The sequence below is a fragment of the Colossoma macropomum genome, unplaced genomic scaffold, assembly GCF_904425465.1.
Source record: "Colossoma macropomum unplaced genomic scaffold, Colossoma_macropomum, whole genome shotgun sequence".
Lineage (NCBI taxonomy): Eukaryota > Metazoa > Chordata > Actinopteri > Characiformes > Serrasalmidae > Colossoma > Colossoma macropomum.
In genome coordinates, this window is record NW_023494801.1 from 24286537 (window position 1) to 24357682 (window position 71146).

Below are 71146 nucleotides of genomic sequence, written 5' to 3' on the forward strand. Positions count from 1 at the left end.
CTCTCTCTGTCTCTCACCTCCAACCCCATTGCTAATCAAAGCATGAACAGTATCAATGGTTTAGACATTTAGGTTGAAAGGTTTTTGGATTTGGCCTGATTGTTCACAGATGCTACTTGGGACTTGTCTGAGTTACTCCGGGTAAATTTTCATAGGCACCAGTGCTCCATCAGAAGTGAAGCTTGTGAAACCCGAGCCGACCCATGGGCTCTATTTCTGGAGTGATGCTTAGCTAAGCTCAAATGGATCTTGAAGAATGCCCATATAAAAGACAAATATTGTACACACCAACCAAGGGGGCATTTGTACAGTCTAAGGGCAAAGAAGCAGAAGCTCAAGCGCTCCTTGGTGGTGTTCGTGCCTGGACAAGGCATAATTCAAAGTCTCATAAACTGCTCATCCCTGGTCTTTCATAGTCGATTTCACAAAGTGCCTACTTACGTAGTGATAAAAGAATCATTAAGTGTTGATTTTGAAAATGCATTATTTATGCTGAGAAAATAAGATGGTAAGTCAACACTTATGCTGTGATAAAAGGCTGATTTGCTCTTGTTGGCTTCCATATATAACTTATCACAGTAGCCTACAAACTATACAGACTTATAGCTTAACAGATATATAGCTATAACATTTATGTGATTATATTGCTGTATATTGCTAGTCATTATCACAGTTGCAAAATGATTAAACTTAATGATTCCAAACATAATGTTTAATGATTCTGTTAATAATAACAATAACAATAATAATAATAATAATAATAATGATAATAATGATGATGATGATGATAGTAATAATAATAAAGTAGAATTTAGATAACACAGAGCTGCCGTTTCTTTAGTCTCCTAGCATCTCTTAACATTAAGACAGCTGTTTCACTGTATTTCTGCTTCTTTAGTATCCCTGAGAGTAATTAATATGGTTTTAATTGAGTCAACTTTTTCCCTGCGCAGTCTGTTATTGAACGTCGACAGTTGTTGTTTTGTCTCTGCACTACAGTACAGTGAAATGAATCATATAGTAAAACCTTTTGTATGCTATGAAGCTGCATGATCTAAAAGAGTTTTCAGGCAAAGGAACAGTTTGCTAAAAAAGTCCAAAAGTCAGATGACATGAAGATTAACCTATAGCAGAACGACTGAATTATGAAAGTAGAGAAAAAAAAGCTAGTTGTCCAAATCATATTAACTCATCTGTAAGCACATGTTGACATGGACAGGTATGGCTGCCGGTGGAACTGTTTAGGTATGGCTGACAACAAATGATAGTGAGATGCATTCTAAAGTATCTAGAACCATGTAACTGCTCAGATCCAATCAAATGCCTCAAAACTCAGGGATGTATTTTTGGGGTGATTGTCTTGCTACACAACAACCCACAGGACAGTCACCTGAAAATGCTCACACGAGCGGACACAAAAAGCCCTTGAAAAAGCAGGAACTGAAAATGGCTGCAGACCTGGAAAAGCATCACCAGGAAAGATATCCAATATCTGGATCTGGTAATGTCTTTAGATGTCAGGCAGGGATCATTAAAAATGCTAAAAAAAGACCATTTCTTTGTGTTAATTTGTCCAATTATCTAACAGACGGTCTATGTATAAAAGAAATTTTGTGCTATATTGTTTGCCCAAAATAGACATAATAAGCTTTGAATTAAAGATGATGAAAAATAGCACTGAAGTAACAGCGCACACACACACACACTGTGTAATGTTATTAGCTGTGTGTTTCTTCCTGGGAGTTAATAGAGTATTTGAGTAGTTGGAGCATGATAGTCTAATTTTAGGTACCCATCTTAAATGACTGCTTCAATTAAAAAAAAAGTTAATTTTAGGGCTTATTGTTTTTAAAATGTTGTGCTTTTTTGTGATAACAGTTAATGTGCTGTTTATACATCATTATATGTTGAGAAAACTTCTCTTATTACTCAAGTACTGAAGCATTTCTGTTTGGCTCCACACCTCAGTGAATTGAGTTCTTAAGTTCCCAAGTGAGGGTCATAGCTCAGTGGATGACAGGGGTACTGATTTCATAGGAAGTGACAGTCCTTTCTTTCTGAGCAGTCAGTCATAGATCCAGGAAATTGTACTCCCATTGATGTCCTTTGAGGAACTCTTCCAAACAAAGGTGAAGAAAGTCTCATTTCCAGGAGGGCAAGTTTTTCAACTAATGAATTACAAACCAAACCAAAGAAAGCCCTAAACCACAGGCATGGCTGAGATGTGTTTGGTTAAATCTTGTGAGGAGGGTGATGAAGCACAATTACAGAACAGGAAATGTAACACTGATTTGTAATCTAGGTCACAGCCACTGTTTCACCCTCATTACTTAAAGCCATAGTTTGACAAAAAAAAATTACAGAGTTTTGCCCTAACCCCACATATACTTCACCAGGCAAGTCTTGTATGATGTCTGAAGTTTGCTTCTTTAATTTTCTTACTGGAGCTACAAAGCAAATGTAGCTAACAAGTAGTGAAAGCTTATAACTACCAATTAGCATCACGCAAAGACAGTATGTTAACTGTGGCAGAAACCACATTAGCAAGTCTTTGAGATTACATGGTTTGAGGTGAGTGTGTGATGATTTAGACATGCAGTTTGCATTCTGCTAATTGTTATGGTATAAGCAGCCAGTATCTGTAAGCTACATTAGCCTCATTTGCCCATTCATCCAGATGAGCATTTTTGAGTTCATACACTGATGTTGGGTGAGAGGGCCTGGTTTGTAATCTCTGTTCTAGTTCATTTGAAAGATGTTCAATGGGGTTGAGGTCAGGGCTCTGTGCAGGCCAGTCAAGTTCTTCCACACCGAACTCACCCAACTATGCCTTTATGGGCCTTGTTTTGTGCACTGGGGCACAGTCCTGCTAGAATGGAAAGGGCCTTCCCCAAACTGTTTCCACAAAGTTGGAAGCATAAAATTGTCCAAAATGTCTTGATATGCTGAAGTGTTAAGATTTCCCTTCGCTGGAACTAAGGGCCTAGGCCAACCCCTGAAAAACAACCCCATGCAGTCACAATGCTGTCACAATGCAGTCACAATGCAGTCAGGCAGGTAACCTTCTCCTGGCATTTGCCAATCCCAGACACAGACTGCCAGATAGAGAAGCGTGATTCATCACTCCACAGAATACCTTTTCACTGCTCCAGAGTCAAGTGACGGTGTGTTTTTTACACCCACCCCGTTCGTTTGGCATTGTGCATTTTGATTTTAGGCTTGTGTGTAGCTGCTTGGCCATGGAAATTCACTTCATGAAGCTCCTAATGTACAGTTCTTTTGCTGATGTTGCTTCCAGAGGCAATTTGGAACTCTTTAGTGAGTGATTCAACAGAGGACAGGCACTGAGCGCTTCAGCACTCGCCGGTCCCACTCTGTGCCTTGGTCTACCACTTCGTGGCTAAGCTGTTGTTACTCCTAGGTGCTTCCATTTCACAATAATAGCTCTTATAGTTGACAGAGGCAGACCTAGCAGGACAGAAATTTTACAAACTGACTTGTGGCACAGGTGGCATTCTATGACAGTGCCACGTTTAAAGTCATCAGTACAACCCATTCCAACCCAACGGCCAGTGTTTGTCTATTTTTTGTTCAACTAATCCTTTAGCCAGTGAGGACTGACCACCAGCAGCTCATGGCAACTGTAGCACTGACAACACCAACAGCACTGAAGGTGAAAGAAGTCATGTGCACCATGGGCAGTTTCCCAAGTCAGTCAACAACGTTTCCCATCCCCCAGCCAGTCAGGTCCACTCAAACGGCCTCTTGTCCTGGTCTTTGTCCTAGTGTGTTCTGAGAAGTTTCCATGAAGGACCAGACAGTGATTTAAGTGGTACTACACCAGGCTGTGGTCCTTTTGTGTTACAGACAATAAGATAAACGCAAAGGCGGCTCCTTTGAAGGACTCACAAATTTATCACTGTTTTTTCAAAGGCGCTGTTTTTTTTTTTAATTACAGCTCAAAGAGATTTGATCTGTGCTAGTGCTGTTTTTGGAGTGGCTGTACTTTTTATGTGTCGGACGGAGAAGCACTCTAAATATCAAGAGGGAGGTTAAGTGTGAGGATGAAAATGAAGGCCATTGACTCTTTAAACTCTATACCCTTAAATCTCATGTTTAGTAATACAACTTTCACAGTTTGGCATTCAAAATACAGTTGTCACCTTTACCTTATTGTGATTTATTATAATAACATATATTTTTACAAGGGGACAGCTTTGACAGTTTCTTGTTCTTTATCAGACTGCTGCGCTGTGACGTTTGAAAAATAACTCTGAACTATTCCTCCCTCAGGCCAAGCAGTTCTGATGTGAAGACAGGTTGGTAAATCATATCTGCCTTTCAGTCTTTCTTTTATTAGGTTTTCTACCATACAAAGTTCGGAGCAGTTTGAAAATCCCTCTCCTTCGTCTCTTGCCATAACCAAACAGATCCAAAACATTGTTGCCCAAACATACCTCTTATGTCTTAATGTATAATTTTAGAGTAACCGCGATGGGATAAACATGCTTTCTGCATTTTGTGTTTAAAATTTTACTGTTTTGGTCATTCCAATCATTTGTAGAAATTCTGCTTAAACTTACACTTTGTCTACAATTTCAGACTCATATCTACAGTGCCATCTGCTAGACAATGCAGTTTCAGTTGAGAGAGTTGATCATGATAAGCTTTACTTCTAATCAACTTGAACAACTACACAAGGTCCCTTCACCATGATTGCTACTTGTTTCATGAAATTTCCCAATAAATGGTCACATCTTTTATAATAACACCAGGTGCATTCTGAATGATTTTAATTTTGTTTTTAACCTTTACATATGTACAATATGGACAAAAGTATGGGGACACATTTTTAATGCATTCAGGTGTTTCATTCAGTCCCATTGCCATAGGTGTATAAAATCAAGCACTTTGGCATGCAATTTGCCTTTACAAACACTTGTGAAAAAATTGGTTGTTCTAAAGAGCTCACTGAACTCAAGTGTGACACTGTAATAGGATGTCACTGTTGTAACAAGTCAGTTCACAAAATTTCCTCCCTCCTAGATATTCCACAATCAACTGTGAGTGGTATTATTGAAAAATCGAAACGTTTAGGAACCACGGCAACTCAGCCACGAAGTGGCAGACCACATAAAGTCGCTGAGTGTTGAGGCGCATAGTGCATAGAAGTTATCAACACTCTGCTGACTTGATGACTGCAGAGTTCCAAACCTCCTCTGGATTAACATCAGCACAAAAACTGTGTGCTGGGAACTTCATGGCATGAGTTTCCATGGCCTGCATTGCAAGCCTTACATCACCAAGCACAATGCCAAGCGTCGGATGGAGTGGTGTAAAGCATGCTGCCTCTGGACCCTGGAGCAGTGGAAACGTATTCTGTGGAGTGATGAATCACGCTTGTCTATGAGGTAGGGATAATGCTTTGGGGTTGTTTTTCCACAAACACACACACACACACACAGAGCAAGAAAATTAAACCACAAAAGCAAAAGCATCTGAATACTTGTTTCACCTCACTGTATTGTATAAGAACAATAACAAATCATGCATAGTAAAAATTAAAACAGGAAGCCTTTAAAACATCTGTTTTCGGTCTCACAGTGCATTATTGCATTATCATGTAAAATGCTAATTGCTGATTTGTTGAGAAGGCAAATTTTAATCCATGATTTTTATAAATCTAATTCAATTGAGAAAACATGGAGAGCAACATATAGACTCCATGCCTTATACAGACGGATGAGTGCATGTGACACTCACAGCTACAGATCTTCTAAAATATGTTCCCAGCTTCTGCTCCCTCTTCTTCCTTTTTTTAGTTTTTTAAGCCTCATCTGACATGCATCTGACTTATGTTGGTCTGTTAATTTTCTACACAGAAATTCAGTAGGTTATTAGAAATCAGAAGATTATTCAGCATCTGATCATCTTTGTGTTTTCTCAATCTACACTAACAATTTTTGTCCTCATACTAAATTTCACCTACTGCTGCCAGGTTGTCAGCATAGTCTGTAATATTTTTCATTGTTAATCTGTATACTTTTAAGTTTTTCCTTACTATTGTCACCCCTAGCTTGGTCACTGGGAGCTTGGACCTGATTTTGTGCTTGACAATGCTCACTTTAAAAAAAAATATATAAATAAATTTTCATTTATTAAAATTTGAACGTAGTTGAACGTAGCACCTGCATTTAGGAAAACACTTTCTAAATTCTGCCAAAAATGGCCTTTACACATTTTTCAGCTTGCGTTGGCTCAGAGCTAGTTTCTAACTAGCACTATCTGCCGGAGAAAACCGTAAAACAAAATGGTAAATTATTTTGCAAGCTCTTGCAAAAAAACTGCTTATATGTTAAAACAGTGAGTGACTATTGTAAAATGTTTATATAACATTCTCATTTTCATTTAGTTTTTCCTCAAGTTTTTTGAAAGCTAGGTCAAGTAGCTCCCCAGCTTCAGTGTTGAACTCATAACTTTAACTGTCTTACGGTTTATATCTCCAAAATTATTAGTTATGTACAATATATTACATGTTACATATGTACATCTATGTGGATGAAATTAAAATGTTAAGTCATTAATACTTCATAGATATGATACTACATTCATTCACTGAAAACCTGAAATGAATTACTCTTTTCAAAAAGATATTAATTTCCACACCTGGTTTTCTGCTTTGCACATCTTAGAGATAAACAAAACAGCTGTAGATTAAGAAAGTGTTTAGCCACTACATACAAGCAAAAATTATTCTTTCATTTAATTCAATGGTATAATAGTAAACTCTAATAGCTGAGAGACATGAGCATGTTCATGCTTAAGTTTAATTTTAAGGTAGAATTTAAAAGATTTGGGCTCACTTTCTTAACTTTACGAGTAAAATCTTTTTTTAAGTTAATTTTTTAAATACGTTTTTGTGGAATCTCACCATTCTGAATGCAGCTCACTAAACTTGATGTAATATTCCCAAGTTTATTTCGGTCAAGTTTATTTTAAGAGTATGCATAAAGCGCTCCTGATGAACCCCAAACATAAACTACGCTAAACTTACACTACGCTATACTGGAAGTTACTTTTTGCTGTCAATACTGTAAGTTACATTTCTAATGAAAAATAAGTCCTTGTTGAGGTGAGTTTGTCTAGTTTGCCTGCTTCCAGCTCCACTCCATTGTACAACTGATGAAAACCATTAATGTTAGCTGTAGTTAACCGAATTCAGAAACAAACTGATATTTTAGAGAAAAGAAAAAAAACAACAAATTTCTTACAATGAACATGAATTATTCAGAGGGAAGGCCTTTTTGTGGTATTTTGCTGAAGTGCTTCATAGTACAAGAGGTCCGATTGAGGTGCAACACCATGCTGAGTTTGCCACGAGACACCCAACAGACCTCTAAAGAGATTTCAGTCATTAGATGCCCCATTATAAATATTACCAAGCAAATGCCCTTCTCATGATCAGGAACACATGATGCTAAAATGCAGCCTCTCTTAAGCCTAAAAGACAAGTGCATAGAGGGCCTGAAAAACAGTGTTTTAAAAATGTGTCTTTGAAGTGCCTAAAAATAGAGTGCTCTGTTAACCTCCTGGCTTTGCAGGGCCCGGTCAGCACAATTATTATCACCCTTTTGACGTCACTAGAGTGCGGTACTTTATTTTTAGATGCCCCGCAAAACTAATTGAATGGCTGTGCTTTCAGACTTGTTATGTAAGGGGATTACCTTATTTTTATTGAATGCACCTAAGACCTCTGAAAAAAGGGGCTAACGTAGCATTACTAGTGAAAAAAGGGAAATAATGGTTCCAGAAATAGCCTGGTTAGGGTGTAATTGTTCATCCCTTCTACCCTTTCCTCCTCCTCAGCTGCATGCCAAGGTCACTGACCCAATCATCCACCTCACTTGTTCCGGAAGAGTCTTTTCTGCCCCCTGTGGCTTCAAGAGCACCAGCCAATCAGAAGAGCAGAGCAGAAGGCCAAACCTCAGGCCCAAACTAACTGCCAAGCGCCAAAAGCAGTTAGAAGTGGTCTCAGCAAAAATGCCCAAGTGGCTGACGCTGTCTATGTTTTTATCAGCTAAGCCAGGGGCTCCCTACTGAATCCTCAGCATTTACAGGAGGTACGCTTCTCAGAAGCTATGTGAAGATCCCAATTTCGCCACTGTTGTAGACATGGCATATATACAGATATGAAGCAGTAATTACAAGTATTCATTAAGTTGAAGATTGAATTAATATTGAATAGTAGAATATTGAACTGTTTATTGGTGTACATGTATTTTGAATCTTGGCAAAGGAGCTCCTTTTTTTTTCCAATAAAATTGAAATACAACAATTTGTATCTCTACTTTTGGCCCAGTAGGCTTGAATAGAATTCTAAGCTTAAATCACAAAATAAAATGCACTGGCACATTTGTCTGCCCTGCGTTGGACTGGCGACCTGTCCAGGGTGTATCCTGCCTTCCGCCCGATGACAGCTGGGAGAAGCGCCTTAGAAGATGTGTGTGTGTGTGTGTGTGGCACATTTGAGCTCAGGCACGGATTTAAACAATGTTACTGCCATTTAATGTAAGACACAACAAATAGATATTCTTTTTGTATAATGAAAGTGTTTACTCATTATGGTAGTCATATGGATAGGTAAGTAATTAATTCACATAATGCAAATACATATGACATTTATACTTTAAATGTAGGGAAATAATTGGCCACATGTAAGATTTTTACATGGGTTTGAATGAACTGGAGTTTGTTAAGGATTTTAGTTGGCAAAATATAAGTCAAGTATAAGTATAAGTCAAATAATGCACAACATTATAGAGATCAAATTAATGTGATTGGATAATAAACTTTATATAGGGTTCAAATATAAGTAAAGAATCAAATAGCTTCTAGAATTCTATAAACTCAAGTGGGTTTTACAAACACATCTATGTCAATAAAGTAATTAATGACTATTAGTTGTATTAGTTAATAAGTTGTGGGGAACATAGTGTAAAATATTAAAAATGGTAATATGATGCTAAAAATGTGTGTCATATTAAACATCCAGCAATGTTTAAATGATGTGGTCCCAATATTCCGATGAGAGCACAAGACTGAAATCTTCTTCAACTACACAAGATTAGTTCTGCCCTACTGAGCCCCTAAAAGGCCACTGCAGAAAAAAATATTTCCCACAACATTGTATCTCTTTGTAATATTTTTGCATTCCCTTACAAATGCTTTGTGATACCTTGCAAAGTTGTTGCAAAATGATTGTGAGGGAATGAAAGAAGTCTTGGTGGGATTCTGGATGGCCAGATATAGTTCCCAGCTCATATTGTGAACCTGACTCAGTCATGCAAATTTCTCCTGTACAACATCTGGAGGATTCGACCCTTTCTCACTCAAAAGACCACCCAGGTGCTAGTTCAGTCTCTTGTCATCTCAAGGCTTGACTACTGCAACTCGTTCTTGGCTGGTCTTCCTACGCAGGCCATCAAGCCCCTGCAGCTCATCCAGAATGCAGCAGCACGGCTCGACTTCAACCTTCCCAAGTTCAGTCATGTCACTCCACTGCTGCGCTCCCTTCACTGGCTTCCTGTAGCTGCACGCATCAGATTTAAAACCCTGATACTTGTCTAGAAAGCCAAAAACGGACCAGCGCCTCCCTACCTAATGGCAATGGTCAAAACTCAAACTGTACTTCGAGCCCTTCAAGCTTGAAGTACAGCTTGGCTTGACCCACTATCCTTCAAGATGCGTGGAAGACAAGCATCAAGACTTTTCTCTGTCCTGGCTCCCATGTGGTGGAACGAACTCCCACTGGCTGTCCGAACAGCAGGCTCTCTTGCGGTCTTCACATGCAGACTGAAGACATATGGCTTTTTACAGCACTTAAGTGAGCATTAAGTTAAGCGTGATTGTAATTTATTGTACTGCACTTATTGAAATGTATTGTATTGTGCTATGTTTAAGTGTTTTTTTTTCTCTGGGTATCAACATGGGCTTTTGTTTCTAGCATATCTGAGCTCAGGACTAGCTTTCTCTCTAACCTATTTGTAACTAGCAAAGACACTTTCTCTAGGTAGACAACAAAGTACTTTTTGTAAGTTGCTCTGGATAAGAGTGTCTTCTAAATGCTGTAAATGTAAATGTTCATGTACATTGTGTGACTACAACAGCGAGATTAACCTACTTAGAAAGAAAACACAGATTTAGGTTCCCTATGGCTTTAAATATGCACTATTATATACCAATAAATTACACAGCAATAAAACTACAAATCTCTTGTTTTTCGTTCTTTTTGCACTGGCAAATTTAAAATTATTTTTAAAATATGTAATAAAAATGACTTCTAGTTTGTATAGTTACTGTTGGTATGCTCCAACAGAACGGTAAAGAAAAAGCAGCAGTTTGGTCATCGTCTATTAAACTGATGTGCACAGTTGGGGTGCACATAGGTCCATTAAACAGTGACCACCACGACCAAAGACCTTACATATGAAGGCTCACATTTGAACTACAGAAATAACGCTCACTTCAATAATTTACAACAGATTTACAACCTCATTTCCAAAAAAGTTGGGACGCTGTGCAAAAAAGTAAATACAAACAAAATGCAATGATATGCAAATAATTTAAACCCCATATTTCATTGAAAATAGTACAAAGACAACATATCAAATGTTGAAAATGAAAAATTCTATTGTTTTTTGAAAAATATATGCCCATTTTGAATTTGATGCCAACAACATGTTCCAAAAATGTTGGGACAGGGGCATGTTTAACACAGTGTTTCATCACCTCTTCTTTTAATAACACTCTGCAAGTGTTAGGGAACTGAGGAGACCGACTGCTGTAGTTTTGAAAGTGAAATGTTTTCCCATTCTTGCTTAACATAGGATTTCAGCTGCTCAACAGTTTGGGGTCTCCTTTGTCATATTTTTCATTTCATAATGCGCCAAATGTTTTCAGCGGTGACAGGTCTGGCTTGCAGTCAGGTCAGTTTAGCACCCAGACTCTTTTAATACGGATGAACGCTGTTGTAATACATGCAGAATGTGGTTTGACATTGTTTTGCTGAAATAAGCAAGGCCTTCCCTGAAAAAGATGTTGTTTAAATGGCAGCATATGTTGTCAAAACCTGTATATATCTTCCAGCATTAATGGTGCCTTCACAGATGTGCACATCACCCATGCCATGTGCCCTAATGCTCCCCTATACCATCATGAATACTGGTTTTTGAACTGTGCACAGATTACAAGATGAGCTAACCCTTTATCTCAGAGGACAGTGTCCATGATTTCCAAAAAGAATTTCAAATGTTGATTTGTTGGACCACATTCCACTTTCCCTCAGTCCATTTTAAATGAGCTCTGACCCAGAGAAGGTGGCAGCATTTTTGGATCCTGTTTATATATGTTTTCTTTGTGTTTTATAGTTTTAACTTGCATTTGTGGATGCAGTGATGAACTGTTTTCACAGACAGTGGTTTTCATAAGTGTTCCTGAGCCCATGCAGTGATTTCCACTACAGAATTATGTCTGTTTTTAATGCAGTGCCGCCCGAGGGCCCAAAGATCATGGCCAGCAAATACTGGTTTCTGGCCTTGTCCCTTGATTTCTCCAGATTCTCTGAATATTTTAATGATGTTTTTTATACCCAATCATGTTACTGACCTGCTACCAATCAACCACCAGGTGTAGCATTACACAACTTTGCCTTTTGTTGCCCCTATCCCAACTTTTTTGGAATGTGTTGTTGGCTTCAAATTCAAAGTGGGCATCTATTTCTCAAAAAACAATAAAATTTCTTAGTTTTAACATTTGATATGTTGTCTTTGTACTATTTTCAATGAAATAAGGGGTTTAAATGATTTGCACATCATTGCATTTTGTTTTTATTTACATTTTGCACAGCGTCCCAACTTTTTTTGAAATGGGGTTGCACTTTATTTTACCCAAAATCAATCACAAACATCACTGCACATGAGAAATTAGGCAGCTTTGACAATTTCTAAATATACTGGTTACTCCCAAAATGAGGATAACTGGAAAAGATTGAATGAGATCTTATGCTTTCTTATAAAAGGCTTACACTGACTTTATTTGCTACTTTGGTTTCAGAGACGAATGACACTCCAGAACAGGACTGAAAAGACTTCCAGTCAACTGAAATCATAACACATTTTACTTCTGTACTGTGACTGTACGTGTTTCACTTGGAAATGAACTAAAAGTAAAAGTAAAACTTTTGTGGAGTGGAGTTTCTCTAACCACTGGTGCACAGTGATGTAATCCAAAATCAGAAGACGTTTTAGAGACAAAGATAATTTGGTACATTTTAATGGAAAATTACAGGAAAACTAAACTTGCCTTTTAAACAATACCGTCACAGACAGGAACTAACAAGGAAAAAAAAAAGGTAAATTTTGATTTCAGGTTGTCTTGATGCATCTCAGTTCTGGTTGAACTGTGATGCATCACAAAATGTATCACAGTTCTGGTTGAAAAGCACAGAGGAGAAATTATTAAATCTCATTTAAATTTGTCTAACACAAAAAGCAAAATCTAGTTGAAACAAAACACTGTACTGCCATAACAATCTTTCTTGTACACACTTAAAAATGATGGTTCTTCAAGGGTTCTTTAGTAAAGAAAATGGTTCTATACAGAACCATGAACATTCAAAATGAAACAGTTCTTCAGATGAAAAAAGTGCTGTAGATGGTTCAATATAGAACTAAAAAAGGGTGCTTCTATTGTTATGATGTCTGCCTGTCTGTTATAATGGAAGAGCCCTTTTTGGTACTATATAGAATCATTTTCAAAAAGGTTCTATGCAGAACCATCTACAGCACATTCTCCATCAATCTGAATAACTCTTTCATGATGCAAACATCCCTTTAATCATACAAAGGGTTCATTGCGTTTTCATAATTCTGTATAAAACAATTTTCTTTACTAAAGAACCCTTGAAGAACCGTCATTTTTAAGTGTGGACTTAACATGAGAAGGGAAACGTTTTTGACAATATTAAACCTACTTGATTGCAGATAATTGCATTCTGATTTGCTAGTCTTGTATAATTTTACATATTTCAAATAATTATTAGGAAGCCAGAAAGCTGTTTTTAAAAAAAGTGGTGACAAAGCTATATAAAATCTAGAATTGTAATAAAATTAATAACTAGGTGATCAAATCTTGTGGCATAAAACATGACAAATTACTGTAAATACACTATTACTGTTTATGATTTACAATTTATTGATGCCTTGTTACCCAAAGTACTTTAAACACTCAAAAATACATCTTGGTAACTAGTTTATAATATTAACATCTGAACTGTACAACTTCATACTGTGTATGAAAACATTATGAGAAATTTTGAACAGTAGCGCATGCTTGTAATAACAATTGTACAATATTGTTCTAACATGCACAAAGACCTCCAAAATTCATTCATTCACATAAAGCCATGGAATTAGCCATTCAAAGAGAATGGTGTAGAACAGGGAGTTCAAAGAGTGGTGGAGTTACATGTAATAGGTTACATATAGGGTTCTTTAATTTTCTTATTTTAAATATTCAAATTATAAATTTGGCACAATATGAATAACTACTTTTTGCATCATCAAATATCCAAACTGGTACATTTCATTGTGTGTCCATATGGATAGGTTCACATCCATCCAGAATGTATTATCTTCCAGTAATCGGTCAGAATTGTGAAATACTCTATACTGTCCTCTAGCTTGTTGTAAACAAATGCAAGCAGATGTAAGAGACAGAGAGCTATATAATAAACTAATGATCTCATACTTTTCTTATGTAAATATTTTTAAGTTAAACTTCAGATGAGATGAGTCAGACACAAAGTAGTTGAGACTTCTGTGAGACAATATTTTGATTAAAGTGAGAAAATTCAAGGGTTGTTTAAGGGGCTGAATTTCAAAAATAGGAGTAAATTGCTTAAATCTCACACTTATTTTGAATAAAACTTTACTATGTCTACGAGAGGTAAATGACATTAAGAAGATACAGAATAGTTCTTTTCTCTGGGTAGAAAGGAAAAAATGTTCTTATGTTTAATGCAAGTTAATGTAACAAGATTTTATTTCAAGCATATCATGTTCAAACAACATAAAGGGTAATTATGTGTATGTCTACTCTCCAAAATTACACCTTCATCTTTCTGTTTGCTGTCCCATCCATGTGTGTGGGCACAGCCTGACACTCTCACACACATGCATATTCGAACACATACTGCTGCTCCTCATCTAACAGATAGCTCTAACTAAACCACACTGCAGGAAGCAAAAAGAAACAAGGAAAACTTCAAAGTAGCTGGGGGTATAGTCCTTTTTCCTGACACTCATCATTTATGGGGCTCACTGCTTCCCTTATTACTCTAATTACTTCCAACTGCTTCAAGAGGTTTTGATGGAAGAGTAGAGAGAAGCGTGCTGGAAGCACCTGCTGCTCAGCCCTGCACAGGTGGCCTACAGAAACATGTGCATTCTCTTATGGATGCTTCTCGAACCACGCTACAGGAGCAACCTACACAAAAAACTGCAAAAAGGACTGTGTAAACTTTGTGTAAAAACTGTGTAAACAACTGAGATGCATACATTTAAGCAACTGAAATGGTTTCCAAAAAACAAATAAGACTATTTTAAAATCACCACCAACGGTGTTAAATAGCCTAAACTTGATTTAAAGTGGCTCTTAATGATAAATCATAAAAGTACAACTGACTGGTCACATTGTCTTGTTTCTATTTAGTATACATTATAGCTGATTGAAGACTGCAGAATATAGATTTTTAGACTGTGGAAAATCACTTCTGCAAAATGATAGGAAAGGTCCAGGCTGCATCAGTTCAGCAAAACTATGGCACCATCTACTGACCCTTGATAGAGCATCAGAAATCCAAAAGCTGCAAGGAAAAAATTCATATGAAAAATAAACAGTGTGACCAAGCAAAGAGATCACCAGAAAGTCAGACCACTATAAGCTTCGTTAAAGTGCTAAGTGACAGGAAAGCTCTTTTAAAGGGTAATTCTAACATTCCAAGTCATTTGTAAACAAAGTCATTTAGAGGTTGTTTGATACGAAATGCTTCATTCCACAGAAACTTCAAACAAAATTTAAAATTTCTCAAAGCACTGATAGGCACCAGATGTCCTATCAAGTGAGTCATTAATGCCTCTAAAAGCTACATCACAAAATTATTATACAAAATTACATGCCGGACAATAAAGCAAATAGTTAGATTTTAGATTTTTTTTCCAGAAAACAGATTTACCACTATTTTAACATATTAAATCTCAGAAAATTAAATATATATATATATATATATATATATATATATATATATATATATATATATATATTAAATCTTAGAAGACACGGGTAGGTTGACTAGTAATTTTGGATATAAAAAAATGGCTATATTTGCATTGTAGTCATTGCAATTTCTTGTTCCCATCACCATCATTGTACAGAAATCGAACTTGGTAAGAGTCAGTCTTAAGAAAGCAGTACTAACTGTCTTAGAAACCAAGATCATGACACAAAATTTCTTTAGTGGCAAAGAGAATCTGCCGCTCAACCCACTCAGGTCCAAACAAATATACTACAGTAATGTTTGATTCCCAAAAGAAAAAGCTGAAATTGTGAAATGAGTTTGAACACAGTATGCAACTTAGCCAATTAAGTGACTCAGTTCAATATATAATTTGTCTTACATTTAGACACGTTTGTTTAATGTCTTACATACTCACCAACTGAGGCAAAACTTTCTCAACATGCTCCAAATCCACACCGGTGCTGTCTTCATTCTCAGCCTGTTTCATCGTTCGCTGAGCTGCTTCTGAATACAGGGAATCAATGTAAGAATTTCAAGGGAATAAATGCAAAAAAAGAAGGATGCTGACAATGTTGAAATGTGTGTGTGAATGTATATGTCTGTCTGCCCTGCGAGGGACTAGTGACCTGTCCAGGGTGTATCCTGCCTTCCACTCAATGACTGCTAGGGTAGGCTCCAGCTCCCCCCACGACCAGAAGGATAAGCGGCTTAGAAGGTGTGTGTGTGTGTGAAGATGTTGGTGTAACGCATGACGATAGGTTAGTGTTATTAACACGTGTTTATAAGATCACTCCACTCAGGGGCCCCAGAGAAATCTCTTGTTTTCTCCTCTTTATTTCTCTTCAGTCAATTTTAAGAAAGCCATTTTTTCCAACACATTTCCACAAGATTGAAAGACTGTCAGCAACTTCTTGGATGATGTTAGCCAAGCTACCCAGACAGCATTCGGATGTCAGCCATGTCTTGCAGAAACACGGCAAAACAGCCTAGCAGTGTTGCGGGTAAACTATATGTGAGCCAAAAGTTGCCCACATTTAAAATTTAAAAAAGGGGGAAGCACATGCTACCCTTCACTACCTCGCCTGGTGGCAGCATGCAACAGTGGAAGTCCCACCCAACAGGCCTAGCTTTTGCACTAGTGGTTTGGAGTGGTGGGTCAGTTCTGTCAAGTCGTGGTTTGAAACTAGATGAGATGCGGCCCCCAAACGGGCAGAGTTCTGGCAACCGCATCTGAGCCTCTCCTGTGCCATCATTCCATGCGGTATGTGTTGTGTATGTTATGGGCCGTATCAAATTTGCTATTTGGGTACTTGTTAGAAAATATGATATAGCAACTTTTATAGACGCTTTATACGACAAATCCCTAAGGTAAAACATAGGCTGCTTATCATGTAAATTAGCTAGCTAGGTAGCCAAATGAACTGGCTTAACCTAAATCGTATCTTTATTTTTCAAACATGTAACTGTTAATAGTGAACATGACTGGCATAACTTACCTATAACGAAAATTTTCAACATTTCTGTCATGAGACTGGCGGCATCGTTACTGGCTGACGGAAAACAAGAAAAATCTACGTTAGCAAGGTGACAAAAGCGAAAATCAACCGTGTTCAGCAGCTATCTAAATTACTACAACGTCCCTCAGACAACGACAATTGAGTGGATTTTCATTCGGGCTGCAATTTTTATCAGACCTTTGGTTTTGTCGTCCTTGAAAAACAGCGTCAACACTTTGCTGATGGTCTCCTACAAATACATGCAGCGTTAAGGTTCTTGAATTTTTGGACAACTGACATCAAACTATTAGTCAGCTTCAGCGTCTCTGTTTAAACCTACCTTTTTGAAGATTATTTCGGGTTCTGTACCAGCCATTGTTTCAACATAAGCGCGCCGCTTCTGTCATTGGTTGCTTTACTTCTTCTCTCTAACGTACTACACCAGGTGAAGCTGGATCTGCTGCCCTCTTACTGTGACTGTACGCATTAGTGGAGAAAACACCGTTAATGCCGATTTGTCAGACATTTAAAGAAAGCATCAAAGACGCTGTGGCAAATCTTTGGTTAGTTTAAAAAAAAAAAACATACTACAATCAATACACTTCGTTCTCTTAGAGAAAAGCTACATGCATTTCACACGAAAGTTTACGAAGTGTCTAAAAAACACATGTTCACAAGCACCCAGATCTAAATCGGTCCGCTGGCTTATTAAGGTCGGCGCCTTGCTGACTGTTTGCCACTATTGGTCCACCTTCGGACCACCCAGATTATTGTCCTGCATATAAGCTCTAACTAGTTTATAATCTCCTCAAACAGGTTTTAAATGACATTTATTTTACAAAATAAACTAAGACAAATATTACAAATAACTGAGAGAAAAAAAGTGTAATATAAAATGATTTTATAGAAAATGTTGTTGCTGACACTGTGCTAGATTAGAATGATTTACTAATCTAATTTACAAAGTATAAGTAAAAAAGGGAGGAAGGAAAATAAGTAAACTGGAAAATGAAAATGAGTGATGATAAGAGGAATTTTTTCTAATACTCTGCTTAACCACCAGTGGGCTGCTGGGAAAATGCTGACCAAAACACCCGTGGATCACCAGCTTTGCCATCAGCAGGCCAACAGTGGCCCACAATCCTCTAGTTATCAGGGTACACACGTGACATTATGTGATTAATATGTCACATGACATGCTACACCATAAAATTACACAAGTTCCCTCTATGCACACTTAGTGTGGCTTTAGTGAGAACCGTACCGAAACAGATTCAGCAGCAGTCTCACGCAAAATTCATTGGGATACAGACTAGAACCAATCAAACTGGATGATTTTGTTTTGCAGCTGCCTACCCAACATAGAGGAACACATTCAGATGTGAATTAAAATATTTTTATTTATTAATTTAAGTTGTCATACATTTTAGGAGCTTAACCCACTTCATTACTCAAGAGCAAATATTAAATCAGGAACAGATATTTAAAGTTCTTGTTGCTCATGGAGAACTTGTAGCTTATTTATGAGAAACTTCTTATCTTCACCCTCCTAGAAAAACAGAAAAACATAAATACAATAAATACAAAAACCATTAGAAGAGATTCAGGAAAAAGAAAGTAGTGGATTGGAAGCTAAGTTTAATTTTCTACTTGCATTTTCAATTTGCTTCTGCAACAAGGCCATTATTCTTCTCTGACCATCTCCGACCTGAATGTGAATGTAAATAAGAAGTCTAGGGACAAAAATATATCATGGTCAAAACAGAATCAAAGCAACCAAGAAAAGAGAACCATACAGAATCATCTTTTATAGCCCCACACTCACAGGAAAAGTCCTGCAATGGTGAAGAGAAAGAGGGGATTCTCTAATACTGTGTATGCCCAGCTGAGCCAGGTCAGGCTGGGGTTGGATGTCTCTAGGCTCTTCCTCCACTCCTTCCCTGCGAGAAACATACTGGAGAGCATCCTGAAGGGCCCACAGATGGATGATGGCTCGAGTCTGAGAGAGCAGACAGTATCATGCAGAGAATTTTTAAGGTAAGTACAATGGTTCTGGTAGTACAGGATGAAGAAAATAATTAACAGCATACTTGTGTCTGATAATGCCTTAAATGTTTGATCACTGCAAGCACAATGTATTGTTCTGTAGTTAATACAGTCAGTAGTTAACATGCTGATGTCTGCTAATGTTTGGAAAATGCTGCAAACCAGGCTTTTAAGAAGGAGTGCCATCGAGGATGCATGTAAAAATGCCAAACAGCCACACACCACTACTTCCAGTTCAAATATTTACAACAAAATTAACGACTCTCCAGTAGGGGTTGGTTTGCATAGATAAAAAGTGTGAACTAACTTTTTTGTGTACCTGACAATGTGTACATTTGTTTGCACAATAAGTTATTTTGTGAGGAAACTGGTGTGTGCATAGCTTGTTTTCCCTGCACCAACACACAAGATTCAAACTTGAAGACCTTGATTCAATTGAATGAGGGATATAATGGCAAGGAAAATGCATCACTGTGTAACTCCCAGGACTGGAATTGAGAAACATTGATGACACATTATCGGGGAGTTGCACCAATACATTTCAAGTCTGTCTGTGGGAAGGAAATCAAAAGGGTCTTCATACCTCCACATTGTGTATGTGATGCCTGCAGCGGCTCCAAGGAATGAGGGGAAACAGAGGAGTGAGATGAAGAGAGTTGTCATCTGTGTGGCCCTCCATGCCTTCCTAGGTGCTTGGCAGTTCATCATCAAACTAGCCTGTTAAAATGATTGGACTAGTATGCAATAAAAATGACTGCAACAAATAAACATAACAAATAAACTACATATAAATGTCATTAATATAATAACATAATATATTATAACAAATATAATGTACTGATTTCCAAAGCACATTACCCTTTTTAAGTAAAACAAAAGTATCAGTTTCACAATCTGAAATGTGGGCAACAGTGGGGAAAACAGAACCCCAAACCTGGAAAAATATAAGAGAGAAAAGATATCAAACCAAAAGTTTGCAAAGGTTACACATGTTATATCTTTCATATAGGTAGTAACATTACCAAGCAAGCGTCTGGCCATAGATGAGCTCCAAAACATTTCGCGCAATGTCAAATGCGGGCTTTCTCTTTCTTCTTAATACTCCCTGGGTGAAAGCCCTGTGGAAGCAATAAGATTGAGAAGATAACCTTCTAGTAATAGCATTTCTAAAATGCTATAAGAATGACTTACCTCCAAAGAAAATCTCCAAAAATGGTGTGCAGCACACCAAATATTAGATCCATCAATAGGAAACGATAAAGATCCTGCCCAACAAACGTCTCCCAGCACTAATCACAAAAAAGGGAAACATTATTAGGAAATTTTGTCAGTTCTTAGTAAGTGTTCTGAATGAAAGCCTTACTGCAAATAAAGAACAAACAAGAAAAGTCAATGTGCCAATCACCATAATGTATCCATTTTTTAAATGCAAATTCATTACTTTTTAAAACTTTTTAAGTGTCACACTTTACCTCAAGCCTTGTTCCATTTTTTGGAGAAGCAATACTGCCCATCCATCGATAACAAAGAACACCAAGAGTACTTACTTTCAAAAACAAATTCCTACCAAAAAGAAGTACAGATTTACCAGTATATTTCAGTGGATGAGCTTATTGCATCACAACATTATTGCCATGGCCTGAAACATTGTAAGAAACTGCTGCTCTTCCAGATATTATTACAGGCCTCCATTCAGACTCTTTCTGTTCTACATATCTACATGTTTTATGTGTGTCATTTAAAGAGAAGAAACAGTGATGAACAAAAAACAAACAAACAAAAAAAACACATAAAATATAAAATGTGTCATAACTCCTGCACAGGCCATATTTTATGTTAAACAATAATTGTGGATTAGAATCTGCAAGAGTGTGTTCTCTGTAGAGGATGTATACTTATTTTTACTTAGAAAACAACAAAACAAAACAAACTTTTGCATGTGACTGTATGCGAGGTATGGCATTGCACATTGACAACACAGACAACATGCTTATGATATTTCAAATAGGTCATACTTGCTGTATTTTTTTTAATAAGACAAATATTAAGGAAAAAACATAGCAGACATTCTGTTCATGCTTGCTCATCACTATTTCACCAAATCTAAATGTTCATGCACTGACCTTATGATGGCAACATAAATGCAAAGGCTAGGTGAATCATAGCTCTCCATCCATGCCACCATGTTGAAGACACTAGGCATCAGATGATTTAGACCACATACTAGAAACGGCAGTGCCAACAAACTCTCATCTGGCCTTATATTATTTACCTATAGATCAAAACAATGAAACAGAGAGAAAAAAGGACATATGTTGCATTTTCAAACCTACATTAGCTTAATAGTTAAAGCATTAATGAATCAGTTTCACATCAGCTCTGTTCAGGCTCTCACAGAGAGCTACACTGCAAAGCAAATTTAACATTGTAAAAATGAATTGAACATTACACATATGTTTCCAGGCCTAATCAGCATCATACATCAGTCCAATTTTCACATTTCAGCCTGGCCTTTGGCATGGCATGTTATTAAACTGGGCTGCATTGTTGCAATTGTACATATTGTTAATGTTTTTTTGCTACATTTACACGTTAGAAAATCTTGGGATCTTTTAGATGAAATTGAGATTTGCGTATGGTTCAGTTTGTAAAATGGAGATGAAGGGTTAGCATGTTACTCTTAAAGGAATACTCCAACATTTTTTCACCCTAATCACCCTAATCAAAGGTGGAAAGTAACAGATTGTATTTAATCTCATCACATTACTTAAGTACACTTTTCCCAGGAACAGTACTTTTTTGAGTAGAGTTAAATCATACTTTTACTCATTTCCTTTTACTTTTAGTTACTTTCTAATAAAGTACTTTTACTTCTCTACTTACTTCTTTAACTTTTAATAATGTGACTGAGTAAAAAATAAATGTGTGCTGCAGCTCATGAACCAATTAGAAGAAATAAATTTAAATTTAAAACATTTATGTTTGAAAGCCAATGAGAACAGAGCAGCTCCCAGCTGCAAAAACACTTCAGCACTGATGAGTTTAGACATGCTTGTGTAGTGGAGAAAGAAAGAGGAGAATGTTACAAGCACACACAAGGAACAGAATTCATCCAAACAGTTTGGCAATAGTTCACAAAATGACATTTTAATTACGGTGAAATTTAACTCAAATGAAGTCATTTTAAGCTTTACTAGACTAGTTAAACTACAGCAGTTTGGGTGGTTATAACATACCTGTGAACTTAACCATGATAGAAATAGGTGGATAGTTGATGGAATCCTGTAGATTTTAGCAAAAAGTCTCTTGTCTAAAGGCCTTTTTGTTTTTATTGCTTCCACTTATGTCTTTAAAAATGGGGGTGGCAGATGGCTAATAGACATTGATCAATAAACTTAATAATAATATAAAACGATCAGAAACAGATGTGTGTAAATTAGTCCTGAGTTCTGTCCACTCTTTTTGTCCATTTTGACCAGCATGTCAAATCTCCTGTGATGCTACAATATTTACAGCACACTTACAGTCACTACAAAATTGTTCTCCTAGTTCTGACTTTTCAATGCAATTAAATTAATAAGCCCATCAAAAGAAAATTTAGGACATTTAATACACATTTCTAATTTCATTTTTGTAGCCTTTTTAAATGTCAGTGAGCAAAATCAACACTATGTGGCAAAGGAAAAAATAAGTCATGAGTAAACCATGAGACTTAACAGCTATGTTCTAAATAACATCTCTGAGGTCGCTGACAAGTGTGAAGTGAGAAGTGACAAGTGATAAGGGGTGTAAACAAGACACGACTGGTCGGCAGCTCTGTTAGCATGTTTTGCAATGTGATTTCTGCTGATACGCTTATCTGTTTTTCTGCTGCATGCACAAACATTTCTGAATTATAGGATGAATGCTAAAAAGTAACCTTTCACCTAATACATGATGACCACCCACTCCACAGTTGCCTTCATGTCTTCCTTACATTTTCTCTGTCTTCAGAGAAGACGTAGACAGTCAACACACAGCAGAAAATGCAGGTCAGAGAAATACCCCATGCGGTGAAGTGAAGAGCCATCCAGATCAGCCTGGTTGTCAATTTCCCTTTTGGATTTCCAGAGTGAAGCTCACAAAGCATCTCCTATCAAAAGAGAAACACTAACATTCGAAAAGGACAAAAAAATCACCTAAAAGGGCAGCAAAATATAAACTGCTGTTCTTGATACATGACACTACTATGTTGTGCTGAGAATGGTCCACCACTTAAATAATATCTTATCAGTGGTGTGGTCCTTTCCCTCCCATGAATGCTGTGGATGGGGGATTACAAATTGTGTGGCAACTGTTGGGCTACAGTAAGTAATAGTATACCTACAGTTACACTAATTGTTCTTTTGTATGTCTAACGAGTGTAGGTAAAGGATTCAATTCAGCATATTTCATAGTTACTAAAACTGCTTTTTTTAGAGATGCAAAAATCATTCATTTTACCACAGTAACATACACAATCCACATGCAGGACATTACACATTTTTATGGTGCTTTTTTTGCCAGAGCAACTTAAAATTTAATTATGTATCAGAAGCTGGCGATTGTTGCATTATGAGCCTTGCCCAAACACTCTTATTGGCATTTGTGCTTGCCCAAGCAGGAAGGCAGTAGTGTTTCCTACAATGCTATACCAAACCACTTGATGCTAATCATTTATACTGCAATTGATTGATACATTTGTTTTAATCATAGAACATTGTGTTACATTTGAAGAGCATTACACAAACCTTCTCTTCAGATTTTAAGTGACAATAGCAGCTTGACTATCACACCCTTGCATACTTCTCTTTTTTTTTTCTTAACCTCATCTCAGTTTCAAATGCTATTTAAATCTGCTGTCTCTGTGCATCTGTGTAGATGTCCTTTAGTCTTGCTTAGACCAAAACTCTCTCACCTTTAGTTGTGTGCAGAGGTTCTCTGCCTGCATTTGAACAGATGTCATTTTGCTAACTTTGAAATCCCAAGAGCTGAAGACCTTCAAAGCCATGTTGCCATGAGATTTAAACACGTGAAAACTCCCCCCTAATGTCCTGAACACACTGTTCAAGAAAAAAAAAATATATATATAATTTCAGTCATGGACAATCTTCTTTAAAAGCAGTTAAAACGTTTTTTAATCTGGGCAGACAAACAAACTAACCTGTAGACAAGCATTATGCAGGTGGCAAACAGACCTGTCCCAATAGTTAGTAAATATGCCAGGCGTATGTTGTATGCCTGTGCATTGCAAGGCTCAGTTTTGGTGCCAGAGCTGCAGCTCTTGTCCTCTGTATAGTTGTAGTAGCCATAAAACATTAAAGAGTTAGTAAGGATGCCCTAATGAAAAAAAAAAAAAAACATTATTAAACAAACTTTTCCAATTAAATGGTGCAGAGTGCTCAAATGCTTATAGGCCACGGCACACTGACACAACTTTCTCCAATATACACCAACAAAAACCCAAACCTTGGGTAAGTATGCTATACTTATGCTATAAGTATGCTATATATATGACTGCTGTGAGTCTCTACATGGCCCAACCCCGTGCACACTGGTTCATGCACATTGGTGGATTGTCAGTTCTTATTCTGGAGACTACAGGGCCAGCTGCCAACCATAGGCTATCTTGGCTCAGTGAAACTTACATGCAACTATTTACATATGTATATGTATATGTTTTGTATATGTATATGTTTTGTTGATTTTCTAAGTGAAAATAAGGTAACACATCGTCTACAGAGAACAGACTTCTTATGTTAAACTCAGCAAATAAATAAAAACTGAAATTTGCAGAAAAAATATGACCGGCGTTGTTCAAACTGTTGCATGCAACTGTAGATAATGACATAGCAGGCTACCCAAGCAAAAAATGCTCACACAAGCAATTGCAACAAGTGGCTACTGGCTAGCTAACTGGTTATCACTAATAAGCAACAATGTTCCAAAAGACCATGGTCTGTTTTATTTTATTGTTCATGATGTGTGAATACAGTTGAAATACTGCTGCTTAATGTTATCATGTGGTGCATTATCAGCATTTTGATTCATGAAACTTTTCGCAAAGTTCAGATGGCTTCAACTGTTGTGGCTGAGTTTCAAATAAGTTTCAAATTAGTTGCAGGAAACTCTTTATTATGTAATGCACATAAAAATCAGTGTTTCATGAAAGTTTGACCATATAAAGCTAGCCAACATCTTGGGGAATGTTGGTTCAGTATGCCATGGCTTTTAAAAGTTTGTTCTTACGGTGCCAGTAAAAATGTTGAGGCCCATGAAACTGATCTTGTTAGCACTGTGATGTGGGTGGTGGATTACTTCAGGCAGGACCAGGAAAAGGTTGATGATCAGGGAGAGGAAGACGTTATACAGCAGTAGAGTCCTGAGGAAGAGGAAATAAGAGAGTGCTCCAGTCCCAAAGCGGCCACTAACCTGCTTCAATGCCCCATGCCAAAGTTGCACAGAGGTCAGCAGGGAATGAACACCCTGTCGAGCGCCACGAAGGCTCTGTGAAACACATATACATACACACACATGTCCAAGAAAACAACACATGAATATAGTGTTTAAAAAAAGCCTTTCATGCTTGATCGACTACACAGTAATGTTAAACAGATACTTCACTAACAAATTCTAATGAACAAAAATGGTAATTCACACAACTGAGCATGATTTAATTTGCATAAGATTAACTGGCCTCTACTCTATAATGGTGAATTATTATGAGCTGCCAGTTTTTGTAGAAAGTATTTCTTGAGACTAACTGAGATTACTCAGATGCCTTTTCCAATAAAAACAAATTCACCTTTCCAAGGCGTACTTGAAAGTGACTATTTCTTGAAGTTTCCACTGAAAGAATTTGACCCCTTCTCTCACGACACACCAGTGCTCTGGAGAAAAATTTGGATTGCAAAGCAAAAACAGACATCATTACCTGACTGTATTTTAAGTCTCTAGAGGTTCTAAAATGTTGTTATCATACCTGAGTTCACTTTTCTCAGTCAGACTTATGGGCATCACACGCAGCTTACGCGCACACTCGTCAAGAGGCAAAGCCTGTAGGGTCCTCAGCAGATGCCTCGTCTGGGGCACTATGGCCCGCAAAAAAGCAAGATTGTACACATCCAGACACATGCACACATTAAAAGAGTAACATAATCTAACAATCAGACTTGCTCAGTATATATATCAAGGCCCTACATGATTGTTTGCAAAAACATGAGATAAAATATGAATAGGGCTGCACAATATTGGTTTTTGTTCATTATTCTGAAATTGGTCTATGCAGTAATAGAAGACTATTATCATTTTTTAATAATTAAAAAATATGTATATATTTAATATATATGATAATATATTTATTCATGTAATATGTGAGCATTTTCTGCTTAAAAAAACAATGCCACTTCATATTCATGTACTGACAGACTGTATGTAAACATATGTGTCCTAACCCTCATGAATGAGGCCTTTATGAGACTCCATGTCATTGTCTCTGTTGCTGGTCCCAGGGACCTGGGAGAAATCTTTCACAGAAGAGTGATCCCGCTGCGAGAGGACAGCTGCACTCCATCCTTATGACATGGAAAGAAGGCTTTGTAATCTGTTATGTTAAAGCCAAGCTTTAAAAAAGGGAAAAGAATGTGATATGAAGTTGCAAAATATGACATTGATCATTAGCTACCATTAATTCTTAATTATGTGTCGTAAGTTGTTGTAGAAAGTATGTTTTAAGATTAATTGAGATGATTTGGTTGGCTTACAATTAAAACACATTTTGTTAATAAATACTAAACAGTGGCCTAAGTGGATATTTTCTTTGGGTCTTTGTGCCATTATGTTGAAAGTGAGGAGAATTCAGCTTACAGTAACTGTAACAAAAACTACTGTAACAAAAACAGTACTGATATGGAATAATGAATGCCATCTTACCCACTGAGCGACTTGGCATGGATGACAGCACCCTTTGAGTGGCAGCAGACCACTTATTCCTGGTGAAAGCATTTGTCCGCTCAGCCTTATCTATGTGTGCTGGGCCAACAAATATGCAAAATCACAAGGTTTTATGTTTATATTTGCTGTGACCTAAAAAGTGATAGGTCAGAGCAAATATAAACATAGAGGAGTCCACTAACACAATCTATACATTCCAAGACACTTAAAAAATCATTTGCAAGGTTATTTAGACCTCCAAAAGTGTTTTTTTTCTCAGTGGCAGGTGTGTCCAAACTGTTTACCTTGGGGGGTCAAAGGTTAGTGTTAGTGATGGGCTGTGGGCCAAAAAGACAAAACAATATGCAAATAAAAAAAGGTAGGTAGGATTTAAATTGAGATTGTAAAATTGTATTTTATAACATTACAGAACATATTGTTACTAACATACAAAAATATTACTGATATTATTATAATAAAATCAATATTACTAACGATAAGGAAATTAAGAATTTGATCATTTATATATAGTAATATGTAATATTATTTAATAATATAACAATTATTATAACAAATAAAACAATTATCTCATTGTGTGATGAATGGGTTTAGAATAACTTTCTGGTGGGCCGAATCAAACTTTAGCCTGCATGACACTCTTTGAGCAGTTTTTCGCACATCTATTTATAAGATTGTATAGTGTTTACATTTACAGAATTGTACTCATACTTACTGCTCTTTCCCCCCATAAAGTCCATCTCAACTGTCTCAAAGTCTTCATCTGTATTGGAACTTGTTTCATGGCCATTGTCCTCTGAACATCTAGCGAGACAAGGTCAATTGTGTGCACACATGTACACAAAATCTTCATGCATCTTTTCATGTAAAAGGAAATACTCATCAAAGCAGATACTCTATAAATAACCATAACAGAAAAGGCAGGAAGCCAAGAGAAATGCAAGTTCTAGCAATAATACAGGTGACAAAATTCATGGGATCAATCACAAAAATGTATATATTTCACAGCAGTAAAAGGTAATCAATAGATGAAAACAGCAGCATGTACAAGCAGATCATAAACAAGGTATGTGAGTTTGCAAAAGCACTTCCCATTTTAGAGGTAGCTGGATAACAAGTCATAAACTGTGACAATGGTGGCTAAGAACAATATTGTTGAGAAATGTAAAGGCACAAAATACTTTAATGGTAATTCTGACGGTTATTGTTAGAGAAATTATTTTAGATCTTTTTAACTTACTGAGAATGCAGTTCTGTCTGGCAGACCACAGCATTGTTGACACTGCAAGCCATCCCAGCGAAGTGTGAGAAGTTCTCTGTGCCTCTTTGCTTTCTTAGGTTCATCCCCACCCCCACCTCATACACACACACATTCACACATTTCTATGTACAGTTCTGTGTTCAGTCATCTGAGAAGGAGTTTGACTGTTTCACATGGTGGAGAAGCTAAACAACCAATAACAGGATGCCAGCTAATATGTAACTCAATTTGTCTTTTTTCATTTTAGCTTGTTGAGATTTGGACTCATGATACAGCTTCAGTGGGGAAATTTGCAAATTGAAGTTAAAGCTGTTGGTTAAGGCTCTGATATTCCTCTACACTACATTTGAATTTAATTAAGTTATTCAGTCTATGGCACCTGGGTGGAATCTTCTGTAAGACTTCATCCCCATTTTTGGAGAGGGAATAACAATTAATCTACTTTATGTAACCTCCAACTGCCATTCTCCTAAACCACAATAGTTCAGGCAAAATAATGCTTTTTGAAATTATCTGTCCTTTCTGTCACTTACTTAAAGAGTAATTCTTTTTACATGGATTCCAAACAAACTAAAAAAAAACATCTAGAATTAAGCTGAAAAATCTTACAACAATCTTATAATGAGCAGTATTATATATCTTGACTACATTGACTGTTTTAGTTGGCAAATCATATTGTTTTGTATAATGCATAGCAGGGGTGTCCTGCATATTTTGTGGTTTTCTTGCTCAAACAGACTTGCTTCAACTCAGCATTTAGTTCTCATATGTAGGAGAGCCTGTAGCATGTTTAAAACATGTGGTAGAGCAGAAAAAAACTCTAGACTGTGCTGTGCAATGGCCCTCTGATTTTGGACACTGATGTTGTAGAGCCCTGTGCGCTAAAGTACTTCCTCTGTATCAATGTAGCAGTATACTGCCATCTTAAGGAATCTATCAGTGCTACACATTAAGGTGGGTGAAACATATCAATGTAACATTCAATATGTTCTTGCATGACTCCTGCAAATTTGGGCAATACAAACTTTCATAAAAACTATAGTGAAGTTATAGTTAATTATAGCAAGACAAGCGTTTGGCCTTCTTTAAAAATCATATTACATTTACACATTACATTTCTATTTCCTCTGTGCATATACAAGGTAATTATTAGTTACAGTCTTTGCACTAAAAGACAAAATGTGCTTGTAACTTTCAAATAGCTATTAACACAGTTAGTTAACACATTAACACAGAGCCATAGAAGCTGCATGAAGTGTCATTTTGTGACTATGGCTTTATATTTTCAGGCTCCATGCATAATTGTGGCTGTACATGCTTAAAGGAAGGTGATAAGTAAAATGTGCCGTGATGTGTGTATTAGAAAATGATGTATTCTGTTGTGTAATTTAGTCAGCCTTACGGAACATGTTTTGTCACCCAATAACTGTGAAGCCTTTTCTTCAGGCATTTGAAGGATCAAATATCCCCAAAAGAATTATTATTCACAATGGTACAGCAGGCGACAGAGTACATACTGAGCTGCAAGACTGTTGAAACGTAGGCACATAGTTATGTGGGGGTATGGGTGTGTGTGAATATTGTTGCCTTCCATCAGCCCTAGTAGCTCTCTGCAAAGTGGACTACACAGGGTATTCAGACATCATAAGGGAGATTCCAAACCATAAGGAGTAAAAGGGGAACTTCAAACTGTCTATTAGTATTCAGCAAGTTGATGGGATGTTTAACCCATCAGTTGCTGCGTGCAGTGTGCAAAATACTGGTTTTAGGAGGTCCCATGTTGGCTGGCTACTAGCATTGCTAACTTACTTGCCTTAGCGGCGCTCATGCTAGCTTCAGTGGTATCAAAGTGTATGGTTCAACACTTTTGAACCAAGAGTTTTGGAAAGGCTCTTGTCTGGTTTGGTACTGCATTCTTCCACACATTACTTGAGATCTTACACATCTTTTCTTCTGTCTTCGATTTGAGAAATAAGTAACAGTTCACTCTTTTCACTAAATTCTTGGAAATTGGGCAAGTTATCAGATTCACAGATATGCTTCGGCATACTGTAAAATTTTTAAGAGGTACTCTGAGCATAGTTATAGTTGCTAGGCTATGTAGGACCAACAGGGTCAACTAACTTGCTACAGCGCCACGCTGAGCCGCATCAGTGCTGCATATAATATTAAAGACAGAAGCTAAATAGGGATAATTCAGGATAAATAACGACCTTTACCTGAATTTGTATTTGAGTGTCTATTTTTCCCTCACGAATGGCATAATTTCATGATAAGTTTATTTTCAGAGACCCTCCCAGAATTTAGATTTTGAGACATTCAGGGGATCCAATAGATTATTTAGGTGGTCTTGGACCCTTAGGATCTCCTGTATTTTGCATCTTGATTGCATGACCCCTGATAATCATCTGGTGGTCAAATCAGCTGCCAGACCTGCAGGGAGCAGCAGAAGGGAGCAGAAGGAGGGAGTAGAGCAGTGCAGGCCCAAATGAAAGAGCACCTGAATGTAGTTTACATGTCACAACATCACAGTTTACTTATGTGTGTGAGTGCTATTAATTTTTAAGTAGCAATTTCTGCTGCGTAATTTCAACCATTCGATCCAAATTCTACAGACACAAAAATATCCTGATAACAAGAAAACGGTTCCCATTAAAAGTTAATACACACACACACACACACACACACACACACACACACACACAAGGTGTGTTGCAGGTCTATGGTCAGATAGTGACCAAAGCTGGCAAACTTCAGGAGAGTTAGAGAGTAGGCATGCTTCAGGTAATGTGATAACCAGCAAAGTCATCAACTTAGCTAGGAGCCTGTCAAAATGGCAAGTTAGGCTAACTAACACATGTCTATCAAAATATTCCACTGAATTAAAATCTTTTTAAACAGGTCACAGGTCATTTTATTACACAATAGTTCAGATTTTAACTGTAAGATTACTGTGCTTACATTTACAACTTTATGTAATTGTGCTGCTTTCAAGTGGTTGAGAAATGAAGCCACCAGTAAATCAAAACAAAGCCACGCTCCTGAGTGCCGCAACCGTCTAAGCGTTAGCCCTATCATCAGGAGATCGCGAGTTCGATCCCTGGTGATGCTACAGCCGTAGCCGGGAGTTGAAGAGAGCACAACGCTTCGCTCTCTCTGGGTGGGTAGGATGGCCCCTCCTTCTCCCCCATCACTTAACGCTAACGCTGTGCTAGTCAGCACAGGCGTCTGTTAGCTGACGTGACAGATCTGACGGTTGGCGCTTTCCTCCGAGCGCGTTCAGCTGTCCAATGACGTTCGAAAAGAGGCGGTGGCTGGCTTCACAGGTCTCGGAGGAAGCCTGTGTTAGCCTTCGCCCTCCTAGCGTTGATAGTATCGTGTGACTTGGGGGGTCCTAACTAGCGGGTGGAATTGGCGACGACTAAATTGGGTTAAAATCCAAAAAAAAAGAAACACAAAGTAATCACATGACACTGTAAAACGGGTACTAATTGTAATGGTGCAGCAATTTTTAAATTTGTACAATCAACTACAACAGCCTTTTTCGCTATTTATTTGCTATACAAATCAAATGTGACCAGTGTGGATGATCAAGTTTCTCCCTGGAGAAAACTGCCAACCAGTCTGCACTTTAAAATTGCAGTTGTTACTGTAACGTTAGGTTTTATCCAATTATCAAATTTCAGTTCGCATAGGTTTTCTTATGTTTACTCATGTAATGAAAAGTCAGTTATCCTGAAGGTAACTAATGTCAACAAAGCCAAATAACTTATTTTATTTACTTGCTAAATACAGCATCAACATTTGTGAAATTTTAGCAGAGGTAGTAAAAAACCTGTGTTGGTGTTTTCCATTAGGAAATGTGTTGCTAATGATCTTTATTAAGTTTACATGCTGTTGTCTCCATATTAACCTTATGATAAATGTATGTGATACACTATATGTCCAAAACAACATTACTGTGAAGATTTGATTGCATTCAGCCAAAAGAGCATTAGTGAGGTCAGGTACTGATGTTGAATGATCAGTTCTGGATTACAGAACTGTCTGGATTACAGATCCAGTTCTGGATTACAAACCTTATACAAATGCATTAGATATCGCTTCATCACTCCACAGAATGCAGTTTCACTGCTCCAGAGCACAATGCTGGAGGGCTTAATACCCCTCTAGCTCCCCTGTATCCTATGTGACTGCTCCAGAGCATCCCACGCTGTTGACAATGCTTTTCTATGCATTTTCTTATATCATAATTCTGTATTGTGTCTCTGAATTGTGTCAGATGAAATGTAAACTGTTCATTGTCTTATTTTTGTGCTTGAGGCAAAATATAGGTCCTAGCTATCATTGTTTTATTTCAAATATAATTAATTTAGCAAACAAACAGTTTCTCAAAAGTTGTACAGTACCACTAATAATGAGTCCTTTTCGAGATCTGTGTATTAATATAACATCACAAAACTATAAACAACAATGTATATGAAAATACCGAATGACATGATAATTGCAACTTTACCCCATTTACAAAGTAATGCACATTGTTTAGGAACTCATTTAAAGTAATATTATTATGTAATATGTTTTCCTCAACGTTGACAACAAATGCAAATAACAAAAAGCAAGTGTAGATCTAGACATATGGAAAACAGAGCACAAGGCAGCTATGTGCATGTGTGTGTTTCAGTATTTTAAGCTCTTTTCAGCTTCTTAATTTACAAATCTTTTTTGCTTATTTGACCTTTTTACTTCAGGCCTTCTATGTGTAAACAACATTAAACAAAACTACATATACAATGGAACAACTGGCATTGTCTTTTTTTCATTGCAGCACCAGATGTCTTCTTCAGGAGCTTAAATTAAGGCTCATCTCCCATTGCAACCTCCTCCACTACACATCTGTGTCTACTGGCAGACTCTGACAATGTATCTGTGACATCCCCGATTCCTGGGCCGATACAGCACCAGCCGTTATCACCATTGGGACAATCAGAAGGACCAGACTATGGGGAAAAATGCCACCCCACTGGCATTTCATCTGTTCAAAAATGGTTTCAGTAACACACCATGTCCTTGACTGCCTGTTGAATTGGGCTTTAACTGGCTCCCTGTATGGTGTGATGATGTGTTATTAGATTATCAGTGAAAGGATACCCTCCACCTCCCAATAAAACACAGTCTAGTTAGAGGCACTGTGTGTTGACAAATTGTACAGCATCACAGACCTACCTGTTTAATGTGCTTGCCCTGGGCATCCATAGAATACATCTATAAAGCTCACAGTGTGGTCACAGGTGGCTTGAAGCACAACAGAATAATAATAATAATAAAATGTTTTCTGTTAAAATAAAATAAATGTAATAATTCACAGGGCATTTTATCATGAATAGTCGAAATCTATCACTCACACCCCCCCCCCAACTTTCACTTCTTATTTTAATGGAAGTCCAATGATGTGGCCACAATGGTACAGAAGAAACCTTGTGATCTCTCTTGTTAAACAAAACCCAATTTGCCTCCGGCCATTAATGGTGGTGTTCATGCAACACCCTTAGGAAAGTATTTTTGGGGTTCATGATTTTGATGCTAATCCAGTCTCATATGACTGCCTTCACTGAAAAAAACTGTATAGCACTGGAACAGTTAGGTTACTTGTGTGTAGGCTCTGAGATTTCCACAATGAAAAAGACAATCTAGAACCAAGGTCAAAACAAGATTTTAACAGACAACAAACATTTAAATAAAAAGTAACAACAACTATCCCCCAAGAGAATAGTCACTTAATCTAAAGCGTGTTTCTTCAGGGAGACAATTACAATAGTTCAGAAATTTTAAAGCCTACTGATTTGAAAGAGAAATATTCTTTTTGTCAGGATTGACTGGACAGAGATGGGTGTTTCTTGTCTTTCAACTGTTTTGTTGCAAAATATGGTCTAAAACTCACTTTGAGAGGATCTGTAAAACAACTCATCTTCCCTATGTCTCATCCAAAAATATCTTCAAAAGTCCTTATTTACGCACACTTTTTCATTGCCTACTTGTCTCTACTGTAGGTCTGTTTGATACAAAATGCTGTAACAGACGAGTTTAAACATCTTCTTTTTGGTGATTTTTGTCCTCCTACTTTCTGTACTTTCTGTGATGTTGAGGTGTCAATTTGAGATAAAACCATTTATTTTTATCAGTCATTGCCAGTTGCTCCTAAGGTTAAAGAGATACATTACAAAATGATGTTTAACATCCATATCCAGTTAGTGAGCTTTTTCAGAAGACATTTAAATTAGAGACAGAGCCATGTGTTTCTTGTACTTTGGCTGTAGAGACAACTGCACGCTTGGTCTTTCAATGTGCTTATACCAGTCCATTTCAGAAAAACGAATAATGTGTCTATTTTTAAATGTCATGACATTTTTTGTAAACAAAATTTGGAGTTTATTATTGGATTATTGGATATAAATGTCATCATTCTTTTGAGTAAATATCATGTTCAGATACCATGTTCAGAATGAAAAAATGTAGACCCTGTTTTAATTTGTTTATTTGTGACTTAACTCTGTTCCTTCAAACTTTAACCATTATGAAGAAACCCAGCAAAAAAGACAAATATATATATATATATATATATATATATATATATATATATATATATATATATATATGTGCCCATGACAAAATGCCTAACTATGCTCCATTTCCCCCTCTTGCTCATTTTTCTTCCTTTTTCACTTATCTGTCTGTTTTTGCATTGTCTTGTGACCTTTCATTGTTAGTTGTAATGACAGTAGTTTCACTTCTTTCGTCCATTTTATTTAAAGTATTTCCTATTGACTAATTTCGCTTTTTTGCCCTGTACTTTTTTGTCAACTCAATTAAAGCAAAATGTAAAAAAAAGTTTAGAAATCTCTCTTTCAGGATTTTTAAAAATCAAAAAAAGACAACCTATTTTATGGGCTTACTGGTTATTATAGCAAGCCTACGTTTCTTCAATTAAAAGAGCAAACAACTTTGATGCCATTAAAGAGGTGACGGCTTAAGTGATTTTTGTAGTTTAGTTTACATATATGTTATGGAGTCAGGAGTGAACGGTACATTTTGAAACAGTACATATGGGCCCTTTCAGGCTTTCATGGGAGCAGAGTTCAAAATCTGTACAATTTTTTTTTATTTAACACTGATAATGTGTTTTCTTCACCCTTGACTGGATGCCTCAAGCATAACACACAAACATTTTTTTCAATATTCAGAGAAAAGTAATTTAACGTTACTGTTGAAAAACTGTATGAGCGTCGTATCGACAATTTCAAATAAATTAAAATAATCTAAAATAAATTAAGAATTTTTTTTTTATAGTTTTCGGAAACCATTTGGGAAGTTTGTACTGAAGCTAGCATTTAGTGACGTTGAATTAATGACGTGTACTTCCTGGAGGGGTGGTGCACGCTGCTTTCAGGAAACAAATGCAAAGGTAAACAGAAAAGTTTCAAGACAGAAAGCTGTGCTGTAGGACGTCTAACAGTTGTAAGAACTGCTACAAAATGGAAAGAAGTGCTTACGGCGCATCTCTCGCTGGTGGTTCTTTTGATTGCGAGAGCTTCATTAAGCAGCCTCAGACTATACTTCGAGTACTGAGCTGGGTAAGTGTTTCACAGATCAAAGCCTTTATTGGCCGGTTAGCAAACTTGCTAGCATTGTCATCCGCATTTCATAATGAAAAATTATACGTCTAGAAATTACAAACCTGCACTGGCACGGCGTTAAAACTGTTTTGCAGATACTATATCTGTAAGCAGTTAACTATCATCTAGCTAGCAGAATGTGAGTAGGTAGAAAGCCAGCTGCTAGCTGCAGGAGGTTACAAGGAACTGAAAGTTTTGAGCAGTCAAGCTTAAATGTAGCCTTAAAGTTAAATTAAGCTTAAAGTTATTAACTAAGCTGAACAAATTAAACTATTATTTCAGGGTATCACTATGATCTGGCTGCTGTAACTTAATACATTAAGCACGTACATTTCTGACCAAAGCAAGTCATTGTCGATTGATGACTCATCGGTCGCCTATTGAATATTGACTTTGGTGTAGATGGGCCTGCTTTAAGGACAGAGAAGCACGAGGTTTCCCAAAACTGGTCCTGGAGCAGTCCTGCGCGACATCTTCAGTATTTTCTTTTTTCCAAAAACGCCCCATCTGACTCAGCTCATCAACTTGGTACTAAATCTGTAATGAAATAAAAATAAAAGAGCATGGAGAAATATGCAGTGCGGAACTCTACTCTTCCAACAAAACTGGTTCTGTAAAATATGAACAAAAAGGTTTTTTGCCAGGTTTGGTGCTGTATAGAACCATTTTTAAAAGATTATTTAAAGAACAATATACAACAGGTTTTTCTATCCATTTAGGCATGAAAAAAACATTTATGCATTCAGATGGCTCATTGAGTTGTCATGGTTCCATATATAGTATATTTACTAAAAAACCATTAAGGCTGTGGGAGCAGGATTGGGAAACGGTGCAATAGTACTACTTGATCCTGTTTGCAGATTCAAATACTACAAACAAATATGTGTGTGTATATATATATATGTGTATATATGTGTGTATATATATATGTGTATATATGTCATTCACAAAAAGGGACTACTAAAAAGTTCCTCTTGTAGTTTTGCTTTTGCAGTTATTACTGAAACTAAAGGCACTGGCTGTGTGTCCATGAGTTTAGCTTTCAGATTTCTTCAGCAATTTATTGCTTACTGCTTACGTTTAAAGAGTATGATTGTGCATTAAGGGATAGATACACAACAGCTAAAACAAAGTAAACTGTTTAAGGTTAAGTAGAACATGTTTTAGTTCTAACTCACATTTTTTTACACTGTAGTTTCATGGTTTCCGCTAACTTGCCTAGTTTCCGTAGTTTGACTGTGAAATGTTTGTGTTACCAGTATGTTCCATTCTGTAGTGCTTACTCATTTTCTTTCTATCCCTTTTCTATTTCTCAGGTGTTTTCTATTGTGGTTTTTGCAACCATCACTGCAGAGGGTTTCATTAACCCGTATTTTCAATCAGAAACTAAATGCATATTTAACCAAAATGACAACGCCTGCAGTTATGGAAGTGCAGTAGGAATTCTAGCTTTCCTGGCATGTGTTGCCTTCACTATTTTGGATGCGTACTTTCCTCAAATCAGTAATGCCAAGGAGAGGAAATACATTGTCATCAGTGATCTTGTTTTTTCTGGTAAGAGAATCTTGTTGTTACCAATGCTAATATATTATTTTACAAGTGTATATTGCTGTTGTCGGAAGAAAAACATATTTCTCCAAAATGATAACTTTACAGGAGAAGGAAAACACATACTTTAATTTTAATGTAAGTCAACGGAACCAGAATTTTTTCAAGTCATTTTTGGGCCGCTTCTTTGGTCCATTCATCATGAAATTTACACACAATGTAAACAGCAACAGGCATTTTCAAATAATATCAAAAACTGAAAAACGGAAAAAAATTGAGATATTAGGTTTACTTCTGACAGCAGCGATATGTGTGCAAATCACATATTTGCCAGAAATTGGTATTATTCCAAAGTAGAATTTGTAGTTTCATTCTCTAAGGGCAACAGCAGTTAATCATACCTTACAACTTCCCCAATTCCTGTCCATGAGTCACAGCTCTTTTCTGTGCCCCTCCTGCTCTGTTATATTGACTTTGTCTTTTCCCTTTTTGCCAGGTGCATGGACGTTCTTGTGGTTTGTATGTTTTTGCTTCCTGGCCAATCAGTGGTCACATACCACTCAGACAGAGGGTATCTCAGGAGATGCTGCCCGAGCTGTGATAGCCTTTTCCTTCTTTTCCATTGTCAGCTGGGTGAGCACCGTATTACCCTGCAGTGCATGTGGTAGAACTTATGTGCTTGATAAACTGAAACAAACCTTATCTTTTTGTCCTACTAGGCTTTGCTTACCTTATTTGCCTATAGACGATGCCGCCAAGGCATAGATGAGGTCGGTCTGGGCTACACAGATCCTTCACATGACCAAAACACCCCATACCCGGCTTACCCCAGTGCTCCAGAAGGCTACCAGCAATCCCCTTTCAGTCACAATCCCACAGGCGATGGAAGCTACCAACCACCAGCATATTAAATGATAACACTTAGCTCACCAAGGCTGAGGAAACATTCAACACAAGTCAGCTTTGTCAGCATGCACTGACTATTGCACTCCATTGTTTATCTGGGCCTGTATGCATAAGAATAATAATCCAGATTTTTGTTTCTCATTTCCATTTGACTGTATTTATGAGCTTGTAAAAGGCCAAATTTGACCCTAGGTCACCACTTCTTCTGAAAGCTTTCATGAATATGGGCCTTAGTATCTTCATTCGTTTTATTAATAATTACGTGCCTGCTAGTGACAATCAGGATGATGTGTCTGGTGTGTTATCTTCACTGCTAAAATACTTAAGTGCAAAAAAAGGTTAGTAAGGAGTATCTTGCCTATTGCAAATGACTTAGATTCTTCATAGAATTCTACTGCATTCTAATGCAGTAATAGGCAAGGAAAGGCCTATATTTTAAAGATAAATTTGGCTTCATACTTATTACTGCAGTTTGTGCAGTCCTCCAGTATACACTGAAAAGAAGCAATAAAAAATATTGTATGCATTTTACATGGTTACATGATGAATTAAAAGAAAATAACATATGACAGCCAAATTATCTGATACTAACTTGACACCATGTTTAAGTACCAAATGTACTGCCAAACAGGTTTATGCACAAAATGTTCTGGTTGTCTTGTATTTATGGGATTTAGATATTTTGTAAATTGATAATAATATGGCAAATTGTTTTAAAAGAAAGTAGAAAGTACTGCCTGATGAACTACTGTAAAACAGTGCTTTAGTATCAGCTATAATGAATGTGCACTTGAAATGCCTTGTTTTTATATATTTTCTCTGTCTTGCGCCTGATTTGTTTTTAAGAAGAAAATGGTGATTGCTAAATGAATCTTACAGTTTTATTACAAAGTTGTGTTTATATTTACATAAATGTGTTTTATACCAGGAAGCCAAATTAAGGACTTCTACCTCTGATTATAAGAATTGTGCCTTAAAGTCTGAAGTACCAGTGCTGTATTTTTTGAATACCAATCATGGAAAGTAGATTTTTCCAAATTTTCAGAGCATGGGTTCTCTCTCTCTCTCTCTCTCTCTCTCTCTCTCTCTCTCTCTCTCTCTCTCTCTCTCTCTCTTAATGATTAATCAAGATTTTTATTAAAACCACTAACCATTAAAAGGGTAGTACTGCAGACAGCTTTTATGAGTAATGTATGTGTCTACATGAGCTTGGTTGCTTCTAAATAAAGACATTGAAGTGAATGGGGAATTTGAACAAGTTTTTAAAATTTCTGCATAATTAAATTGTTGAGATGCAGAAGTAGTTATTATATCCTTATTATACAAAAACCCCACTATGGTGGCAGGAACCAGACGTCTGAACCTCTAAAAGCTGCCTCACACAAAGTTATTAGCTGAAATGGTTATGAATACACTGCCCGATGCCTGAGGCATTGTTGCATTTTAGTAATGAGGTAAGCCTTTGGCCTAAACATATTCTTAAAATCAATACATATAAAAACTCAGAAGAGACATGCAGGTGTTATTTTGGATAGCAAATAAAATGGCTGTATTCGCTGTAGATATTGTGACCCCTGGTTCCTATCACCACCATTTTGAAGAAATTGAGTTGGTCAGTTTCTCTACAATTTCCCATCAAACCTCAGAATGACTCATGACAACGTTGAATCTGTACTGTTTGCTTAGAATCAGAAGCACTTTATTTCACCAAGTATGTTACACATACAAGGAATTTGACTTGGTGAATGCACATATGTGTATGACATGTATCATACTAAACAGACCAGCAAACAAAACAAGTATTTACTAAGCGAAAATCAAGGTTAAGGAATAAAGGAAATAAAGGAAAATGAATAATAAAGAGCCATGGAGAGGAGCTAAAGAGAGGTGTAAATATCTGTACATATGCAGATAAGAATATCTATACATATGCTGGTCTGATGACATATACTATAAAAACTTATATACAGAATATTACACAATGATATGAATATTTGCAGAAATTTAACAACTGTACATATGTACAAATAGCATTATGTTACAAAGGAGTTATTATAATACAGCAAGGAGGTTTGTTTGGTTTAAAGTATGACATGTCCACTGTGATTAATGAGTGCTACAGCTCTGGGGAAAAAGCTGTTAGCATGTCTGGTTATGCTGATTTTGATGGCCCTTAATCTTCTACTAGAAGAGAGTGGCTGGAAGAGGTGATGAGAGGGGTCAGCTGTAATTTTGCCAGTGTGCTTCATCACCCTGCTGTTGTTGTAGATGTCCTGAAACATTGGCAGGATACATCCTTTGGCTGTGAGGCTCACCACAGCTGGTTCCTTAAAGACATAGTCATTTGTGTAGAGACTGAAGAGAAATGGTGAGAGCACACAACCTTGTGGTACACCAGTACTGAGGGTCTGGAGGTCTGATATGTGTTTTCCTAGCTACACCTGCTGTCTCCTGTTAGTCAGGAAGTCCATGACTGGCAGATGGGATCTGGTACAGACAGCTGGGACAGAGATGCTGTAGCATGAAGTGCAGGGCCAAGTTAACTGAATTGTTGACAGATCTGTTAGCTCTGTATGCTAAGGGTTTGTAATGGTCTTCAGGTGGGCTAGGACCAGGTGTTTAGAGACCTTCATGACTACAGAGGTCAGAGCTACTGGCCTGTAGTGATCTAGTTCTGTAATGTTTTTGAGATGACTGGAATGATAGTAGATGTTTTAAAGCATGTAGGAACAAAGCAAAGTTCCAGTGATTTGTTGACGATGTTGGCAGGCTACATTTAAGGATCCTTGCTGCTGTTCTGATTATGTGCTGGAGTTTGGCTCATTCTTGTGAGGTGGAAGAGCCAAACAAGATGGTTATGAATGATGTGAGGACGGACTCAATGACTGCTGTGTAGAACTGGTTCATCAGGCTCTGCAGCAGGTTGAATTTCTTCAGCTGTCTTAGGAAGAACATTTGCTGTGCTCTCTGGGGCTCCTCCTTTGTTTTAATTTAAATATTTTAATTTGATCATTCACTTTGACCAGTCACTTACTGTCACACTAAAAACGGAACATCCTTTTTGTGGTTTGTTATTCAAACGGAGGCTGCGTGCCATGTGAGAGAGAAAATTTAAAAAGATATTCTGTTACTTCTAACTTTATCTCTGAGTTTGAAATGTAAATATAGCTGAAATCACATCACGGCTATTATCTTTACATTATGTGTATGGTGATTATTATGTGTATTGTGATTAAAAGTCTGAATTTTAGCAGTGTAGAACAACTGCTTGAAAATGGCTTGGAAGTGACTGCTGATTAACGTAGAAAAATATGTAAATGAGAACAGCTTTATATGGAATTTAGCTGTATTAAAATATAGTACATGTGAGCACAGAGAGTAAGAGAGAAGCAACCAAATGTAAAAGGCTGACACCATCTGAAACTAATGCTGCCTTTAAGTCGTGTCGGAAATATTGTATTTACGAGATGGATGCACATGAACGGCACCACAGTGTCGTATTTACTAGCGGGAAACTCGGATTTTTCAATGATCCCCGAGTTTCCGAGTTGAGGGCGTGTCAACAAAAAAACAATGACAACCGCTGATAAACTGGTCGTATTTCAGTTATTCATCAGCCACAACATTAACACTGAAGCCTGAAACCATCCACACATGGAAATACAGATATAATGTATATATATAGACTCTCTCAGACTTTTTTTTTATTTTTACCCGATTTTTCTCCCCAATTTAGTCGTCTCCAATTCCACCCGCTAGTTAGGACTCCCCCAATCACACGATGCTATCAACGCTAGGAGGGTGAAGGCTAACACAGGCTTCCTCCGAGACCTGTGAAGCCAGCCACCGCTTCTTTTCGAACTGCCGCTCACGCAACGTCACTGGACAGCCGAACGCGCTCGGAGGAAAGCGCCAACCGCCAGATCTGTCACGTCAGCAAACAGACGCCTGCGCTGACTAGCATCGCGCTGAGTGATGGGGGGAGAAGGAGGGGCCATCCTACCCACCCAGAGAGAGCGAGGTCAGTTGTGCTCTCTCGGACTCCCGGCTACAAGTAAACCAAAAACATTTTTTCCAATCAAAACCACTTGAAGACGTCCGAGGAGGACTTGAAGGCAACATAAGCAGAATGCACATACGTCATAGACAAGGCGCCATCTAGTGACATTTAGGGACTTTTCAAGCAGGCTTTAGCTACTTTCCTTTGAAAGTAGTTGGCAACACTAGTCGCCCAAATGGAGTAGGGTATTACTGCAGCTTTGGAGATGCCACGCTCTCAGGAGCTCTAAAAATGTGCATGCGTGTGCACTTAGTGCTAACGTATGTTATTTCACTTGCGTCTTCACCCAGAGAGTATAAGTATAAAATGTGTATTTTTCACTCTTGTGAATAAAATAAGCCTACCAGCAATAAGGGTTTTGGTCTATCTAGCACTTTATAATAGGTTATCATTCCTTATTAGTTTTCTACTAACTGAAATGTTCATAGCATCCTGTTAGCTACTTAGCTAACCAGTTGCTTTTGATTTAACCTAACGCTTCGATGTTAATGTTTGCCATACTACCTACAAAATGACATCACATTATATTTAGCAAAATAACGCAAAATAATATAATGTTTTTTACAAGTACTTTATTTCTTCATTTTATGAGCAAACCATGACAAAAGTAGCTTGACCTGCTAGCAAGCTATAGCTAACAGGCTTACTAGACCCCTTCAGAAATATCCTGTTATGGACTTTATGTTTAAATATTTACTTAAAGGATCATTTAATGTGTATCGTGTTGTCTCCAAGGCTGCAGCTGGGACTATTGGGTCCAGTTTTAGCATAACATTTACTTGGAATAAAATAAGCAGTGACTGCAGAGTTAACCCAGACAGGGGTGGAGCTTACCTTTTGAGTTTAAAAACTGGGTTGTATGCGTTCTTGCTAGGTAGATTATGTTGAACTGTAAGTCAAGTTAAATGCATGAAAAACCACAATGTTGCGGTACTCTTGTTTGCACATTGGTAACTACATCTTTTTATTCTCCTTTACTTCTTTTCTGTCATTTTTGCTTGCTTCTGAATTCTAAACTAGATGGGAAGGAAAATGTTTTTAGGTAATGTCCAAAATACTTCTGGCAGAGAGATCTAGGCAAAAACTGCTTGTGTTTAAAAACGTTCTTCATTTTTTTTTTTTTACATTTTAAAGTCAACTAGTGTAACTAGCAAATGTAAGGTGTAGGCAAGGGTAGGGTGCTATATCACACTGAAAGATCGCACACAAAAGGAATTGAATATGAGGAACGTGTTTTTTATCTTAGGAGGGTGTCACTGGTTATGCGCAAATGCTGCGCAGCAATGATAGTGGAAAACCGATTAGTATTTCAGCTTCTAGATTGCGGAAGTATTTACATCGATGCGTTAGGACATGATACCACGGTGAAACCGACATCAAAATACTAAAGCATCATCTACACCCTAACGGTCCGTTTTCACAGAGTAAGTTAGCGTTAGCTAGCTACATCAGCTACAGAGGGCTTTTAGACTGTTCACGGTAGACCGGCTCATTACGATAATGCGGAATGTTTTAATCTCGATTGTTCTTCCCAAGGCAGTCTCTGTTCCTGATTTGAAAGGCTTTGCTTGTGTGAGCCTAATCAATTGGTTTAGATTTGCATACTAGAATTATTCATGTGTGACTGATGTAACATTATATGACGAAAGTTAATAGAACAATTTAGTGTACATGAGGTAGATGACTGCACAAATGCTGCCTCAACATTACTCTCAGTTATCAGATGATGTACAAAGGCTCAATTCTGAATAGCATTCTGTTTGACATATACTACATATGATATTTTGCCAATGGCTCAAGCCCTCTGAACTCATTCCAGGTTGTCAGTGCTGGCATTGCAAGTAACAGGAAAGCATGCCTTTTCCATATGTGTGGTGCTTTTAAATTAATCTGGTAGTCACTACACCTTTTTAGTCTTTCATTCAATATCTAAACAGCACTCTGTTAAATGCAGATTTTTCCAGATACATTATAGTAGAATAATGTAAGGAGACTCAAAACAGCTGAAAAGTTAAAGAGTGCTCCCCTCACCAGGAAAAAAGACTGTGATTCCTCTTCCTCCATATTACTGTTGGAGAGGAAAAATGTGTACACAAATTTATTTGAATTTTTGTACATGGGTAACTATGCACAAAATGATCTAATATTAAAAATGAATGCAATAGTTTGAGAAGGGATTATCAACAGACAGCAGTTTCATTCTTCCCTTCTTAGTAAAAGGGTTGGGCTGTAGTGAAAGATTTTTGCCATTGCAGTGTCCTGCCTTACCTGTTCTTGCTATATCCTTCCTGTTCTGGCTGCCTTCGTATTGGCTGTCAAGCCACTCCTTAGTGTCAACAGTGTACTTTTATCAGAGAAGGTCCTGCTCTCAGTGCTCCTCAAAGAGGGACACGTAGTAGCAGGATATGTGACTGCTTCCTGTATGCGGTAGGAATAGAGATATTGGCAAAATTGTGGTAATATGTTAGGCTTGGTTATGGGGCTGTATTATTTTGTTTGTAGAATAGGATTTGTGCTAAATGCCTATTTTGATTTTAAATTACAGATTTTGTTCTTACTAACAAAATAAGTGGTGTTGTAATGCTGAATTATGATACTAATCAGTCACCTTGCTTTGAAGCCTAGGAAGGCAGTCCTGCATATTCCAAAAAAATACTATTAGAGATCCAGTGATCCTTATTATTTTTTAATATATTGCCTAATGCTGTCCTCTTCTGTCTCAGTAGGTCTGACTGCCTCTCATTCCTCCATGCCTGTTTCTCCAGGCTATGCCCGTCTGGACCATAATGAGCCCATGAACTCTTTGCGCATCTCAGTAGGAGGACTTCCAATGCTGGCCTCTATGACCAACCCCACAGACCCCCGCTTCCGCATCAAATGGAGAGCCATCATCCTTGTAGTGACTATAATAACTCTTGTCCTTCTCATCTACATGCACTTGGCACCTATTCGCTCACAGCCCAGTGGCAGATATGGCTGGAGGTTAAACCACCCAGAGGCTGTGGGTGAGGATCAGTACAATGACACTTACCCCCTTAGTCCTCCTGAACGCACCCTCCAGGGCACACGTTACCGCATTGGGGTCATTGCTGACTTGGACACACACTCAAGCATTGAGAATAAGCTGACCTGGTTCAGCTACATGCGGAAGGGCCACCTACTAGTGTCGGAAAGTGGGGACAAAGTGGCAGTAGAGTGGGACCCAGAAAAAGTGGTGCTGGAGAGCCATCTAGCAGAGAAAGGGCGAGGCATGGAGCTTTCAGAGTTGGTAGCTTATAATGGGAAGTTGTACAGCGTGGACGATCGTACAGGTGTGGTATACAACATAGATGGAAAAAAGGCAGTGCCTTGGGTTATACTGCCAGATGGTGATGGCTCTGTCTCTAAAGGTCAGTATCTGTCTAATTGTTGATACAGCAATTAAAGTGTATTTAAATTTGTATTGAACTTGATTTTTCATTGCTTCCCATCTTATGTTCTGGGTGAAATTTTTCTGCAAGTCCTTTGTAATTGTTTTGTATTTCCGTTGACTGCAGTTTAAGTGGTTAGATCCATGTCACACTGGTGAAGTGCCTTAATGTTCTCACTCTGTTAGGTTTTAAGGCAGAGTGGCTTGCTGTAAAGGACGACCACCTGTATGTGGGTGGTCTTGGAAAAGAGTGGACCACCACTACAGGAGAAGTGGTCAACAACAATCCTGAATGGGTGAAAGTGGTGGGCTTCCGCGGAGATGTGCAGCACCAGAACTGGGTTTCCAAGTACAACTCTCTCCGCAGTGCAGCTGGAATCAGTCCCCCAGGTGAAAGAGAATGGTCTTAAATATATTTTAGTCACTTCAGTTCCATGTACTGTATGGACTAACAGCTGATAATCAGCATGAATCAGCAGATAATTGCTTAAAAAATTATCGGCATCAGACAGATGTTTAAATTTGACCAACATTTGTTGTATTCCAGAGGGGCAGAATATGTAAGCAGTGCTGTGCTAAAATGTTTGCATTTTACTGAACTTGATACCCTATAGAAATAAATGTTTTATATCCCTGTAATGCTTTTCCAGGTAGCTGTTGTCCAGATATCTTCATTTTATAAATGTTTATGTATCGGCATTCGTATCAAGTGATTTTACATGAAAAATGTCCTATTGACCCACAATCTAATTAATTTAAAGTTTGCCGTATTATTTATTTATTTATTTTAAACATTATTAACAGAACGCTGTTTTGGATTACATTTAAGTTTCTTCTCAAAGTTGTATTCTAGTTTAAGTTTTTACCTTTTATTCAACACTCATTTTTGTTTAGCTTCAATTTCTGTTCAGGCAAATCAGCAACAGTAGTATAATTCTTATCATATTTTTGTAATTGCAGGCACACTACAAGTTCTCACACATTTGTGCCAAAAGAGGTTTTACTAGAATTAGTGCTTTTGAACTTAGTATATAGTAATTTGTTGTACTTTTAGAATATGGCATATCGCAAAATTGGGTGGACAATTTTAGCTTTACAAACACAGCAAAAGGGTATTTTTTTTCTCTGTTTGTACTTTTTTGACAAGTGGTCACCAGTTTTCTTCCTGGAGATCTGTTGTTCTGCAGAGTTCCATCTGCATCTTTCATGCTGCATTTTTGACTTTTTCTGCTTTGTCCCAGTGACAAAAAAGCTTTTCTCAAAAAGCTGTTCTTTCCCCATAAAATCTGAATTTGATCTCTGCTCAGATTCAGATCATAATAAACTACCTCCTTTCCTATTACAAAAAGAAATGTGGTATGAATTGAAGGTTTAGAATCTGCACTTTGGACAGAATTTGTCTCCACTTGTTTTAACGAACTACAAGTGAGAAATAATAATAAGGGTTAAATGCTCAGGTAAAAAGCTAGAGAAAGTTATTTTTGGGCAGTTATTCATCCATTTTTCACAAAGACTCTAAACTGTCTTTTTTCCCATGTGTTTATGTTTACCGTCATGCTCACCTAAGGCTATCTCATCCATGAGTCGGCTGCCTGGAGTGACACTCTCCAGCGCTGGTTTTTCCTGCCGCGTCGTGCTAGCACAGAGCGCTATGATGAAACGGAAGATGAACGGCGTGCCACGAACCTGATGCTTTGCTGCACTGCAGACTTCACAGATATTGTAGTAAGCCAAGTGGGACCCTTAAATCCCACCCATGGCTTCTCCTCTTTTAAGTTTATCCCAAACACGGATGACCAGATCATAGTTGCCCTGAAATCTGAAGAAGATGCTGGGAAGATAGCAACCTACATCTTGGCTTTCACTCTTGATGGCCGTATATTGCTTCCTGAAACAAAGATTGGTGATGTGAAATATGAAGGACTTGAGTTTATTTAGTGCCAAAAGAATGATCCAGAAAAATCAGTTTAGATGTTTCTTTTTACTTTTGTGTGATAGGGCCTTTGTGGACATTAAGCATGTGAGCTGAAGGTGTGACTTCAGTCTCACTCATGTCTTGTGAAAAGTGGGGTTGGGGTTATTTATTTAGAGACAGAATAACAAGGCACACTGTTCAACTTGTCAGTGAGCGTCTCCTCAGAGCATGTGCCAAGAACTCTGGAAGTTTATTGTGTTTATAGTTAGACTCTTCTCACTGCTTTTGTGGTCTCATGCTAGTAAAATACTGATTTGTGAAATGAATGTAATTGAGTGAAATGAACACAAAATGCAGTCAAAGTCTTGCACATACAGATACATGTACTTCTAAAGATGTTTGTACTGTACCAAATATGATTGTGCTGAATGTCATTTTTTACATGAAAGAATCTAAACACTTGTCTAATCTCCTATTTGGGTGTATGTGTGAGTGTCATTTTGTGTCACATAAAAAGACAAAAGCTTATATTCTACTCTTGTGCTGAAAGTACAGTGCTACGCAAAAGTCAGAAAACATCCTTCATTTGTTTTATTTTTTTTCTCTTGCCAATCAGTTCAATTTCTGTACATTTGAATTAACTGTATTTATTAAATCCATCCATCCATCTTCTAAGCCGCTTATCCTTCTGAGTCACACAGGGTGCTGGAGCCTATCTCACCGTTCATTGGGTGAAAGGCAGGAAACACCCTGGACGGGTCATTTATTGAATCACACAAACAAATTCATATAACTGTAAAATGAAACTGTGTATAACAATGCTAAATTATGTTTGTTTGAGGACCAGAACTGCCATATCACTCACTATCAAAAAGTTTTTTGTTTTTTTTTGTACAGAAGAAAATATACGTCAATATGAATGCTAAACAGTGAAAAACATACACTATATTCAAAAGTTTTGAATCGATATTTTCAATAATATAAAACCAATTTGGTTGCCGACAAGGGTATAAAATAATTCTAATGTGCTAGTCCTGTGCAACAGCTTTCAAATAAAGAAGAAATGTCAGATGTGTCCAGAATGATGAATGGATCTGAAGAGAATTCTAAAATGACTGAGAAATTCAGAGAAGTTAAATACAGAATGTGAGCTTTTATTTCTACATATTTTCTGAATATTGGAACCATATCATTGTATGTGTTTCTCAATTTATATAGTCTGGAACATGATTTTAGCTCCTTAATGTCAAGTGAGTGTAAATTGGGACAAATTATAGCTGGATTACGTCTCTGAGTTTAAAATGAAAATCTGAACTGACTAAAATGAAAAAAGCAAGCCCAATGCACTTTAAAAATGAGAATAAAAGAGAAAATACCACTTAGAACAATTGTAAAGAAAGACACTACAGGAGGAGTAAGCAATTTGCAATAAGCAGGTCATACAAGTAAGACCAGTTTTTTTCATCACTACCAGGAAGTCCCTCTGAAACCAATTCAAACTACTTGGGTGCTGCGTAATTTATAGAACTGCAGTGAAAGTTCTTTGTTCATCCAGCATCTATTAGCATAGAAGTTAAAGTTTGTTCTGTGTTATTCTTCCATTCTTCAGTTAAAATAAATTAAAACTCATAAGTCAAAAGTGTGACCAATCACAAAACCGTCTAGATTCTGTCACCAATGCAAATATTTAAATTAAACACAAACAAATTAGTACCTTGGTGTTAATGAGTGTAATTGAGTAAAAAGCAGTTTCTTATCCTCACAAACATATTTGAGTGTAAGTAAAAGTCATTCATTTGGAAATACTCATATAAGTACAAATTCATCAAGATTTTACTTAAATGCATAACTGAGTAAATGTAATTAGTTAGCAGTGCTAATTATCTATTACAATTCAGTTAGATTAGCAAAGTGAAGCAAATCATTTTGAAGTTCCTTAAACAATCTGGGGGTGGCGCTCTTTGCACAGCTGATACATGTAATGCAAAGCACAGTCTTGTCTTGTGGGCCAAAGCGCAATGTTCATGACGTGCCATGGGTGAAAAATAATGACACACACACACACACACACACATATATGTATATATAAAACATTACACAACATTTGGTTTCTAAAATACTTTAAATACAAAGCTTCAGTGGGGTGATGATCCAGGGAACTGTTTTGGAACAAAGTTTTATGGACAGATACGGTTAAAACAGTATAAACCTGTATCAAAATGATGGAAAACTGCAAAGAAGGAAAGCATTCTAAGGGTTTGGGATAGAGGTGCATTGGGAAGAATTTTATAACACAGTAAGACAACAGTGCACATTTTCCTGCAAACTTTACAAAGAGTTTAACAAAAGTGAAATGTTTTAAATTGGTCAAATTTTAAATTTTAAAATGTCATTTTCCTGACTTAAATCCCACTGAGCACACAGCAGTAACTAAATACTATATTGAATTTTCTTTAAATTTGTCACAAAAACTGATGTTCTATATATTAGAACAGGGGTGCACAATCCTCTACTACTCTGAGGTGGTTAGCTCCAACACTAATCTTACATAGCTGTTTTAAGCAATGAGGGTCTTCAGGGACATCTTAATATTAGAGCCAGGTGTGTTGGATCAGAACTCTCCAGAACAGTAGATCTCCAGAAGCAGAAGTGAGCATCCTGCTTTAGAATAATGGACATAGAGAATTTTAGTAGTTTTGGAAGATCATTCCTGTATTTAGTGCGAAATGGCTCAGTTTTAGATTTGAGAGTAGGCAAAGTTGTTAAAATATATATGAATATCTAAACTCATGATTTATTGTAATACTCAATAAAATATGAACCATGCAGTTTGGATAACATAAACACATCTTACACTGTCTATATTATACAGTATTATCTAAACATAGGCAACGCGGAATAGCACAGAAGGTTGGGACACTAGTAGCTGAGGTTACATCTGACGTTTAGCAAAATCTAAACAAGGCTACAAATGGAAATATTTCACAATGACGGTAATGATGAGCAGAGACCTGAGTAACAGAGGACAAGTAAACAAAACCAGTCTTCAGTCAGAGCATTCCATTCTTTATTCAGAGTATTCTGCATATAAACAGGTTTGGCACCAAAGTCAAAGCAGCAAATAAGAGTTACCGCAAAATTACACGCTAAGCAGCTGCATGGCACAATGTTTTAAATCAATCTAAAGTTAGAGTTTGTCCAGTACCCAACCCAAAATCAACATCATCTACAAAAAGGACATTTGTCTTGACAGAAATATGAATAAACATAAAAAACATCACAACATTATTGAACATCTTGCATAGCGAAAGTTGCAGAAGAAAGCCTTGTCTGGTTAACATGATCAATTTGCCATGAACGTCCTATTAATGACAAACTTGCACAGGAAAGCCTTAATTCAAATGTGCTTAAAATACAAACATACATAGAACTAGGTGTTTAAAAACACTGTTGAGACACTGAAAGAGAGTACATTTGCCTTTTCTTCAGAGCTAAACCTTTTGGGTTTTCAGGTACTTTTTCTTGTTATACAAAAGTTATACACCCCTGGGATGAGCTTGAGTAGTATTTGTGGTCCAGAACTAATTTTCCAACATCAGTATCTTGCTAATGCTCCTGTGGCTGAATCAATCCCTACAGCAATGTTCCAACATCTAGTGGAAAGCCTTCCAAGTAGAACTCTGTGTTAAAACTCGGTTTACGAAAAAAAACATTGGGAGAGCAAGTGGACATATAAACCAAAATATATATATATATATATATAGCATTTCAGTTGCTGATTGTCAGTTCGGTTCATTTTCCAGTGTACTTTTTGACAGACAGACTACCCCTCTTTTTTTTGTGCCAGTCGAGAAAACAGTTTCGACCATGTACAAGGCACAGTGGTACATCACAGACCCGGCAAATAATTGGCGTTTTATTGTGTTTATTCTCTAGCTTGCAGTTTGCACAGTACCTTCTTCCTGCTGAGGCTTTCATGCTAGGGTGAATGTCCATTCCAGCAGTGATGAATTCTGGCATACATGGTGCTCTCTCCTTTCCAGACATCATGTCTTCAGATTCTTGGGAATCATCTACATAATCCACCAGTGCCTCAATTAGTTCTTCCCTGAAACTCTTGTGGGTCATGGGTTTTTGTCCCTTCGACTTTGCAATTTCCTGATGAAGGAGGAAACTATTGACACATGCAATGTCTACAAAATGGTAAAAAAAAGCTTTGTACCATTTCATTGTCTTGTGGAGGGAATTATAAGTGTTAATTAAAGCATCAGAATAGCCGACACCAGCCATATGCTTATTGTAATCTTTGATAAGAGTTGGTACGGGCATGTGCTTCGCCACCCATGAGCCATCTTTCTCTTTAACATTTCTTTTGACTACGTCAGCTGAGCTGGCCTTGTGGATAGTACTACACATCCTCAATTCTCTGCTGTCTTTCCATTTCATGAACAAAAGTTCCTTGTCTCGAAACCAACGCACATCTCCTCTTTCAGAATTGCTGGAAAAATCATTTGCTTTGTTTTTTGGAAAGTCTTGAAGGGTCTGGCGAACTGCTCCACATGCCCCAATACTGGCTTTGTGCAAGTCCCTGAAAAGAGCAGGGCTTGTGTAAAAACTGTCCACATAGAGGTGGTATCCTGTGCCAAGTAAGTCAAGGGGAAGCAACTTCATAACAGAGTCATAACCGAGTCCTTTGCCTGACATAGATTTGCATTTGCCTTCATGCACAAAAAAATTCCATGTGTATCCATTTGAAGAATCAGCAAGTACAAATAATCTGTAACTACATTTTGTAGGCTTTTCCTGCATGTGCTTCCTGACTGAAATCTTAGCCCTAGATGACACCATTCTTTCATCAATAGAAAGATTCTTGTAAGGATGAAAATATGTCTGGCATGCTAAGATCATGTCATACAACAGAGGCTTGATCCTATGGAGGCGATCATGCCCAGATGTTCCCTTCTTGCGGTCATTGATTAAATCTTCATCTGGGTCACTTAAGTGGAGAAAGCCAGAGATGCTTTGAAACCGATTCCTACTCATAATTCTGCTTGGGAACCGGTGACTATAAAGGGACTTGGTGCACCAGTGGTCTCTAATGCTTTTGGCTTTTGAGAGACCCAAATAAATTACAAGGCCAATGAATTTAAACAAGTCATCAATGCCTACTGGTTGCCACTGATGCTTTATTCCTTGTTCTTTTTTCTTTGCAGCATATTTGTTGGTATGAAGCACAATTTTTCCAACAACATCCATGTCAAAGTATAGTTGAAAGAGTTCTAGAGGAGAGTATGGCCGTGTACAATCTACCTGCACTCCAGGTGTACGTTTTGGAATAAACTTGGGCAGTTCAGGTTCCTGATCTTTATCAGTTTCATTTTTCCAAATTTCTCTAAAGTTCTCTGGAGAAACAGCGGAAAAGCGCCTTTTCCTTTGCAAGCCCTTTGGAGTCGCCGAGGATGACGGGAAGAAAGAAGGCTTTGTTTTGGAGGGTGAAGAGGTAGACAACTTCTTCCCTGGGGAGGGTGAAAAAGCAGTAGGAGAAAGCCTCCAGTCCTCATCTTCTGACTCTTCACTGAGGACACAAAACAAAACACACAACAAATATGCACAGTATTGTAATAAAATGTTTGACAAGTTTGACTGCATTCATCTGCAGGGATTTAGCTCATGCAAGATCCCATCAAATGAGCTTCCTCACTGTGCTCAGTATTAGGGGTGGAGGAGAATACATATTGATGCAGTATGTTACTGCATTATTTTGCATTTAAACATAGCACAGATTCAAGAAAGCCCAAGTATCAATACTTATTGTTTTAATAAGAATATCTTCATTATTTAGCCCGTTATTATAATGGTGATTACCAAAATGCATTCAAAAATGCACACCACTTGGCAACAACCTAGGAACTATCTGCATTTCAGTATGTTGTAAACCTGTGGATATAGTTATGTACCTAAACCCAGGCCATGATAAAAGATGCAAGTTGACCTTTTTTGTGTTTAACAGTATTTTGGCAAACACCATGAAGTAGCATTATTTGAATTTCTAAACTAAAATGGGTGGATTCAACTGTTGATGTATCTATCAATCTACCACCCGATCAAATCTGTCCTATATTTTTTTACTGAGCTCAGTGCTCAGCTCTTTAGTCAGCGCTCTGTGTACAGCTATAACTGTGCCAGGGTACACTAACTGTTCTTTGCCAGCTGAGAGTGAAAATGTTGCTCCCCCCACTCCAATACTCTCATGGTCAGACATGGACTGTGCATCACCTCTGTTTCTTGAACTTTAACTGCTGTTTCTGGCAATAAACACTTAAATTAACAGAAGACATTCACACACAAGAAATCTTTGAGCTCCCTTGGCTATATCAATGGTGCTGATCCGCTCACCTTTTCCACTAATTTTCAGACTTCTCCCCTTATATCTGTTTCTCAACTTCCTTATTGTGATATTCTAAATAAACTCAGTTGCCCTTCGTGTTCATCAGTAATTTCTTTACTTCCCTCCACCCAGAGGCAGGTAACCTAAATCTACACTTGAGTAAAAGTATTGTTATTTCAATAGAAAAATTACTTCAATAAAAGCATCTTTCTAAAAAACAACTTGACAAATAAAAGGAGTACCAGGTCAAAAGTTAGTACATCCAGCATCTATCAGAATAGGAATGCTCTACTTCTCTTTATTTGGAATCCTTTTCTTAAATAAAATATACTGAAGCTCCAAATGGAGAAAAGTGAGAAATATCCCATCATTGTAATAAAGTGAGACTAAACACAAAACAGGAATTCATTAAAATGTTAATGAATAAAATCTTACTAACTAAAATTAATAAATAAATCCTTTTAAATACACTAGTAGAAATAAAAGTATTACAAATTAAAAACACTCGGGAAAGTACAAATTTACAACATCAGTGTCTTGCTGCATAAATACACATTTACAACATCAGTGTCTTGCTGCATAAATAAAGGACTTGTAATGAATAAATGAAAATTTAAGCTACGCAAATGCTTTCCTCTTTTCTGTGATGACGCAGTTGATTAAGGCCATTTAAAGCTGTCGAGGACGCATCAGGGCACTTTAGCATTCACACTATAAATGTTACATGGTCACATGCCTGCGGAGGTGGTTTGAATGATCAGATCACTAAGTGTCTTCAACACACATTGTATCCCTTTCACATCTGCACTTAGCACTGTCCACTTACGAAGGGATTACCCAAGATGCATGTTACTGCAAAGTGTGAATTTAGTTTATTTTTTGAAGGGTATTTTTACTTGATTATTTCACAGAAGTAACTATAAGTATACTGGAATGCTAGTTTAGATTACTCTACCAACCTCGGTCTCCACCTTTAGACCCTTCTCCCAACCCACTTCCACAAAAATCCAAAACACAATACTTACAATGTTTAGAAGTTTACAAAACAAACAGACAAACAAACAAACAAACACAAATAAAGCAGTATGATTTCATTTTTGTTGTTTGTAATTAGCCACCATGCCCCCTTAAACTGGAATGCTATACATAAAAACTAATGAATACAAGTAAACTGAACAATTAAAGTGCCGCAATTTGGACATCAGACCGCTAACTAGCTCTACTAGCACACAGTTAGCTAGCAACATGCAAACCCCATGTCTAGCTAGTTAAGTTTGCTATGTCTGTTCATTATGCGTAAGTGTCAACTTCACTTCTTACATAAAAACAAGAAAACTAGTCCTACCTTTCGCTTGAAAAAGACCCAGGAGAGACCACGTGAGTACTTGAAGCATCCACCGGGTGTGGGTGCTCAGCTGTTGGCTTCCCATCAACGAAATGCTACGTAAAGGAATAAATATCTGAGCAACTTCCAGCTAGTGACATGTAACCACTTTTAAATTATTTTGTAACTAAAACCTAAGATCTGTAACGTTAACGTTAGCTTAACAAATGGAACAAGAGCAGACATGCTGGCTTTTTTGTTTACTAACGCTAGCTAGGTTACATTCCAGTACTACGGACTGCGATGTTTCTATCACCCACTATTAACTCAAATATAAAAATATAAACCCAAATCAATAACAAATCAGCTAAAATAAGATAAAGTAACTTACCTTAGAGCAAATGTAGGTGTCTCTGGTGATGTTGGAAATATTCAACAGGGAATGAGGCCTGCCACAGAGTTTGATCCACAGCTTGCACTTTTCCACATTTTTGGGGGGTTTGGGAAAAGGTACAAAAAAAACACCATCTAGCCTCTCTGGGTATCTTGTGGTACTATCGCAAGTACCCCAGCAACAACGTTTTACCATATTTTTTGGATAATTTGGTACCGTTAGCTTTAAACGTATCCAGATGTTCACGACTACACAAGCATTGTATCCTATGGTTCGTCTTATAATATGGCGGCAAACAACAGCTGCGGCGATTGGATTGCAGTCAGCAAGTTTTAAGGGCGGGGCTTCGGGAAAGGAGGAGTGATACAAACAGAGCCTGTTTATGAGTTCTACAAGTTCTCTGATACAAACCAAACATCTCTATTAGCGCGGGAAGTTAGTTGTCTGGCTGTAGGCTGTAAGCAGAGCCTCGAAAACGTTCATTTCATTGATCCTCGGCGAGGAACTACGTTCTGTTTTGTATTTACATTTTACTGAAATATTTTTGTTAACGGGAAAATGTTGGCGATAAATTTTCTAAAAACTTAAAGTTTAAACAGAGCCGTTTTCTCTGGTTTAAGTCTGTACAGGCAAAATGCCAAGACAACTATACAGAGCTCTACTCAGAGCTCAGCTTTGAAACGTCGAGGGAAAGCAGGGCACTCAGATTAGTTGTCAGGGCGGGACAAACTGGAGCCTAAACATGCAAAACACAGAAAAAATACGACAAAACCCATTTTACTGATAAACTGTATTTATTATTTTTCTGATTTCAAAGAATTGCAAATAGGCTGCAGAGGGGTTGATATGAAGTGTTATAATGCCTATCGTTATATGTTTTACGTTTTAAAAACACGTGTGACCCTCTTTTCTGACGCTGCTTACCTTGTCTACCGCAGTGGCAGCAACAGGCACAGATAATGGACGCCTATGAATTTCCCGATAAACTGCTTCATTCTGTTCATATATTTTGTATATTTTGCATTCATTTGTGTGTACGCGAAGAGGAATGTCTTTGTAATTAGTTTATTATTCTTTGGCCGATTATGTAAACAACACTGAAAAGTGAAAATGGCACAAGTTGATTTATGAAGTGTTTTTGTAAATTAATTGATAATGCGCCAATTATTTGCCGGGTCTGTGATGTACCACTGTGCCTTGTACATGGTCGAAACTGTTTTCTCGACTGGCACAAAAAAAGAGGGGTAGTCTGTGCAGCTAGAATTTTGCCTTGCATTGTTTCATTGAAAGTATTTTGAAATTTAATTAAACCACTTAGGCTAACACATGAAATAATTCTAGGTTAAACTTACAAACCATTACATCAGAGAAACATAAAAAGAAGGGTATAACTTTTTTGAATGAAGTAATAGAAACTATAAAATCAAGTACTCTATTTTAGCTAGTAAAGAAAAGAAGTCACAGATACTGTATTTACCTGGTGTCCATTATTTGGCCACATGTTCTCATCAACATCACACCTAATGTCCTGTTTTGCTTATACACAATACAATACTTATATACAATTAATCACTTGCTTATTATGGTATGGGCCCATAATAGACTGTGCACAAAATAACTCCAGAAGTGACACTTCTTTATAGATGGTTAATCACCTGGGTAGGACTTCAGCTCAGATTTGAATAAATTTTAATTAATAAATAAGAAAAACTAACACAGAGGATGAAAGAGAAGATATTTGGAGACAGGATTGTATTTAACATGAACTACATGTCCAAAGTTGATAATTTTTTATTAGGAAAAAAATAAACTTACTTTTTAAACACAATTCAACTAGGGTAAAGTTTGGGAAACTGAAAATTGAGGCAGACTGAAATTAGTAAATTTACAGGCTTCGACCACTAAGACAGCTTATAAACTTAAACTTTTTATAAGTCTGTCCTAGATGAGTTTTCATATTGTTGACATAAGTGTATCTGTTAGTAAAATCAATCATTGCTTTTCTGAAAAAGCAATTATTGATTATTGTGAGCATTCTTAAAAATAAGGTTCCAAAATAGCTCTTGGCTTTGATGTTTATTATTAGGAAAAACATTTTATTTGTATGAAACCTTTACATTATGTGGAGGGTTTGTGAGCTTTAAAACTGTTCTTCACACGCATATTATTTATGAAAATGATTCTGTAAAGAATTATCCATTGAAAGGTTCTTTATAGAATCCAAATTCGTTCTTCTATGGCACTGTTTCAAAGAGCCTATTTCAGCACCTTTATTTTTAAGAGTGTGAGTTTAAAGGAGCAATATGTCTACCCAGCGTTTAAAATGGATGCTGCAGTCCAAATTCAAAATATTGGAGAAAGTTGTCTGCCAATGTTAAACTTTGACAATAGCAAGTGACAGCAAGTCCTACACTGTAAGTTGATCAGCTAATTTCTATGTTTGTAATGTTTTGATTGTTTGCAAACTATAAACCAGCTCATGTGGATTTTTTCAACCTCTGTACATTTAGCTATGTACGATAGTCAGCCAAAGTTAAGCCTGTTATCCTGAAAACAAAATCCCACTGCTCTGAAATACTCTTCTTCTGCCTTGAAGAAGCTGTAGTTTATTTTTTGCCAGCTTCTTGTTTAAATTTGCCCAAACTTAATGCTTACTTTTTCATGAGAAAGTTAGCGAACTCATCTTTCAAAAAGTCGCTAGTATTTTCTTGTGTTTTACTACATCATAGAGCTTTTTAGAGGGATACAGAGGCTTCTTAGGTCGGGATCCAGTTCGTTTGCTGGCTTCCATTGCTGCAGCATGCTAATGCTAATTTGCCTGCCAATGTGTTTCATATCTAGCAACCTCAGATGTTGAAACGGTATAGGGAAATCTGCGCTGAGTGGGATCACAGGCCCAGACACAAACGCAAATTGCAGACTTTCCGCTCCACATTGGAAATTTAAAAGGAAAACATACTGGCTGCAGCACTGTTGTCCGAGAAGTCAGTATTCAACTTAGTATGTTTCTTTAATCTCTGATGACATATCATGGTTATTTTATGATTTAGTACAGTAAATATATTACATATTACTCCTTTAAATCAAATATATTGTCCAGACTTTTGTTTTTCACTTTTCTGTTCCTTAATCATTTAAAAAGAGGGATTGGTTTTATAACATGACTCAACTTTCATAACATCATGAAGCTGTTTGATTTTGATCACTTTGTCTCTACAGTGCTTGTTAGTTTCATAAAATTACCATTACACAGGAATGGTGTCATTGCATCTGGAGGCCCCCCCAATAATTACTTTTGGCAAGCCATATAACACTGACAGAGGCAACATTTCGGAATTATAAACCTCTATGTCTGAGATGGAGCAACACTTACTCCCACTGTAACATTATTAACCAGAAAATAAATGAGTTTTCAATCCATCAGTCTAACAAAAATTATTGCTAAATGGTAAACAAAGTTTATTACGACTGTAGAGTAGATCTGGTTGAGAATGGAACACTTCTCTAAATAACTGCAATATGTCAAAATGAAACGGAAAAGTGTCACATTGCAATAAAATCAGTAATAAAGTACACAAAAAATACTTGCAGTGTCAAACTGAATATCAAACCTCAAGAAGTCTACATTATAACCTTGAAAGTAACTGATTGCTTCAAAAGAAGCTATGCTCCTGATATAACTAAAGGTTTGATCCCCATTGTCTGAACTGGTTCTTGATGACCCATCTCCTGTCCCATTCTGACTAATGGCTGTCGTTTACAGTCCAATTATTTCCTGATCTAATTGTCTAATCCAGATGTTTCCAGTCTTATCCACAAAGCATAAGTGTAGCTACAGTTTTTCATTCCAACAAAGCAGGAGCACACCTGATAAGTTGTTGTAGGCTGAGACTAACTGATTAAACAAGTTTAATCAGGTGAACTCCTGCTCATCTTAAATGCTAATTGCATTAGCCAAAATTTGCCTGGTAAAATTTCCATTAGATACTTCAGCATCATGAAAGTATCATTCTTTTGACTGGTTCTTTTTAATTAATTGATCAAAACAAGTCCAATTGAATGTAACTTTTTGTCTCTACACAATGTGTACTGAGGTATTATGGTATGGGTAATTTAGATACATTTTAATTGTAACTGTTCATAATATAACCTCATAAAACCATAACTTACAATGAAACATTAAGACCAAGCTTGAATTTTCTTGCATTTCTTTTTGTATTCAGTGTTGGTCTTTGCATATGTGTTTATGTAATGTGCATGCTCATCCACTTTGTGGCCTTGTACACATTGAGTTTGGATCCTGCCTCCTCTCAAATATTTTAACAGGTTTTTGTGAAGAGTCTCTATGCTGACAGTAATGTTGCTTGTAATGATATGATTTATGATTCTCACTATCATTGTTTAAGTTCAAATGGAATCAAATCTGGTAGCTTGTAAACAAAAATTTCAGTCTCAAACATTGCATTGTTAGGACTCTTTTTGTGAGCACACTGTGAGTGCGCTTTTCCCTTATATTCTCAAAATCATGTAATACACTATTTGTCTAATAAAATATTTATTTTTATTGAACAGAAATCTTTTTAAATTTAAATGTTTCAGTAGCATCCAAGTAGCAAGTCTAGTGGGAGCTGGGTAGACTTTCACAATGGAAAAAGGAAAAATACCACTGTAGTCTGCATGTGGAACAGAGTGAAAATTATAAAATGGCTGCATCCAAAACCACATACCACTGTACTAAATAGTATAGCAAAATAGTACTCTACCATTACTGGTGTATTTATTAGTAAAATATGCATTGTATAGTACAACTCCATTTCCAAAAAAGTTGGGACGCTGTGCAGAATGTAAATAAAAATAGAATGCAATGATATGCAAATCATGTGAACCATATTTTTAAAGGAAAATACTACAAAGACAACATATCAAATGTTGACATTGAGAAATTCTATTGTTTTTTGAAAAATATATGCCCATTTTGAATTTGATGCCAACAAGTTCCAAAAAAGTTGCGACAGGGTCATGCTTACCACAGTGTTTCATCACCTCTTTTTTTAACAACACTCTGTAAGCGTTTGGGAGACCAACTGCTGTAGTTTTGAAAGTAAAATGTTTTCCCATTCTTATTTGACATAGGATTTCAGCTGCTCAACAGTTTGGGGTCTCCCTTGTCGTATTTTTCATTTCATAATGCGCCAAGTGTTACCAGTGGGTGACAGTCTGGACTCCAGGCAGGTCTGTTCAGCACCCAGACTATTTTACTGCTGCTGTAATACGTGCAGAACGTGGTTTGGCATTATCTTGCTGAAATAAGCAAGGCCTTCCCTGAAAAAGACGTCATATGGATGGCAGCATATGTTGCCAAAACATGTATATATCGGTCAGCATTAATGGTGCCTTCACAGATGTGCAAGTCACCCATGCACTAATGCAGCCCTATACCATCATGAATACTGGCTTTTGAACTGTGCACTGATAACAAGCTGAGTGGTCTTTAGCCTGGAGGACTAAAGTGTTCTTGATTTCCAATATGAATTTCAAATGTTGATTTGATGGACCACAGGACACTTTTCCACTTGCCCTCAGTCCATTTTAAATGAGCTCGGGCCCAGAGAAGGCAGCAGTGTTTCTGGATCCTGTTTATATTTGGTTTCTTTTTTGCGTTTTAGTGTTTTAAAATGCATTTGTGGATGCAGCGACAAACTGTGTTCACAGACAGTGGTTTTCAGAAGTGTTCTTGAGCCCATGCAGTGATTTCCACTGCAGAACCATGTCTGTTTTTAACGCAGTGCCACCTGAGGGCCCAAAGATCATGGCCCGCAAATACTGTTTTTTGGCCCTTTCCCTTTCATACAGAGATTTCTCCAGATTCTCTGAATCTTTTAATGTTATTAAATGTTATGTATTTGCTATTTTATATATATGCTATTATTTTACATTTGCAAGGAAGTTTGGGGAGCTAATGTTAGCTTAATTAACTTAGCTGACTAAAGGGGCTGGCTAAATTGTACCTGATTCATCTCTGTCAACTCTTTCAGGTGGGTGGGTGTTTTGGCACTGGCAATGCCTATTGTAAGCCTGTTATTATTAACAAATTTTACACTGTACTTTCTTTTCACAGGCTGTTTCAACAGTGACAGCAGAGTCTCTCACTCTCTGTATTTGCACAGGTGTGGTCAAACTTGAATGTCACTGTGTGGAATTGAGTCCAAAGCTTTGGAGTCAACTTTCAATTCCCAAATGCCTGGAAATGAATAATCACTTCTTTTTGGGAAAGATTCCCAGCCCTAATAGTTAGAAATGAAAGGGTGAGCATGGTAGAAATACCATGGAAGTGGTAGCTACTGAAAGTGGCAGCTAGCATGATAAGCTAACCAGCAACAATACACTGCAGCAACTCTTTACACAAGTTACCTACACTACGTAAAGCAACAGGTATGGCAAATTAATTCATAGGGCAGTTAACACAGTTTCATTTAAATTATAAGGCTAAGCTAACCAGCTAATTTAAGCCTCTCCAAATACTAAATGAACATGTGGTAAGGGAGCGCACTCTGAGACAGCATAGGGGTGTTCTGTAACATGGCAGCGGAAACTCTTTAATTAGATTAAATTCTTAATTGATTGAGTCAAATTGCCTGTAATTTGCACTTTGCTGTGGAGCCCTGAAGTGACTGATTAAGGATGTAACTCAGGCGCTAGGCAGTGATGTGCAAGATTTCCGCATTAAATCAGCGAATTAGGACTTGATATTATATACCACCTTTTTACCTCACTAATAGAGTGCCTGTCTATGTACGTTAAAAACATAAACAACCACCACTGATACATAATTCAAAAGTTATTGTTAAAGTTCTCTGGCTTCAGTAAGGTATGTCTGGGTTCTGTAATACAATCACAAATTCTTCACTGTCTCTGTCAATGAAAACACTAATACAATACATGTAAACTCAAAACTTGTAAAATCGAGAACTTCAAATCCTTTTAGCTGTCATAGTTTTATAGCATGGACAATTGATTTGTACCATATTTGGTGGATCTTTTGATTTGAAAATTAAACCCACCTGTCCAAGTTATTTCACAATATTAGATAGCATGACTGTCTACTGGTAACCTTTGTAAAGGCTAAACCCAAGACTGACTATCTTTAAATTGTAAGCACATCAGATCAGATGTATATTATACTGGGAAATTTAAATTACTGATGGACAGACTGTGCAGTTTATTAATAATTTAAATGGCAAGGACTACTTTCTTTTCTCTTGTGTTTTTATTAATTTACGATGTTGCTCTGTTGATGATAGCAGAGAGGACTTGAAATTATTATTTTTAAAGATTAAGTTTAGTGAGGAAGGAGAGTGTCCTCAGAACTGAACTGTCCTCAGCTGTATGCGAACTAGTTGCAGGGGGTTGTGCTGCTCAGCTTCTGCAGATTTAACTCAATTACTGCTGTATTTCACTCAGCCATGGGCAGATTTAACCAGAGAACATTCATACAGTTAAATTACTGGTGTATTGGTTTTGACATATTCCACTGTATGTAGCCTTTTGGCAAACATTGCATGTCTGGCATTTTAGCAAGTGACACTATGACACTATTGCCACCAGCCCTTGCGCTACTTCCACTTCTACAGTCTTTGGCTGACCTCTGCCTTTGAGTTTATTGAAGCGCCATTACTCTTCAGGCTGCTGTGGGAGCTGTCCCATTTTTGACACCAGTATAGCAAGTGAAGAAGAAGATGTGGAATACATTGCGCTGTAAAATGCTCTTTTATCGAACAGGCAGCAAGAGAGAGCTGCCGCTCAGCGTGGCCGGTACTGTGAGACCCCTGATGTAGTTAAAGGCCTGTTTTATTCAGACTCCATTACTACAGCACTAATGTAGAGACAAAGTTAGCTGACTCCCTAATTAATCTCAGCTAAGTAGGTACAGTGTTTTTTTATGATGTTAGTTTTTCTGTCTTGTTTTAGAATAATAAGTATGTTAGTGCTTTATTAAAACTAAAGCTGCTGCTTCTGTTCTGTTATGAGTGCATACTAGCTAGTTAATTTAGCTTATGTGAGCTAAGCTAATAGGCGGCAGACTTAGATGTGCCTTAGATGTGAAAGATGTGTAATTAATGTATTAGCAGAACATACTGTGATAGGTCTCAAGACTCAAACCTTTCTCCTTTAATAGTAATGTCAAGCTTTGATTTAATTTTGTTAGCTTGTGTTATTTTTTGCAATGATATAGCCAACTCAAGAATAGTTACAAATATTTAAATTTTGATTGTACACAAACAAAGTCCTCAATAAACAACTTTTCAAAAGTTTCTTTATTAAATTGTTTTGTACTATAGTACGTTATTTCTTTGGGGATTTCTATTTTCCATGTGTTTCATTTTGTAATACTGTTCCTGATCATTATTAACTCCTAATGAAGAACACAGTAACATTGTGTTCATTAGTAATGAATCAATTCAAATCAATTTAAAATGTTGTTCCAGAATATCTTTAACTCTTCATGAAGGATGGCATCACCTCATTTATCACATCTAACAGATGATAGTGATATTAAGAACCAAGTAAAGTGGAGGTTTAAGACAACATACACAGCCACATATGTCATCTCTTCAATTCACCCTGCCCTTAAGAAGACTTTAAAGGATAACTACTGTTCAGAAGAAACAACACTGGCACACATGCTCCTGCAGAAAAAAATGTTGTTTTTTATTCAAATAATGACAGGTAGGCAGACTTGTCTACTGAATACTGTAGTATTTTAGTAGTTGTCCCATTTGTAGACTGATATGTAAATTGGTTCACATTGCCAAATATGAAGATGTGCATTAGACTTTTAAGGTTGCAGATCAAAACAAACACATGAGGGACACCAGTTATTACAGTGTGGTGTGCTTTTCACCTTCTTCGAGGATACCTGTTTCTGTAAATAATAATAGAGGATACACATACACACATACACACACAAACACCTTCTAAGACACTTATCCTTCTGGGTCGCGGGGGGGAGCTGTAGCCAATCCCAGCAGTCATTGGCTGGAAGGCAGGATACACCCTGGACAGGTCACCTGTCCATCACAGGGCTAATAGAATACACCAGATAAGTTAGTAGTTCACCAGTAACCTTGTAATTGATCAGTAATTTATGAGTGGAATGCACCATATAAGTTAGTGGTTCACCAGGAACTACCATAGAAACCATACTAACTATACCATAGTTACTCAGTAATTCTCTATGAGACTCAGTAGTTACTGTTTAGTTAATAGTGAACTACTCATTATTTCACTATTACCTACTGATTAATTAACTAGTTCTCCTTGGTAATTAATAGTAATTACGTGTCAATGCAGCACTAATCATTTGTCCCTGCTTAGTTCCTGAATAGTTACCCTTTAACCATGAAACACTAACACTGGCACTACCCCACGGCCCAGAACAATACAACACAACCAACACTGCTGTACTAGTCCACAACAACAATATTAAAACATAAAAAACAGTCAATGTTTGTTAAATGCTAATGACATTCTAACACGATAGAAACATAAGAAGAAATAAAAATGTAAATAATCTTTATTATTGCTTAAATGCTTAATTTATTTTTGTTTTTAGTGACAAGATAATGTTCCTCGTGTGGTGTGTTAAGTTTATCTCTGCATTTTGTTAGATTTTGATGTTGGCTCTGGTTTAAATAAAGACATTTTAAGCTCATGACAGGCATGTAAGTGACATATTCTTTACTTAAGTAAGTCCTTCTGTGAAGACATGAACTTAAAGTATTCACTTATTATTGTAGCATTAGCCTGTTAGCATTACCTGTTTACCTGTTTCAACAATAACAATTAGGTTTTATCTAGTAGTGATTATGAAGCCACATTTAAATGTCCTTTGAAGTATACCACTTCCTTGAGAAAATTTTCAGCCATAATCACCAAATACACAGCACAGAAGTGGACAAAAAAGTAGCTTCTGGTGATTACAGACAGACTTATTCTGTCAGCAGTATGTTGGAATAGTTGTGGACAAAGTATGCATGTATAGGAGTACATGCATGTGTATTTTTAATGTTACTGTTGTTTGCTGCAGACAACAAATGTATTTTTAATGTTACTGTTTTTGACTGAGCATAATGTGTGCTCTTTTCTCACACTTTTTAGTGGGTGCGATGGACATCGTTCAGTCAGCTCAAATACAAATCCAGGAGCTAGTCTTTCCCAAAGATACCAGGATGATACAATACTGTGCCCCTACCGCTTTGGTTTTATATCATTTGTCCTGCAACTTAACCCCTTTTCAGTTCTGTTTTTAACTTGCCCTCACTGACTTTGACTCACCACTTATGTTGCACAAGTGGCCATTTACGGCAGGAAGGGAAGGAGGCAACAGTGAGGAGGGGATGATTCAAACAGAACTTAGTCACTGTCGGTAAGTTAGCCTTAGTGAGCAAATCGGCTAGCCATGCAAACTTTGCAAAGCATAACATTCTTTTAAGGAAGTTTGAGCAAAACGCACATAATATGTATGAGTAATTGTTTTGTCTAGCTATAAACTTGGAGTAGAACTGTGGTGCTTTCTTTTTGTTCTTGTTAACATTGTAACCTTTAACATACTAACAAGACAAGCAGCAGAGGAAGATGATAAAATTTTATTAGCAGTAATGTATAACAGATGGAGTACTTTGTAACATAATGCCCAGCAAATCAAATTTTATGGATTTTAAATATTAAGCATTTTAAAGTTCTTTATTACTGTAGCTTATAAACAGCTTTGTCCGCCATTATTTTCGGGTTTGAAGAGGGAAATTCATCTGGTCACAATTATTTTTTGGGCAAGTTTTGCTGCTGAAGTCGAAATTGGTGTTCACTAAATTTCTCGCCCCTCCGAGGGCCCATTTAACACCTTTCACTTTAGCTAATAAAGTACACAGCCCTTAAGATGGTGCTGTGGATTTCCCCGAGGGGAAATTACAAGGCAAAGTGGACGATGGCTTGTTAAAACCAGCATTGAAATGGGGGGTTAGACTTCATTTTCATTTATTTTTCTGCGGGGCAGCCTCAAACTGCATTCATACATGGATTTTCTAGCTGAGCAATCCATTCAGACATTTAAATCAAAAATTACCTAATGTGAGCCTATCAGATATAGCTTGTTGTCTCAGCTTCATTTTAAACACCCTCTCCAATGTTCCACCAACTATCAGCCTTGCATCACTAAAAATCATAACAGTCCAGATGTGGAAAACAACGGTGGATTAATTAAATAATCAACAAGGGTTCAGTCCCGCATTGCCATCGCTTTGTCAAACTTAGAAGAAGCCAAGTTTACTGTTGCTGCAAAGTGAAATTGACCAATCTGGACAAGAAATGTAGACACCACCAAGTATTTTGGACACATATGATTCTATTCAAACAGTAATGGGTAGTGTTCGCAAAACCTGGAAAAAGTGTCAGCATAATGTGTATGAGTAGTTAATGCTGGTTATGGCTTCCAAATCTCAATATTAAGAGCAACCTGTCTGATTTATACCAACGGATGAGTTATCTTTGAGTCCCAATTATGTGTTATTGCCCACAATAACAGATCTAGACATCTATAATTACCTATATCTATAAAACAGTGCATCAGCATACACATTGCAGGACATAAAAGCACACAAAACACATAGATAACAGATGATAGATAATCAGATAACAGGGCACTCTGAGTCTACAGTGCAATAATCAAGTTTCTAACCATTAAATGTACAGAATAAGACGTGACACAAAAACTACGTAACTGTATTTTATTTTGATCAGGAGAAATATCTGAACAACAGGAGACTAAAGCAAAACTCTCATTTTTCTTTCCATCTCTTTTTCAGATCTCTTTTTATTTCTCTTTCTTCTGATAGGGTTAAACAATTGGTTATCCACCACTTACATAAAAAAACTTAAGTGATCCATGTAATGCAGACTGTTTCGGTAACATCCATTTCAGCTCCAGCATAGATGGATAGATGATTATCTAAATAATGCTGAATTCAGCGTTCAGTTTCTTTTAGTTCACGTCTAGGCAGATGTCCAGTAAACTCCAGACAAAAATGCTGACTGCATCGCATCACATTTGAATGTCTGTCAGTGTATCATCTGGATATTTTAAGTTTGAATTTCCTATGACCACTGTAATGTCAGATGTCTCTTTCTGAATAAAGGCAGGTGCCTCCCTTCACTTTTGCTTTCTTATAACTTTGCATCCCATGTGCATCCCACCTTGCATGCTCACAGATAGGTATGCACCTTTGGTGTGTTAGGGTATTACCGGGTAAAGACCATTTCAGTGGAAATAAATATGTGAATTTCTTGGGTTGTGGAAGTTATATTGAACTATTATTCTTTGTTTGCAGAGAATCTAAATATTTGGAATGTAATAATCAATTATTGCTCCCCTCTTGTTACTCATTATCTAATTATCTGCCCATTCATGGCCTAAACTTGGTATGTTGGATCTAGCTAAACATCCAGGCCTATTGATCTAACAGAGCTAGAATTTAGTGGATATATCAGTACAGTCTGTTACTGTTCATATTTAGCCAGCTGATTAAATTCAATTTGTAATGATTAATTTAAGGTCCAACAGATCTACAATGTAAAAAAAAAAAACTGTGAAGACAGCATATGAGAATCTCATTACACAAAATGGCCTGATGTGAAACAATCGTTACTATTGGAAAAATAAATACACACGCTGACTTATACCAACAGAATATTTAACAATGCCAGGGAATAAAAATATGAGAATTTCAGAGTGAACATGAGATAACTCTCCTATTGAAGCAGATATGGCCAAAGGTGTATTGTGTGTGTTTTGTTTAGATAAGTGAAAGAGCAAAGTCCATTCCAATCTACATCACTTCCTCACAAACATGCCCATATACAGCTACCTCATGCAAACTTGTCACCAATTTAAGCAACATATCTTGAACCAACATTATTTACAGCAGTAGTTCCAGGGTTGGGAACTACTGATTTAGAGTGTTTTAGCTGCATTAATGCTTCATGAAATTTGATACAGTTGCCCAGAGTTCCTCCTGTGGACAGTTTACTGTTGTACTGCTCTAACATACATGGTTCAGTTCATCATCTAACCCAAGTCTTTATGAAATAAACAGAGTATAATAGAAGGGTAAAGAATCTATAGAGTTAAGTGATGTGACCTTTCAGGGCAGTGTTGGACACCCCTGTTTTTGGAGAAGTGTAGAGGTTAGTCAGTCTTTTGAGTTACTCACAGCTGCCTATTAAATGTGATGAATGTGGTCTATGACATGGAGTAACATAAAGGCAACAGGGGAGATAGAGAGATATAATATACACTGGTGCAATAAATGTCCAAACAATTGGAAGGTCACAGTGCTGGCATAATGCAAATTTTGGCTAGTACCTAGTAGGATTTTTTTTGGCAACTCTAGCTTAAACGCAGCCATTTTAAACTCGTACAAACATTCCATATATTTTATTTTAAGCATGATATATATTAACACATTTCATGTGTGAAGAAGTTTCACTAGAATGGCCACTGCTTTTTATATTTTCTAAAAACAGATCAAAACCTAATGTTTTTGATACTGCTCTTATTTGCAGTCTGTGATGTATCTCAGCCTACCAGAAGATCAGTGATGATTTTTGTCACGAAATTAGTGCCTACTATTGGAAATCAGAATGTGATTTTATTTCACTTCTTAATTATGATGATAATTAATTGGGTGTGTAAGGCCTTTTGTTCAGCTCCTAAAGTCCTAACTAGGGCCGTTTCAATAAACAATACCAGAGGGTCCCATGCATAGTCTGTGTAGTGGTTTTTTATGCATTGTTGCCATATAAAATGAATTTAGTATTTGTTTTCCATTCTCATATACTGACTTTAACAATTGGGGTAAGGTTGCCATTTAGGGCCACCAAATGTCTGAAACAGCTCTGGCCCTAACCGATGTTAAAGCTAGCATGACTGTACATAAATAGACACCATGAAGAAAAAATCTGAAAGCCCTTAGGGTCCCCTTTGATAATAAGAATCTAAAAGAATGAATAGAGTGTTCCTACTGTATGACTCTCAAAGTGCCAAACCTAATTAAAAAAAAAAAACAAAAAAACAATGAGACAGTACAAAAATTGTAATTAAAAACAAACAGCAATGGTTTGCACATTCTTTTTTAAATTAAAACAGTACAAAGACAAGATGTTTAATGTTTGATTTAATTCAATTGAATAACTTTATTGTTTTTTGTTCATATACACTTATTCTAAATTTGATGCCTGGAACATGTTCAAGAAAAATCGGGACAGGGGCATGTTAGCCATTGTGTTACATCACCTTTCTTTTAACAACATTCATGAATTGTTGTGAAACTGTTGACACCAATTGTTGTAGCTGTGAAAGTGGATTTTTTCCCATTTTTACTTGACATAACACTTCATCTTCTCAAAAGTCTGGGATCTCCATTGTGGTATATTGCACTTCATAATGCGCCACATGTTTTAAAAGACAGGTCTGGACTGCAGACAGGCTAGTCTTGCACCTGCACACAATGTCCATTACTTCCAAAAACAATTTAAAAGGTAGACTCGTCAGACCACAGTACACGTTTACACTTTGTGTCAGTCCATCTCAGTTGAACTTTAGCTCAGAGAAGTCAGCAGGATTTCTGGATGTTGATTTTTGGCCTTTACACACAGAGATTTCTCTGGATTATCAGAATCTTTTACTAATGTTATGGACTGTAGATGATGAAATCTACAAATTCCTTGCAACCATGCATTGAAAAAAGTTGTTCTTAAACTGTTAGACTGTTCACATTTTTTCCCAAAATGGCATTTTAGTCTTTTGTCAGTGCCTTTTGTGAATTGCATCACCTGTTACCCATTCACCTCTTTCCTGTGAAAATTTCCAAAACAGCTTTGAGTTTTTGATTATTTCACAAATTTCCCAGTCTTACATTGTCCCATATTTTTGGATTGTGTTGCAGACATCAAATTGGGAATCATTATATATTTACAAAAATCAATAGAGTTGATAAGGTAAAATATTAAATATCTCTTCTTTCTGCTGTCCACTTAAATGTCTGTAAAAGACAGTTTGCAGTATTATATTTTATTTTGTATAATGAAGCTATTTTGAAGACAATGGAGTGGGGAAAATACTCCAGAAAGTGGTTTTGCCTAGGGATCTCATATCCACTACTTTAATTTCATTTTTATTTGGTGTACTTTTGCAAACAAAGGATGTGAAACCAAACTGACTGTACTTGAGCATAAAGCATTCAAAGTGCAAACACAAAATGCAAACACCCATGGACTCCTACCATTATGAAGCTGATAAAGTGACTTACTCAGACTTACTCATAATAATAAGGGACTGAGCCACACCTTC

The 71146-nt window shown here is 37.1% G+C and overlaps 5 protein-coding genes across 19 annotated transcripts; 2 read left to right on the forward strand and 3 right to left on the reverse strand.

Moving 5' to 3' along the window:
* Nucleotides 1-12818: 12818 nt before the first annotated feature.
* Nucleotides 12819-17542, reverse strand: cenpx (centromere protein X). The gene is made up of 5 exons (XM_036590161.1): nt 17192-17542; nt 17050-17101; nt 16852-16905; nt 15771-15859; nt 12819-14923 (listed from the first exon to the last, which is right to left on the reverse strand). The coding sequence occupies exons 1-5, from the start codon at nt 17225-17227 to the stop codon at nt 14909-14911; spliced, it is 246 nt and encodes an 81-aa protein (XP_036446054.1). The 5' UTR covers nt 17228-17542; the 3' UTR covers nt 12819-14908.
* Nucleotides 17543-18243: 701 nt separating this feature from the next.
* On the reverse strand, nt 18244-28207 carry LOC118821468 (transmembrane channel-like protein 6). 6 transcript variants are annotated; one of them, XM_036590091.1, is made up of 19 exons: nt 28106-28207; nt 27581-27669; nt 26848-26946; nt 26370-26489; nt 25898-26006; nt 25721-25805; nt 25165-25422; nt 24080-24255; nt 23834-23978; nt 22874-23029; nt 21021-21169; nt 20370-20403; nt 20089-20186; nt 19920-20015; nt 19756-19831; nt 19481-19614; nt 18677-18850; nt 18506-18584; nt 18244-18400 (listed from the first exon to the last, which is right to left on the reverse strand). In XM_036590091.1, exons 1-19 carry the CDS (start codon nt 28156-28158, stop codon nt 18335-18337), a joined length of 2196 nt encoding a protein of 731 aa, XP_036445984.1. In that variant the 5' UTR covers nt 28159-28207; the 3' UTR covers nt 18244-18334. The 6 variants fall into 6 exon arrangements, with proteins under 6 accessions (XP_036445984.1, XP_036445983.1, XP_036445985.1 ...); XM_036590090.1 differs by having other exon boundaries at nt 20370-20460; XM_036590092.1 differs by having other exon boundaries at nt 20370-20460; nt 27153-27669; nt 28106-28164.
* A 7342-nt stretch (nt 28208-35549) lies between these two features.
* Nucleotides 35550-39291, forward strand: syngr2a (synaptogyrin 2a). The gene is made up of 4 exons (XM_036590157.1): nt 35550-35757; nt 37116-37353; nt 37844-37980; nt 38067-39291. The coding sequence occupies exons 1-4, from the start codon at nt 35659-35661 to the stop codon at nt 38256-38258; spliced, it is 666 nt and encodes a 221-aa protein (XP_036446050.1). The 5' UTR covers nt 35550-35658; the 3' UTR covers nt 38259-39291.
* A 4332-nt stretch (nt 39292-43623) lies between these two features.
* On the forward strand, nt 43624-48165 carry cant1a (calcium activated nucleotidase 1a). 9 transcript variants are annotated; one of them, XM_036590130.1, is made up of 4 exons: nt 43624-43737; nt 45037-45702; nt 45909-46112; nt 47290-48165. In XM_036590130.1, the coding sequence occupies exons 2-4, from the start codon at nt 45063-45065 to the stop codon at nt 47658-47660; spliced, it is 1215 nt and encodes a 404-aa protein (XP_036446023.1). In that variant the 5' UTR covers nt 43624-43737; nt 45037-45062; the 3' UTR covers nt 47661-48165. The 9 variants fall into 9 exon arrangements, with proteins under 9 accessions (XP_036446023.1, XP_036446022.1, XP_036446029.1 ...); XM_036590129.1 differs by having other exon boundaries at nt 45040-45702; XM_036590136.1 differs by having other exon boundaries at nt 45079-45702.
* Nucleotides 48166-51396: 3231 nt separating this feature from the next.
* LOC118821470 (piggyBac transposable element-derived protein 4-like) lies at nt 51397-56042 on the reverse strand. Of its 2 annotated transcripts, XM_036590098.1 has the most exons (4): nt 55741-56042; nt 55371-55465; nt 54985-55045; nt 53105-53212 (listed from the first exon to the last, which is right to left on the reverse strand). In XM_036590098.1, the coding sequence occupies exons 1-4, from the start codon at nt 55936-55938 to the stop codon at nt 53210-53212; spliced, it is 357 nt and encodes a 118-aa protein (XP_036445991.1). In that variant the 5' UTR covers nt 55939-56042; the 3' UTR covers nt 53105-53209. The 2 variants fall into 2 exon arrangements, with proteins under 2 accessions (XP_036445989.1, XP_036445991.1); XM_036590096.1 differs by lacking the exon at nt 54985-55045 and having other exon boundaries at nt 51397-53212.
* Nucleotides 56043-71146: the final 15104 nt, after the last annotated feature.

Bases quoted from the DNA above. Each gene is read 5' to 3' on its own strand.
- cenpx (XM_036590161.1), bottom strand. From the start codon at position 17,227: ATGGCTGGTACAGAACCCGAAATAATCTTCAAAAAG. The intron at 16,906-17,049 runs GTCTGATAAAAA...GTTTTCCGTCAG, and splicing joins CAAGGACGACAAAACCAAAG to CCAGTAACGATGCCGCCAGT. The intron at 15,860-16,851 runs GTAAGTTATGCC...CCCTGTATTCAG, and splicing joins GTTGAAAATTTTCGTTATAG to AAGCAGCTCAGCGAACGATG.
- LOC118821468 (XM_036590090.1), bottom strand. From the start codon at position 28,158: ATGGCTTGCAGTGTCAACAATGCTGTGGTCTGCCAGACAGAACTGCAT. The intron at 20,016-20,088 runs GTAAGTCATTCT...TTGCTTCCACAG, and splicing joins TTTGGAGATTTTCTTTGGAG to GGCTTTCACCCAGGGAGTAT. The intron at 18,585-18,676 runs GTGAGTGTGGGG...TTTTGTCCCTAG, and splicing joins ACCATTGCAGGACTTTTCCT to ACTTCTTATTTACATTCACA.
- cant1a (XM_036590130.1), top strand. From the start codon at position 45,063: ATGCCTGTTTCTCCAGGCTATGCCCGTCTGGACCATAATGAGCCCATG. The intron at 45,703-45,908 runs GTCAGTATCTGT...TCACTCTGTTAG, and splicing joins TGATGGCTCTGTCTCTAAAG to GTTTTAAGGCAGAGTGGCTT. The intron at 46,113-47,289 runs GTGAAAGAGAAT...TGCTCACCTAAG, and splicing joins AGCTGGAATCAGTCCCCCAG to GCTATCTCATCCATGAGTCG.
- syngr2a (XM_036590157.1), top strand. From the start codon at position 35,659: ATGGAAAGAAGTGCTTACGGCGCATCTCTCGCTGGTGGTTCTTTTGAT. The intron at 37,354-37,843 runs GTAAGAGAATCT...CCTTTTTGCCAG, and splicing joins CAGTGATCTTGTTTTTTCTG to GTGCATGGACGTTCTTGTGG. The intron at 37,981-38,066 runs GTGAGCACCGTA...TTGTCCTACTAG, and splicing joins TCTTTTCCATTGTCAGCTGG to GCTTTGCTTACCTTATTTGC.
- LOC118821470 (XM_036590096.1), bottom strand. From the start codon at position 55,938: ATGGTAAAACGTTGTTGCTGGGGTACTTGCGATAGTACCACAAGATAC. The intron at 55,466-55,740 runs GTAAGTTACTTT...TCCTTTACGTAG, and splicing joins ACACCTACATTTGCTCTAAG to CATTTCGTTGATGGGAAGCC. The intron at 53,213-55,370 runs GTAGGACTAGTT...TTGTGTCCTCAG, and splicing joins GGGTCTTTTTCAAGCGAAAG to TGAAGAGTCAGAAGATGAGG.